General features: G+C 45.6%; 1 protein-coding gene, 2 long non-coding RNA genes and 1 other non-coding gene across 4 annotated transcripts in view; 2 read left to right on the top strand and 2 right to left on the bottom strand.

The window, feature by feature from the left end:
• The window catches only part of Gcm1 (glial cells missing transcription factor 1), a 12,955-nt gene extending 11,861 nt beyond the window's left edge, over positions 1 to 1,094 (bottom strand). Inside the window, exon 1 of the mRNA XM_034508144.2 lies at positions 983 to 1,094. The gene's annotated coding sequence lies outside the window, so the exon portion shown is untranslated. The remainder of the gene's footprint in view (positions 1 to 982) is intronic.
• Positions 1,095 to 17,095: 16,001 nt separating this feature from the next.
• On the bottom strand, positions 17,096 to 26,273 carry LOC143442939 (uncharacterized). The gene is made up of 2 exons (XR_013111562.1): positions 25,913 to 26,273; positions 17,096 to 17,396 (listed from the first exon to the last, which is right to left on the bottom strand). It is a non-coding gene; the product is annotated as an uncharacterized LOC143442939 (long non-coding RNA).
• On the top strand, positions 23,383 to 30,148 carry LOC143442940 (uncharacterized). Its single transcript, XR_013111563.1, has 3 exons — positions 23,383 to 23,709; positions 28,773 to 28,932; positions 29,732 to 30,148. It is a non-coding gene; the product is annotated as an uncharacterized LOC143442940 (long non-coding RNA).
• A 6,354-nt stretch (positions 30,149 to 36,502) lies between these two features.
• LOC117713203 (small nucleolar RNA SNORA17) lies at positions 36,503 to 36,634 on the top strand. Its single transcript, XR_004607382.1, has one exon. It is a non-coding gene; the product is annotated as a small nucleolar RNA SNORA17 (small nucleolar RNA).
• The last annotated feature ends 14,394 nt before the right edge of the window (positions 36,635 to 51,028 follow it).

The raw sequence follows: 51,028 nt of genomic DNA, 5'->3' as shown, positions 1-51,028 counted from the left end.
ATTTCTACATCAGTTGTGTACATTTACATAAAGAGACACAGCTAGCCTAGGATCTATGCCCTTTAGGTTAACTAACATGTTCACAGATAAAGCCCATGTACTGTTCGTCACCTTTCCAAGATTAGCTAGGGCTCTGTAGTAACAACCCCCTGCCCCCGAAACCATGAAGTCCCTTCCTCTCCGCAAACACTGTCATTCAAGACTAATGTTCGAGAGTGTCTCTTCTCTGTCTTAGTTTTGTTTCCGGGCTGAGGTGTTCGTGGCGCTAAGGATGGACGCTCGGGCTTGCGCTGAACCATCGGAGGCACTACCACGGCTCCTCGTCTGTAACTTCTAAGTAAATCTCTATGTTTAGGAAAAAATTATTGAGCTGCTGGGGAAAAAAAAAATGGTTGCCACCCCAATTCAGAGACAGCTTACATGACAAGCAGAGAGGTAGTGAATATTAAAGTCGCCGCCGCAACCGTAACTCTGCCAGCCCAAACTTGCGATTAGAATGGGTATGACCCACGACGCACTTTACATAAAATGGAACAGCTTTTTTTTTTTTTTTTTTTTTTTTTAAGTTGAAAAACAAGATTTATATCGCCAAATCCTAAAAATCCTGTCCTTAGCCCAGGCTAGATACTTGATTTTAAATTAAGAGCAGAGGAATAAAAATTTTACTCCCAATAAGTACAGTAATTTTTAAAACTTTAAACAGACTTTTCTCTGACGTGTACTTTCACGAAGTGAGTGAGGATTAATTTAGTATTTCCCTAAAACATGAAGAACAAGACATTGGGTGGAAAACTGCTTTATCCTGTCAGTAAGTAAACTCAATCTTTCCCCAGGATTAAAATAAAAGGTCTGATTTTGTGAAGACTTCCTTTTCTTTGAGAGTCGTGACCAAAGCTGAACACTAGCTTTCATCATTTTTACAGACCATGAATTAGAACAAATAAAGCAGTGTACAGGCTGTGGCCGTGGCCATGCAACTTACCCTTCAGTGCTCCCGAGTCCTTCCTTCTTGTGCAGCTTCTTGTGCAGGTGTCATGCAAGTGTCAGCTCTGGCTCAAGTCCTGCAAGTTCTGTTCATTTCTAAGTGGCCGCTGCTCCTTCCTCCAGGTCAGGGTACACTATGCTAATGACTCTGGCAACTGTCCAATCAAAATCAAGATGCTTTCAGCCCGGGACAGGTAAGAGCAGCCCAGCTCCTCTGGGGTGCTAGCCATGTAATGAATATTCTATGGTGTGCTTCTGAACTTTCCTCTCCTTTATGCTAAGAGGACATCTAACTTAAAAGGATGTTGGGAAAAAAAAATGAAAAGAAATACAGATTTTTTCCCCCCTGATAGTTTTATAGGTTGAATCCAAGAGCCACTGTTTTACAGTAGATGTTTTTATCCTGCCTGTGTGATCGAGAAGGCAGCCAGGGAGACACACGGCAGTGCAAGCCAAGGAAATGGCTGAGATAGTTTTTAGACAGCTAACAGTCCTAAACCAGAAACACCGAAAGTCATCCCTAATTCTAAGTGTATCAGTCCTTACAACGAACGTACTTCTTCAAGACATCCTCCAGCGTTCTCTCTAGAGATATCCTCAGGACACCAGATGAGCTCAGCTCCTCTGCTGAATTCCAGGTAGTCTGCTGAAGCCAGACATCAAGAAATTCTGTGTAGCTCAGGGCAGTAGGGCAGGGCTGTAATGTCAGGGAGTGTCTCTGCAAGTTCAAGGCCAGCCTGAACTAAACAGCAACCCCCCCACAACCCTCCCAGCACAGATCCATCTGTCCCATCCGACATACCCATCCGATACCTTCCAATAAATTCTGAAACACATGACTTCTCATTTTTATGGTATTCCAGAACCCTTAACCATATCACTTACAGTAACATTTTTTTTCTAATTACAAAATAAAATCCACATCTTTTTTTTGCCATTGTTGCTAGTTCACACTGCAGTCTTTCAGTAGATTTCCGAGACTGCATTTTGGTCACACGCCTTCCAACTTTTGCTTTTTTTTCTGCATGTACCAATGTATACACTGTTTGTAGAATTGCCTCCTCTTGTTGGTGTGCATCTGCCCCGGCTTACCACCTGCTCTGAGTTGAAGTTTTTTTTTTCTCCTTTCCTTCACAGGAAGCTCCTGCTGAGTTCCAGCTCCAGAACGGAGCTATCCCTGTCCCAAGGACAGGTTCTACCCAGTGAGCTCCATACCCTAAGGCTGAGATCTCAATTTACCACATCCTGACTTCTGCTTACTGGCTCTGTGAATTCTTTGGGTTTGTTTATTGATTGGTTTGTTAATCTTTGAGATGGGAGTGCCTCATATAGGCCCGGATGATCCCAGAAGGTCATTTGAAATTCCTGGTCCTCCTGCCTCTTTCTCCCAACTGTTAGGATTAACTGTTAGGATTACAGAGAGCAGCACACATAGTGTTTTAATGTGATCAATAACAATGATAACTATAGCAACTTCCTTTGACTGAATTCTTACAATGAATCAGAGGCCATGCTGGACATTACCCTAAATTACATGTGATGCTATTATTCCCCAGGCGTGGCCACCATGCTCAGCTAGGAACTATTCTAACACGTCTTATTCACAAAAATGGAAATCAAGCCTTGAAGAGACAAAACTGTAGTCAAGCTCCACAGACATCCGATGCTGGCCAGGGTCTATGGTCCTTGGCACCGTGCAGGCAGAAGTCTCTGTGTCCTTTTTCCATATTTTGCCTCCTCCCTGGACAAGGGACCCTGCCCTAAGCAATGTGGATTTCAGAACCACCTGTGGAGTAGCTGACCTAACTCCCATGCTTCCTCTCCCAGCCCCTGTCAGTCTGCCACCAGTCTGTTGGGATCTTTCTGGCTGATTTCATAGGTATACTAGTAATGCTTTAGGCATTGGAGGTGAGATAACATTTGTTTGTGTGGGTCTGTCTCATGCACCAACTCCTAGACATTACATTCTGGTAACATCCCCTCTCTGTGGCATTCATAACCCAGGCATCAGCCATGTTTGGAATTGTCAAAGAAAGAAAGACAGAGAGTCATATCATACTGCTTTTCTCTGGTTCAGGACCTCTCTGTACTAAGGCCATCTCGGTACTGAGGGCTCTGCCTAGCTATGGTCTCTGAGTTCTACCTAATGGGTGGACTTCTTCCCCGCTTACAACTTTCCTTTCAGACTCTATTTCAATTAGTGTTCCAGAGGCCAATTCCCCAGTTCTGCCTCAGCTCTTTATCGTGAAGTTTTTGTAACACTCATTGTGTGTTAGACATCATATCAATCATTTAATCCTTACCACTGCCTCAGGAAATAGACTTTATTAAGCAATATTAGTTGAAATTATAAAGAGGATATTAAATAAGGCCCTAAGAGGCACTTATCAAGGTCAAAGGAGGTACTTATCAAGGTCAAAGGAGGCACTTATCAAGGTCAAAGGAGGCACTTATCAAGGTCAAAGGAGGCACTTATCAAAGTCAAAGGATGAATATTCACTAGAGAACAGTGATGTTAGAAATCATATCTTAGACCATGAAACAAAGCTGCCCCTCATTCTGGTTCCTTCTGGAATCAGCTTTACCCCACCTCCCCTCCCCCATCTTTGAGAAAGCCACCTTTCCCCCCAGCCCTCAAGGCTATCAGTTAGAACTTTCTGTCCCATCTGGCATGGGACCCAGCCTGATCCAGCTTTTCCCTGGAATTTTCAAAATTAGAGGTGGAGAAAATGAGTCTTTCATCTCAGATGCGAATGGAAGGTTGACCTCAGACCTGCAGATGTGCATCTCTGATACACCACAGCATCTGAGAAGACAGAGCCAGCCAGAAGAAAGGAATGGCCTAGGAGGAGAGCAGAAAGCCTGGACACCAACCTGAGGTCAGCTCCAGTGCTCAGGCATACCACGGGTGACACAATAAATGTTTTGCATACCTTCAACCCTTAGAACTGGGTTTTTCAACATACACCTGAGAGGGTCTATGAACATACCCTCAGCTCCAAGTCCTGGAGTCTGGAGCCCACACATACTTCAAAACAAACCTCTCTCCTCAGCCATTATGAGTCTAAAGGTGAGACTGGAAGGGTTTGTATGGCATTCCTTAATATTAGGAAAGGTTTTGGGAAATCTCACCCAATACGGAGTGAAGAACACAGAAATGGACCATACTGTCAGCCTCTTAGACACCTAACTCTAGAGAACCAAGGGCTGGCCCAAAGATCCATCTTTTGACCTATGCAAAGCTGAACTTTAGGGTTTTCCTCTAGGGTTTTAGAATATTAAGCTTACAGCTTTAGGTGGTTTCTTCGTGAACTACAAACACCCTGCGGTTTCCAAGGCCAAGCTTTATTTATTTATTTATTTAATATTTTTATTTACTTAATATATATAAGCACACTGTCCTTGAAACACCAGAATCAGATCCCATTACAGATGGTGCCACCATGTGGTTGCTGGGAATTGAACTCATGACCTTTGGAAGAGCAGCCAGTGCTCTTAACCGTTGAGCCATCTCTCCAGCCCCCCAAGCTGGGGCATCTTAAACTTGCTCATTTCTGTTCTAAGGAAAGTCTGGCCTGCATTCTCCAAGTCTCTCACAGATGACAAATCTGGCTGCCTATTGAGACCCCCAAGCTTTACAAGGAAAGTCATAGCGCTCTGTGGAAAATGATGTGACACCTTAAATACTTACTACCAGGCTGGACTGTGTTGCCAGTAGAAACTAAAATTAAGACATGTATATCTTCTATGTGGTCTAAAAACAGAACCATGAACCCAACTGCTCACCCATAAAACTGTAAACTAAAAGTTGAAATAAGAACAGCAACAAAAATGCCACCTCCAGCATAGTGGTACATACCTACACTCCCTGTACTCTGGGAGACAGATGTATGAGGATCACCCTTGACTTTATGTCAAGTTTGAGGCTAGCCTGGACTATGTGAGACTCTGCCTCAAAAAAAAAAAAAAAAATGTTAAGGCTCATTCCCATACTTTAGATGAGTAAACATTTCAAAATAACTAGTTATAATTTAAGATTCTACCTACAAAGTGATCGTTTGTAGACAATAGACTATTTTTTTAGTCAGTCACTTTGAAATTTCTTTACATTGTATTTTAATATAACAAAAAAATAAGCTAGGCTGTCTTGTGTATCAGACTGCTTCTATCTGAGAAGTTATCACAAGTACTTGGGGGATTTATCTTGTCCGTGAATCCTTAGCAGTAAGAATTGATGGTAACCATCTCTCAAAAGTCAGCCTTCAAAGGCTGTTGTGTAGTTTTCCTTGGGTCAGAAATATTTAGCTGGGTTGTATTACCAGGCCAGGATTTTCTTCAGTGCCACTTTGAACACCAACTGTCTTCCCTTCATACAGTGTAACTAGCAAAAAGCCACGTAATGCTGCAGAATACGGCCTTTGCTTGTACATTTTATGTGAGGGGCTCTCCGCTATCCAATAATCCGTTCTGAGGAATTGACTTTCAGGCAGAGGAGAAACTGCCCTGAGTATTGTTTGTAAAAGTTGTTTTCATTCCAGCCATCCCTTTGGGACCAAAGGGAGGGGCAGCTGCCAGTGCCATGAGCAGCGTGCCTGGCTTCATCTGAGATGGTCTCGTTTCATTTGATGTGGCAATCTTGATATAATTTTAGGAATATCAAATACAACTGGGAGCGTAGGCCTAGACTCCCAGCATCTTCAAAGCAGGGACAGGTATGAGACCCGAGGCCATGCTCTGTCGCAAAAGCAAAACCAAAACGAAACAAAGTAAATGGAGCAAGCCGTAAGCCACAGATTTGTTGATACGGGGGTTTGAACCGCTGATAGAGGGCGCTGCCGTAAACAAAGGAGCTTTGATGCTCTCAGGAATTTCTGAGTAAAAACTGGTGAGGAATCCAAAGCATTTGCAAACTGTGGCTGTGTAAGACAGTGCGGTTCAGGGGCATGAAGCACCGTTGTAAGGCAAGGTGGCCGTTGCTGCTACCCCTCTCCAGGGCTCTACACCAGCCCCTTCCCTACAGCCTACATTCACCGTTCTATAGGAATTGACTTCTCCAGGTGTGACACTTTAGTCCTGTGGCTGACTTAGCTAGCACAATGGTTCTCAACCGTCCTGATGCTGCGACCTTTAAGTACAGTTCCTCATATTGTGGTGACTCTACCATAAAGTTTATTTTGTCGCTACTCCATAACTGTAATTTTGCTACTTTGCTGAACGGTAAATATGTGTTGTCTGATGGTCTTCGGTGACCCCTATGAAAGGGCTGATTCAATCCTCCCATGGGGTCATGACCCACAGGTTGAGAACTCTTTGTCATGCTCATTCGTGTAGCATGTCAGAATTCCTTTCTGAGGCTGGTAAAACATCATACATGCACCACACAGTCTTTATCCAAATGCTAGTTGTTCAGTTGTGGACCAAGCTCTGGTCAAAAGAGGGAAGACTGTTTTGGAGGACCTTCACAACTCAGCACACAGTGTTCACCTTCAGCGGCCCTCAGCTCTCACCACAGGACTGGGTTCCAAGGAGAAGAGAGAGGAAAGAAAAGAAGCATTTTCACTGGGCATGGTAGGTCATGCCTATAGTCTCAGTCCTCTGGAAGCCGTGAGACCAGAAGAGGATTGATCAGCATTTGTGCACATCCTGGACTGCAAAATCCCCAACCAACTACCATGCAAGGCCGTCTCAACAAAGTCCAGCAGGCAGGATAGCTAAGCAGGCCAAATGCTTGCAGTGCAAGCTGGACCATGTGAGCTGGATCCCCAGAACCCACACATGATCTGAGGAAAAAACCACCTCCATAATGATGTCCTATGACATCCACACATCCACCATATGTGTTAGAGCACAGATATATATATATATATATATATATATATATATATATATATATATATAATATTTATTTGCATAACATATTTACATATTTTAATATCTATGGTATATATGATATATTTATATGTTATAAAAGTATATATATGTATTTAAATCTATATAAAATCTATGTAGGCCAACAAGTTACATAGAAAAAGTATGGGCGGGGTGGTTAGTGGAGCAGGGCATGGTGGGAGCTTTATTATTTTTAGTATTCGGGTAAGACCTTGCCTACAGCAGGACTTTGGGGCATTCAAGACTGATTCCCCCAACTACTTCAATAATCCAACAGCCCTTACTCTTCCTCAGTGCATATTCCAGCAAGGCTCAGGGGAGACAATATGGTGGGCAACAGGCCACTGAATTGTTTGTATCTTGCTTTTATGATAGTGCCTTAGGTAGCCCTGGCTGGCCTGAAGCTAGTTGTGCTGGCTTCAGAGTTACTGGGATCCTCCTGCCTCTGCCTCTGGCTCTGCTCCTCAGTTGGAATTTCAGGTATGCAACAGCATGGAGCCAATATCAACACAGAAAGCTAGATCAGAACAAAGTGGCAGGCGCTGCTGTGAATCAGAACACTCACCAGTGAGCGCACTTAGAGCACTGGCTAAAAACAACACAGCCAAGAAGTCACTGGAGCTGAGGTCGCGGTGGGTCCAAAGGCCGAAAACGAAAACGTAGTTTCAAGACCTCATGCCTCCTCCTCCTGCAAACTCGGCTGCAGGCAGAACACGGGCGGCAGCTGTTCCCTGCATACGGGACTGCTGATATTTTCTTCTATATGTTATTCATTTATGTTTTTTAAAGAGCTGTGTGGCCGGGCAGTGGTGGCACACGCCTTTAATCCCAGCACCTGGGAGGCAGAGGCAGGCGGATTTCTGAGTTCGAGGCCAGCCTGGACTACAGAGTGAGTTCCAGGATAGCCAGGGCTACACAGAGAAACCCTGTCTTGAAAAAAAAAACAAAAAAAAAAAAAAAAAAAAAAAAAAAAAAAAAAAAAAAAAAAAACACAAAAAAACAAAACAAACAAAAAACCAAAAAAAAAAAAAAAAAAAAAAAAAAAAAAAAGCTGTGTGTCCTTTATAACCGTGTAATATTTCCCTGTCAACCTGTGGGTCATGACTCCTTTAGGGGGTCAAACGGCCCTTTCATGAACTCACATATCAGATACCCCAGATATCAGACATTTACATTATGATTCATAATAGTAGCAAAATTACAGTTATAAAGCAGCAATGACAACATTTCTTCTGGCTTGGGCTCACCACAACAGGAGGAGCTGTATTAAAGGGTCACAGCATTAGGAAAGTTGAGAGCCAGTGTTTTAAGCGACTATAACACTACCACCTAATTTTTACAACTTTATCGCCGTGGTTTTCAAACTTTTTGACCATAGAACCAGTTTATTATCTAAACTTCCTATAACTCTCCAAAAGCTTTGCCTTATGGTTATATATGATAATATTTATCATTTCAGAAGATGGAAGTGAACTCATTTATTTATTTATTTATTTTTGAGACAGAGCCTTGCTGTATAGCCCTGTTTGGCTTAGAATTCCCTGTATAGACCAGGCTAGACTCAAACTCACAGAGATAGATCTCCTCCGCCTCCCAAGTGGTAAAATTAAAGGTGTACACGGCTATACACATCTAAATTAAACATTTTTTTAAAAATTGTAATCTAAATTAACACTGCTACTCACTACATTTGACAAAAATTCTCAGGAAGTGTATGGGGGAGATACAACTGTATACTTTCACTTCACTTCCTGTAAAATTCGCTTTGCTTCCTGTTTTCCTCCCCCCTCCTCCCAGTCTCATCCTTACAAGTCCCTCCCCCATCACCCGCTACCCTTCTCCTCAAAGAAGGGGACCCCCCCCCCTTGGGTACTACCCCAACCCTGGGACATCCAGTCAGAGCAGGCCTAAGCGCATCCTCTCCCACTGAGTCCCACCCAGGCCGTTCAGTTAGGGGTAGGAGATCCAGAGGGAGGCAACTGAGTCAGAGACAGCCCTGCTCCAATCGTTAGGGGACCCACATGAAGACCAAGCTGCGTATCAGCTACAATGTGTAGGGCGGCCTAGGTCCATCCCCAAGAGTAGTATTTTTGAACGTTTTCACAAATATCTTCAGTAACTGACCCATCAGCGATCTGATGTCTCACACAGACCTTTGCTTTCAGCATGCTACAAATATCATGCCTTATAGTCTCCAGAGGTTCCCTTGCCCTCACAAGACTTGCAGTGAAAAAAGGGCAAGCAACACAACATCTTACTCTATCATGAAAACAGTTCCGATCTTAAAAATCTCCACCTACAATGGCAAAAAAGCCATTCACAGATGAAAGACCTGGGCAGCGTTGCCCCTTTGTGCTATAGAAAGGTCCGTACCACTCACAGGCAAATCCCACTGAACCCTCACAAAAACCCTTGGAGGTCGGCACCTTCCTGACAGAAGGACCAGAGTCCCTGAGGGGCCAGCCTGAAAGATCACACACTAAGATGCCTGTTTAGACGTCGCAGACCTTGATTACAGATAACCGTACAGCCGTTGCAGAAGCTTTCATCATGCGCCTTTATCTAGATAATCAGCTGCCTAGAACACTCAAAAGAGTTTCTAGCCAGTGATTAGAATAGCTAACATTCTGTCTCTAGAACGTGGTAGAAAAAATGGAGACCCAAAGAAATCCACGGAACGAAGCATGATGCAAAGCGCAGGCCTTGGAGGCAAGGCAGGTCCCATTTACTGACAAAAGCTTTTTTTATTCTAGGGCTTGGGGCACCAGGATGGCCCCATCTGCAGCAAACGATGCTATTTGAAGTACCCGAGGCACACGAAGGAGCCCAATGATTGCCCAAGACGTTGGCTAGTGGGATGCTTTCATCTAACAAAAACCCCAGTCGTCCAAAAGGCCAGGAGCACGACTGAGCCCAGGAGGCTCTATTCGTGCCTTTGTTTTGTTTTTATGTTGGAGGCTCGGGCCTGGGGCCTGGAGTCGGTTAGGCCAAGGCTCTCCCCAGCTGCTGCATTCTCACCTGGACTCTCCTTTTAAGAATACTGAGCTCACAATGCTGCCGTCTCTCATCTACAAATCTTTGGAGCCTAGTTTTTATTAAGAGCTATTGTAGCCATCTGTCTTCTAACCGCTTTGGTTTTGTCAAAACACGTGGATCCACAGAAATTCACAAGAGTATTGACCACTTACTGACATTAAACCTAAGTGGAAAACTTTGTGAAAGGAAAGCAAGAACCCCAAGCTTGTTTCTGAGCACACTGCTTGTTTACTTATTACTTCATGTGTGTGTGTGTGTGTGTGTGTGTGTGTGTGTGAGAGAGAGAGAGAGAGAGAGAGAGAGAGAGAGAGAGAGAGAGAGAGAGATTGAGCTGGCCTCAAACTCTTCTGATCTTCTGCTACTATTTCTGAAGTGCTGGGATCACAGGTCTGCACCACAGCTGGATTAGTTACCTCTCTCTCTCTCTCTCTCTCTCTCTCTCTCTCTCTCTCTCTCTCTCTCTCTCTCACACACACACACACACACACACACCATGGAAAAATACATATAATACCAAGTATAGTGGAATACCCATAATCCTAGTAGTTGGGAGACTGAAGCAGAAGGGTTGTCATGAGTTTCAGGCCAGCCTAGGTTACAGAGTGAGTCCTTGTCTCAAAATAAAATAAAATAAAATAAAATAAAATAAAATAAAATAAAATAAAATAAAATAAAAGTTTAAAAAAATGTAGGGGCTTCTAACATGGTTCACAGTCAAGAGTACTTGCTGCTAAGGCATGAGGACCAGAGTTCTGATCCCGGCCCCCACATAACAAGCTAGGCATCTTGCATATGTCTGTAACTCCAGCTTCGAGGAATCTGATGTCCTCTTTCTGGCCTCCATGTGTGATGAGGCACATAACTGCTCTCTGTCTGTTTCTCACACACAAACACAGAGGATTTTGAAAATCTTTTAGAAATATATACCTATCTCACAAAATATCTCCTTTGAGTCGTCTTGAATGTACTGCTCAGTGCCATATAGCATAGTCACACTGACGTGCGACTGCCACCACGGCTACCCCACCCCAGACCCTTGTAACACCACCACGTCCCCCAGCTCCATCAACACCTTTTTGGTTTCCATTCACGGATTTGACTCTTCCGGGTGTTCAGTGTAATCGAATTGAATAACGCACGCCCCTCTGTGGCTTGTTTATATCCCCCATGATAATGCTGTCCAGTCTCTTTCATAGTGTAGAACTTTCTGTCTCTGAGGATGAATAATAATCCACTGTACATACAGGCCACATCTGGCTGATCCACCCATCCGTTGATGGAGATAGGAGTTGTTTCCATTGTATCCTTCATTTGCAAGCTTGCTCTTCAAGGGGAGATGGTGCCAAGAGTGGACCCAGGAGTCTTCATGTTAAGCATTCATTTGTTTGACCACCAAGCTACATTCCCAGATACATGATCAATCCCTGAATACTGCTGGCATTGCAAGCTACTGTATGACCTACAAAACAGAGGGGGTAAAGTACACAGGGATCAAAACATGATGAACTGAGTTCTGTCAAAAGTGAGAAAATTCCTGCTTCAGAAAAGGGTCACATTTTTGTCTCTGTGCTTTTTTCTTTACAGAGGTATTACTAAACTGTTAGTTTCATAATATCAGGGACGTTACTCCTTTTAACTTCACATTCCATTTAATACCGGCCCAGCCCACCCTACATTACAAGGCAAGCTCCTCTTCTTGGGGCAGGGTGGGCTACATGAGATTCTGCATCAGAGAGAGAGAGAGAGAGAGACAGAGACAGAGAGAGACAGAGACAGAGAGACAGAGACAGAGAGACAGAGAAGGGGAAACTTGCCGGTGACATTTAGTATAGTGTACAATTCAGAAATGTTTGTTTATCTGATTGACAACAGTCTTAAAAGAAAGAAAATACAAATATTTTTTACTTATATAGAAAATACAGATATTTATTTACTCATAGACATTGGGGGACTGAAATCAGGGCCCTTTAGCTTCCACTAAGCTAAGTCCTCAGCCCCTCAGTACAACTGTGCAGACAAAGCAGTGGAGGATCTCAGCTGCTCGCCGTCAGACAGTGTGGGAGCAGGGACATCAGGTGTTTTGATGGCCTCCTCATCTCCGTCCCCATCATCTCGGGAGCTGTGATTAAGCAGCAAAATCACCTCACTACAATGATGCAATGAAGCTAGAGACCATGAGTTCCTTTTGACCATATGATGTTATGTGACAGTCCCCATGGCAATTCACAAGCATTTGCTTGTGAAGATGTAAATGGGTTTGTGTGAGATCTAACATTGTATGTTTAGAAAATAATAAAGGGACCCATTGCTCTGGTTTGTGTCAGTAGGCAGAATGAGGATAAGGTGAGAGACTCAAGAGTATGAAGCCAGCTTGGGCTATTGTTTAGTTGGGCATGGTGGCTTGTGACTGTCATCGGAGTTCAAAGCAAGGCTAGCTTTGGCTACGTAGTGGCTCAGTGGCAATATGGGCTACATGAGATTCAGTATTGAAAGATGGGGGGCAGGGAGAAATAGAAAAGAGAGAGAAAAAAAGAAGCTGTCTATTTAAAACATCTGGCGGGAACTGGAAAGATGGCACAGCAGTTACAAGCACTGGCTGTTCTTCTAGAGGACCTGGGTTCTGTTCCCAGCCCCCACATAGCAGCTCACATCTATCTGGTTTTTTTTTTTTGTTGTTGTTGTTGTTGTTTTCGAGACAGGGTTTCTCTGTGTAGTCCTGGCTGTCCTGGACTCACTCTGTAGACCAGGCTGGCCTCGAACTCAGAAATCCACCTGCCTCTGCCTAAATTAAAATCCACCTGCTTCTGATTAAAGTCGTGCGCCACCACTGCCCGACTCTCACATCTATCTGTAATTCCAGTCCTAGGGGATCTAATATTCTCTTCTGGTCTCCTCTGGCACCAGACACACACACACACACACACACACACACACACACACACACACACACACACAGTACACACGTCGACAAAACACTCATACACACAAAATAAATAGCAGACATATTTAAGAACCCATGGATGATTCTGTCTGTGTAGACTCACTTCCCCACCCAAAACACTGCTAGGCAACCTCAGAGGCATTAAAAACAGTGCCAGGTCTGGCAGGAGGGTGTGAAGGAGACCTGGGCAGAAGAAATTCCAGTGCAGGAAGACAAAGCAGACATCCAAGAAGCAACTTGGCAAAGGGAACTGTTACAACCTGGACCAAAGTGAATATGGAAGGAAGGGAAGCCCAGATGGCTCCCAGATTTGGTGGTGGGCCTGAGTGTCAGGATGGTCAGCTTTGAATGAGACAAAGGCACAAGGGAAGGCTGAAGAACTGAGCGACTGTAAGGACCCTGCCCCAGCCCACATTTTCTCTTTGGGAAGTGAACAAGCTTTAGATTTGAAGATGTTTGGAATCTGAGGCCATAAGAAAGACTAGGATGGAAACCCAACTGAAATCAATGAATTAACTGTGTGTCTAGTTAACGAGACTTGGGGACCTCAGCCATTTCCATCATCCTGTGTCTTGATACTTTTCTGAATACACTGTGGCCCTAGAAAGAAGCGCTCCCAAGAAGAGGACATCACTTTGACAAATGTTTGCAGTCTAGGAGCTTTTATTTCCTTGGTTCTTGAGGGTTTTTGATACAGAGCTGACTGCTAAAGTGATAACTTCTCATGAGAGGTCAACCTCCAGCAGGGAAGGAGAGTGGAAGGTGATACTGGAGGGAAGCGGGGGTGGGGGGTGGGAGAGAGCAGGCGTGAGACAGGGACAGGGACAGGGACAGAGAAAGGAATCAGCCTTGGTCTGATCCTGGTTTCTACTGGTCGGCAACCAGGATCTTAAAAACCCAGTGGTGGATATGAGATGTCAGTTTGCTGCTGCAGCCACTAACCACACGATGGCGCCCGTGTTTTGTGTGGTGCCTAAGATGCAATTCCTCCTGTGGCCATCGGGGCGTGCATGAGCAAGCTGGGTTTAGTTCCTTAGCAACTCTGCCTACAAATAGTTCTGGGATGAGAAAAAGCAGGAAGCAAGTGTTTGAATCAACCGTTAAGACCACTCAGTATGTGTGCATAGGAGGTGGGGACTTGGGGTGGAGCACGATGAAGACAGGATAGCTTGTCCGGGTTAGTTCTCTCCTACTAACTGGAGTTAAGGTTTGACTGCAAGTGTTGTGCTGAGCCATCTCAGTGACTCAAGACAGCCTCTCTCACTGAACCTAGGGCTAACCAGCTAGTTAGGCTGGGGCCCAGCGAACTCTAGGACTCCCTGTGTCTACTCACCAATACGGGAGCTGGGTCTTCAAAGATATGAATCCAGGTCCTCATGCTTGCACGGTGGACAGGTTACCAATTGAGCCATCTTCTCAGCCTACATCACTCCTTTGAATACAGTCTCAACAGGTGTGCCACAGCCTTGTGCCATCACCTGTCCATCACCATGTCCACAAACACCATCCCATCCTTCTCCCTAGCCCAGTCATCCTGATAATACTAGTTAAATAATACGAATTTCCAATACATCGCTCTGAAGATCTCCAAACCCTGTGGATAGACTTAACTTTCTACCTCACTGAATAAAAGGAGCCTCCTCAAATACACTATTACATCACACCGGTATGGCCAGCCTTCTTCTTGTCCCTTGTAGTAAATAAACAGTTATGGACCCAGAGGGCACTCCTTTGTAAGCCTTGGATTAAAGAAAAAAAAAATCCCTTATCACCATGGAAACAGCATCCCCTAATTTCTATCTTTTCCCCATGTGGATGGCATCGTCTCTGTTGGGTTATCCCCACTAATACAGAAACCCACATTTTTTTTATTCTGGTCCTTCATTAGCCCCAACATTCTACCAGCTGTTGGTTCCATCTCTTTCTTCCTCCTCTGGCATTTCCTGGGGATTTTCATATTCTCTGCTGATGTCAAAGTGTTTGTTGCTCTCTTGGTTTCATTCCTACAGTTGAGCTTTTGCTCAGACCATTCCAAAGAGCCTGCTTGGGACTTCCACATCCATGAAGCCTGCTGTCAGCATGGTCCAGCATTGTCCTTGTCCTGGCCTGATCTACAGAGTGCTCATACTTCACTTGTGGACTCCCAGGGACCATCCGCTGGCTCCTCCTCCTCTTCTTGACTCTACGGATTCTCTCTTTCTCCCCAGTTTACAAATGCCAGGAGCTCTAAAGGCTCAGTTCTCCAACTTCGTTCCTAGTGTGACACTCGTCCTTTGATGAGTTCCTTTGTCTCTTGAATACCAGTTGGTGCCACGACTCCCAGATTTATTTCTTGGGCTCAAACTTCTTTCTTCCCTGAGCTTCGTGGTTTAACTTACAACCATTCACCATCTCCACGTGCTTGTTTAACTGATGCTAGAACCGACTTCCTATCCCACCGCTCTGCCCTTCATGCTGGAGTCAGGGGCAGCCTTGTCACATCTAATCCCATGGGAAATCTTGTTAGCTCCACCTTCAGAACAGCCCCTTCACCTGTGCACCTGGTGCACATTTCACCCGAGTCTTACAATCCAGCATCCAGCACAGTCTTACAAAAGCTAGAGCGGTTGTACGCTCTGGACTCATCTGTCTCATACTCCCATCAGAAAAGAAGCCTAATTTATCAGAAAACCATTCAAGACCTCTTCAGGGTCATCCAATAAAACGATAACGTGATGCTCCTCCCTTGTTACCATGTCTTTCATTTCTTAGGAGCTGTAATAACAAGTCAGATGAAGTAGGTGAAATCTGGCTTTAATGATGGAGAGATTTCCAGAAGCAGGTGCACATAGGAAATGAGATCTCTCCAGGAGCGACAGGAACACAGCCTTGCCAATAACCTGAGGTCACCCCAGTGTCATCCAGCTTGGAATCCTGATCTCCAAGATGCCATCCCTAAGGACTTCTTCCATTCGTGTGAGACAAGATATTAATCATCATTACCATTACACGAGATTATTATAAATCTTGTGTATTTTCAGATTTATTCATTTTATTTTATGTGAGAATGTTTTGCCTGAATGTACATGCGTGCACCACATACATGTCTGGTGTCCTGAGAGGTCAGAAGACGGCACTGGCCTTCCTTGAACTGGAGTTATAGATGGTTGTGAAGTGTTATGTGGGCTCTGGGGCTTGAATTCTGCAAAAGCAACAAGTGTTTTTTGAGGAGAGGGGATCCAGACAGGGTTTTGCTGTGCAGCCCTGCCTGTCCTGTAACTTGCTCTGTAAACCCGGTTGAACTGGAATTCAGAGATCTTCCTGCCTCTCCCTTCTGATGCTGGGATTAAGGGCATGCACAAGTGGTGCCCAGCAAGTGCTTTTAACCTCTCAGCCATTTTTCTAGCCTTAGTCATATTATAGTTACTGGGCTGAAGAACTTGGAGTTGAAGTGCACGTGCCTTCTCTTTGGATCAAAGCATGAAGCTTATGTGCATACCCAACACTCACATTAAGGTGACCTGATATCAGTCAGATACCACACTTAACTTTGCAAAAGGATGGCACACATAATCAATACTTTCATGGCATATTGCTGACCTAAGATTAGATTGTATTACAAAAATAAAAAAGGGGAACAGAAATACACACAGGAAGTGGCACTGTACTGCGCCAAGGTGTGTGTGTGTGTGGGGGGGGTTGGTTTCAATTTCTACTCTTAAATAAGAAAAAGCAAAAAAACAAAACCAAAACAAACAAAAAAACCCAACCAAAAACAAAAAAAAACAAAAAAAAAAAAAAAAAAAAAAAAACAGAAAAACTTATCCTGACAAACTGGCTTAAAAATAAAAATTCCCCGTGGGTACTGGAGTGACCCAAGATCATCACAGCATCAGAGCAGAGGCATGGCAGACACCTGCAAACCAGAGACTGGGAGCTGCTCTGGGAACACAGACAAGTAAATTTGGAAATCATGTAAAATTCTCCCCTGAAGACAAAGGCTTGGTGAGACGGTTTTGCTCAGTCAGCCGTGCAGTGGGATATAGGAAGCAGGAAGGAAGAAGCCCCAGAGAAGACTGACTTAGACATCCTTTCCCCAAACACTGTACTAAGAAGTAACCATCAGATTATCCTGTAAAGAGAAACCAGAGACCACTGTGGATCATTTACACATATGCACTTATGCACGGCGATCTAATAAGTGGTTTTCAAAAGAAAAGAGAAATATGTGAAATGTGTTTTAATAATATGATTTTAAGGTCTTAATGTATTTATTTATTTATTTATTTATTTATTTATTTATTTATTGTACACAGACTAGCATGGCTTCTCTTTACTGGTGGATGGTCTGGAATACTTCATTCAAGAATGCACTTAGTCCAACGTAGTGACACCTGAGTCCTTTGCACACTGATAGGAACATGGGCCTCACATATTCAATTTGTATTGCTGGATCAGGTAGTGTGGCAGTTTGAGCAGATGCAGCAAGGCTGAGAATCCTGGCATGACTTTCCTGGGTGACTCTGGTACAGCTGCTGGTGACTCATCCTTACCTTCATTCAGATGGCTGAGGAAAAAGTCAACAATATGCTTTATTTAACCCCATACCTCAAAAACACTCGTTGCCACATGAAATCCACGTAAAAAGCAATGCATTTTAGGCTTACACTCATTCAGCCCTTCAAAGGCCATTTTTTGGACCCCACTTCTGGGTAGTTGGAGCCATATCTGGCTAGAGGTCTGCATGTTGGGTGGCATGTCTGGAACCCGTAGTCCTCTGTTCACCTCTCAGGTTTCCCTAACCTTGTTCTAACCTCAGGCATGCTTCAACTTCAGAGGGATAGCCTGTTCCCTTGGTCTGCATGGCCCTCTCATGGATGGCCACACAGTTAGTAGTTACCTTTCCTTCTTCCCTGCCTGTTCACATGACCAACTACCATTTAAATGGTAGCCATGACATTTCCCACCTGACCCTGAAGGTTCTCTTTGTCACTCCCCCTCCTCCCCTCCACACTTATCACTTCTGAAAGACCTTATCTCCTGTCCTGCATCCTCTGCTCTGGCAGAGGTCCTAAAACCTACATCACTGCCTGCTATACAGTAGACTCCTCATGAACACTTCTAGAGCAATGGACTCATGAGGAAGTCAATCCATCTTCCCAGATGGTTTTCAGGTCAGGGCTTGGAGCCAAGGTCTCACATAGCAGGGCAGTGGCGGTGACCTTGAAGTGGTGAAATAGGAGCTACTTAGTCTGAGGTCAATCACTGTGAGGAAGGGGAAAGCTAGAGTCAAGGCAGAAGGCATCTGCCAAATGTCCAGTGTATACAGAGGGGTTCGTAGACGAAGTTGTTACTAGGACTTAGCTGCTTAAAGGTTGGGGGTTTGTCAAGAAGGACACTGAGATGGATTACAGGGGAGAAAGGGACAACAGAATGACAGGAGTCCAGCACGAGGGGCAGGTGTTCTCTGAAGGGAGTAAATAGGGACCATGACAGACGTGGGTCTCTTCTTATTCTCATGAACATGGGGCTCCTTTCACAGCTGTGGTAAAAGAAAAAGATTACATTTTGTGACGTGAAACTGGCATTCAAATTTTTATTTATTTATGTGTGTGTGTGTGTGTGTGTGTGTGTGTGTGTGTGTGTGTGAGTGTGTACACATGTGCACATACACATATGTGTGAGTACAGGTACAAGTGGAGGCCAGAGGACAGCTCTTGAGACTTGACTCTCTCTTGCCACTTTGTGGAATCCAGAGATTTTAAAAGTGACAGACTGTGTCACATACCGCCTGATCAAGGATCCAGTAAGGCCAAGAGTGACCACTGGGCTTAGGAATGATGGTGGCCACTGTTAACTTGGACCTGAGCAGAATAGGTAGAGAAGTGGGGGTGGCTTCAGAGATTTAAAGGAGACAGAAACCGTGGTTGCTTTCTGAGAAGGTCTCCCTTCGTAACCCAGGTTGGCTTAGAACCCACGCCTACCACCTCAGCCTCACCAAATCTGGGATGCGCCGCTATGCCCAACAAGTTGGTGGGCTTCACTGTAGAGGACAGTACTGTCTGCTGGTGGTGACAGTCAAGGAGGAAGCTTTCGGGGTTTTCTGTTCTTTTTTTCCCTTCCTGCTCCCAGCCCCAGCTGTGGCCGCTGCTTTCTCTACCCTCACCCCTATCCTTTCCCTAAAAAAATCAGATAAATAAAAGTATTCTGATGCACGTGTGGAAGCGACTTTATAGGACAAAGGGTAGTGACGCAGGATAAGGTAAAGATAAGATGATATCCTTGAATAGGGGTGCTGTCGGCTTGTAGTATGGAGAAACTGTGGTGGAGGGCAGCAGGACTTCCCTAAGGGGTCACAGAGTGGAGAGATTTGGAATATGTGGGTCATATGGCTTCTGTACTACCATGTGACATAAGTCTAAAGCAGCCATAGACTGTGTGTGCATGAACAGGCAAGTCTGAGTGGTAATAAAGAACTCTGAGGGGCCAGTAAGGTAGCATAGTGGTTAGAGAGGCTCACACGCAGACCTGATGACCTGCCTTAAATTATCTTGCTCATACTCCACACCTCAACTTTTCTTAGATCCCACTCTCCCTGGGTTTTTCTCCTATCTGCTAAATGCTTCCTCTTAGTCTCCTTTCCTTGCTCCCTTTCCTCTCTCCGAGAACTGGAGAACACTAAGGGCCTTTTCCCTTGGCTGACTCTTGTCCTCTCCCCCACTGGGTCTTTCTTCCAAACAGCTTTCAAGCCCAACTCTCTCAATGGTGATTCCCAGCCTATGCCTCTGTCTTAGTCAGCGTCACTATTGCTGTGATGAGGCACCATGAGCAAAAGCAACCTGAGGAGAGAAAGGGTTGTTTGGCTTCCCTATCCTGAATCATAGTCGGTCAAGGGAAGCCAAGGCAGAGATTCCATCTGAGCAGGAACCTGGAGCTGATGCTACTAACTGGTTTGCTCCTCATGGCTTGCTCAGCCTGCTTTCTTATATAACCCAGGACTATGAGCCCATGTTGTTCCCACTAAAAATGGGACAGGCCCTTCGATATTGATTATTGATTAAGAAACTGCCTATAGGCTGCTTTACAGCCCATCTGATGGAGGCGTTTTCTCAGCTGAAGATCCTCTTCCCAGACAACTCTAGCTGTGTCAAGTTGATATAGAACTATCCAGCACAACCTCCATCCCTGTTCCTCTACAGAGGTTCTTAATTCATTATCCAACCGCTTAATAATCAACACAAAACCAAGGTTCCAGGAGGAGCCAAGCCCAGCATTTGGTAACTACACTGCCTTCCCTCTTGGAAAACGTCTTCTCTGTCTCCTACAAGAATCATGTCCCTCCCTGGAAGAGTAGATTTCATCAGGAGACACTTCGCTAGATCCCCTAGGGTGTGGAGAATCCGAGGGTCTGTGGGGAAGGGTGAGAGGTTATGGATTAGAAGACAGGCAGGAAAAGTGGCTCTGGAGTGAAGAGCCCTTGCCACTCTTATGGAGGACCTGAGTTTAGTTTCTAGCACCCAAGTTGTTTTAATGTTGGAGAGAGATCTTAGAATTAGAAAATGACTGCACAGGACCCGGTCATGGGTTCACACTAGAGGATGGTGCGAAGGAGAAAGAACCAGGTAGGCAGGTTGTGTACAGCAAAGACAGAAGCCCAAAGGGCAGATGAGGGAAACCCAGGGAACTGCTCCCTAAGTTTCCCTCACACGGTCTCTGACTGACCCCAGCAGGAACTATCTGAAGAAAAAAATCTGTTCCCAAAGTGTACAAAGTCTGGATATGCTAACTCTATCTATCTATCTATCTATCTATCTATCTATCTATCTATCTATCATCTATCTACCCATCCATCCATCTATCATCTGTCTATCTATCTATCTATCTATCTATCTATCTATCTATCATCTGTCTGTCTATCTATCCATCTATCTATCCGTCCATCTATCTATCATCTGTCTATCTATCTATCTATCTATCTATCTATCTATCTATCTATCTGGTGCTGAGTACTGGGCTGGAGCCTCACCCCCACTCAGCATGTCTTCTACAGGATGCATCTCTGGCTCCCATTGAAACTTTTTATCTATTTTGGGGACAAGAAAAAACATATGCTGCTCATAACTAAAGAGTGCGACTTGATTCAACAAAAGCTTCTTTGTGAGCACCAAAACTCTAATGTCATATTTTCTGTGTGTCCCGAAATAGTCTTACTTTGAATTTGGCAACAGTATGGAAAATGTAAATATTATCCTAACTCAAGAGTTTGCAAGAGCTGGCAGTGGCCTTTCTTTGTCACTGTGGAAACTTTCTACAGATAGTTCTAGCTCAGTGAGATCACCTGCCCCTTCCTGGGCTTTGCCCCACGCAATCACGACAGCTTATGCTGTAGACTGCTTTCCTTTCTGTCCGTATGCACAAGCTGCTAGATCCTTGGTTCTATGTGATAAATGAAGCCTCATTGTGGATGCCACAGGATGAAGACTACTGGTCAGCTGTGGGCCTGGGGACAGGCTGACCAATAGGCATCACCATCTGGTCCAGGGTCAGGCAGAAACAGAAGTGGGATCTCTCCTGGCTGACCTGTGCATCCTTGCTGGTGGTGGCTAGCTCACTTGACCCAGGAGAGGTCAATATGGAAGTTACACTGAGTTCAAGTGGGGGACCTGTGAGCACCCAGCCTCAGTCAACAGCGCAAATCAATTTGACCCAAAGCAATCGGATGTCCAGACCCTGGTTGGTGGCACCGGTGATTACACCGAGGACGTCGTCTCTCCTGGGGAGGCCACACACCTAAAATGGAGATTGTGACATAGGGATGGAGGAATCAGATCTGACCTCACTTCCTGGTGATGGGATGTGAAATTCTCATTGATGAAACTTTTAAATGCTCTCCGAGGGATATTTCTGTACTAAAACTGTCTTGTGGCATGTGGTGGAGCATGGTGGAGCGTGCCTGTAACCTGGGACTCAGGAGATAGATGGTTATTGCAAGTTCCAAGCCAGATTAGTCTACATTATGAGTTCCAGGACAGGAAGGGCTGCAGAGGGAGGCTGTGTCTCAAATGAGATGAAATGAAATAAAAGACAATAAAATAAAAATCCTCAATATACCTTTATAATATAGTAAAAGTAATGATCCAAGCACCTCTGGTCCCCATAGGTACCCTAGTAGGAAAACACTCACTCCGTATTGGAAATCCTAGTTCCCCTCTTCCACCTCAGCTACCAGAAACCAGAACCTCTTTCCAGGCTCCCTTCAGGCCGGCCCCGTTCTTCCCAGCCCACCTGTCAGGTCTCTGAATTTCTCCAGCAAGAAATTCATCCATTTCTTACCCGATCTCACCTCGCTCCATCAAGCTGCAGACATTACTGCATAAACGCTCTCCTAGCTGGCTGGCAGTCTCTCAAATAGCGGCTGTAAAAACCCCTTTAAATGGAAACCAGGTTAAAGACCTCTGTCTCCTTTGCTCTGAGCAACGCTCCACTAATGCTGTGGGGTCTCAACCTTCCTAGGCGCCACCCATCAGTACAGCTCCTCATGTCGTGGTGACGCCCCCCTAGCCAAAAAATTATTTTTCATTGCTACTTTGTAACTATGATTTGCAGCTGTTCATAATGTAAATATCCGATAATCGAACTCTGGGAGGTCATGACCCACAGGTTGACAATCTTTTCCTCTAATGGCTTCCAAAGCTCTACCTGACCCTGCCTACGCCCTAACACTTGTCGTCTTTGACCCTATCTCTGGCCATGCTTTATCTCAGTAGAGCACACTGGCTTCTACTCTTGCCTCTAGAATCAAACAGGCCTGCCATACCCCAGGCCTTTGGGCTGGTTGTTCCCTCCGCCTGGGATGCTTTCCCATGTGCTGATAGCTATGTGGTTTACCTGTCACCTTCAGACTGCTAGCCTGTCCCCCTTTCAATGACCTTAGATTCCTCGACCTTGTCTGGTTGGCACTGTTCTGTCAGTGTCTGACAAACTGAATACAGTTTGCTGATCAATCAGTGTAATAAGAAGGTGACTTTGACAATCTGTTTGTTCATTTTTCTTTCTTTCCAAATGCTTAGCACTGAAATATCCTTTCCCAAAAATTCGTGGAAAGAGCAAGGCGAGTGTGTGTTGGTTGGAGAACTCCAGCCTTGCATTCCCTCCTCATTCCCAGTAGCTGACTGTCTGTTCACGCCATGTTACCTATCGGTCATCAACCTTTAGAAAACCGGACTCACACAAATCACGTTATTAATAAGTTGAAAGCTGAAATCAGGGCCCTAGGTGTACATGGGAAGATAAGACAGTTTATTATTTGCTAATCAATCAGCTTTAGCAGATGCACTTTGATCTGCAAAGGACAACTCAACAAGGGACACGGGACTGTGCTTCAGGGTGAACTAAACTGGCCACGGTTAGGTAAGTGCCCTAAATTTGATGGGTGACCTGAAGAGTGCAGGGTCCTGGCCTCTTGAGGCAGATGACACAGTGTGCTAAAATGGAAATCTGAAGCGAATTCTCACAGGCCAGGGCGCTAGCCGGGAAGGGCTTGGTTTCCCATTAACCCACCCGGAGTGTTTTCCTGTCAAGTCTTACCAGACTCACTGTTCCTCTCCTTTCATTAGTAAAGTCAGATGCGATATCAAAACTCAAAGGGCTCCAACCTGCTTTGTCCTAGAACAGTCTGTCCTGGTTAAATCTGTGCTAAGAGTCCAGAACAGAGGCTGTCTTCCCAAGGGCGGATGATACCAAAGGGCAGGGAGGACCCAGCTCAGGAATGCTACTGCAGCTGAGGTGCACGACAGAGCCAAGGGAAGAAGACAGTTGAGCTTCATGGTCACAGGCTGCCACGCCTGCGCTGAAGGTTCTTCCCGATCTCCTCCCAAACGGTAATCCTTCCTTAGCTCTGGGCTTCCTTCTAGGTGTGAAAATGCCAAGCAGTTTTCTTTTGGGTTTTTGATGTTGTTTCTCCTTTTTTGTTTGTTTGTTTGTTTTTGAGACAAGATTGCACCTTGTCATCCAGGCTGGCCTTTGAACTCATGGCAATTCTCCTGCCTTAGCCACCTCTGTACTGAGATGAGAGACAGGTGGGAGTCACCACCATCAGTCGCAAAGTCAAACTTATTAAGATATATTTTATCGGGCTGGGGAGATGGCTTAGTGAGTAATAAGGCTTGCAAGCTTAAGGACCTGAGGGCCCAATAACCATGCATAAAGCAGGGCCTTTTGGCCACCCGGGTGCTTTGAGGGTCAGAGACAAGAGGATCGCTGGGGTTAGCTGGTCCTCAGCCTAGATCCAGGTTCAGTGAGATACCCTCTCTCTAAAGAATATGGCTGAAAAAGATAGACCAGGACAGCCAATATCCTCTTTGGTTTCTGTGGGCATGCATGCATGCACACATGTTTATAAGCTACACATAGAAAAATATGATTTATATAGTGTAAATTAAGCCATCTCTCTAGCTAGCCCTCTTGTTTTTTTGAGACAAGGTCTTACAATGTATCCCAAGTTGACCTCAGATTCACTATGTAACCCATGTTGGTTTCGAACTCATGGTATTCTTCCTGCTTCACTCCCTGGGTGCTAAGATTATAGGTCTGTGCCACTAGGATTGGCAATACTCTACATTTTTGAAAATGTGTGTGTGTGTGTGTGTGTGTGTGTGTGTGTGTAGGCTGCACCTTCACCAATGGCCTTCCATGGCCTCTCACAGTGCCAAGCCTCAGCTGCTCTTCATAACCCCTTCATGCCTTCAAAACCATTATCACCTGGGTGACCAAGTCCAGCTGCAGCACGAGGTACAACCTTGGCTGTCTCTAGAACACAGCTTCTTTGTGCTCTCAGAAAACACCTCCCAGATTTCACCACAGTGATGCTGGTCTCTTCTTAATCACCACTAATTTCTTGGCTCCAGCTAACCAGCATCAATTGTCTCAGTAGTCCCTTCTATTTTTCACTCTAAAGCCAGAGCCACGTGGCGAAGCTACCGTGTTCTGCTGCTTTTGGGGGCTGGAACATAGCCCCCCTTATTCTATTACCAGCTTTCTGTTTTCTGACTCCTTCTCTGCCTAAGCTTGGCTGTCCTGTAACTTGCTCTGTAGATTGACCTTGAACTCAAGAGATCTGCACGGCTCTGTCTCCTGTAATGCTGGGATTAAAGGCATGTACCACCAAGCCTGGATTTAAGCTTTTTTTTTTTTTTCATCTAGAACCTGCTTTGTTCCAGGCTGGCCTTGAATTTAGAGATCTCTTTTAAACATAGCTGGGTAGGATCTTGCCCCAAAATGCCTTAATCTGTTATGTCCTAGAACATAGGCTTCAGTTCCATTTCACTTCCTGGTGCTCCTTTAATACTAGAGCCATATATTTTATATTTTTCCCTTTCTAAGCTTGCTACACTTGTTCAAAATGCTCTTTATGAGACTTAACCAGAGAACGAAGTCTCGGCTGGGCTTCTTTGAGACTTCCCTTGTCAATGCAATTAATATAAATCTCTCTACCTTAGCCTCAGGCAGACTCTTCAGACGAGGGCAAAAAGCAGCCACATTCTTCACCAAAATACCACAAAAACAGTCTCTAGGCCACATTCTGAAATTCTTTCCCACTGAAACCTCTTGGGTTAGGTCTGCATAGTTCAAATAACTCTCAGTAACAAAGTCTTCCATAGCCAGGCAGTGGTGGTGCACACCTTTAATCCCAGCACTTGGGAGGCAGAGGCAGGCGGATTTCTGAGTTCAAGGCTAGCCTGGTCTACAGAGTGAGATCCAGGACAGCCAGGGCTACACAGAGAAACCCTGTCTCAAAAAACAAAACAAAAACAAACCAACCAAACAAGCAAACAAAACAAAAAAACCAAAGTCTTCCATATTCCTACTAGGACAGCCCATTAAGCCCCATTTAAAGCATTCTACCATTTTCCAAATCCAAAGTCTCAAAATCTACATTCTTCCAAACAAAAGCATGGTCAGGCCTATCACAGCAATACCCATTCCAGTACCAACTTCTGTCTTGGTTAGGGTTTTACTGCTATGAGCAGACACCATGACCAAGGCTACTCTTGTAAGGACAACATTTAATTGGGGCTGGCTTACAGGTTCAGAGGTTCAGTCTGTTATCATCAAGGAACATGGCAGCATCAGGCAGACATGGTGCAGGCAGAGCTGAGAGTTCTGCAGCTTCATCTGAAGGCTGCTAGCAGAAGACTGACTTCCAGGCAGCTAGGGTGAGGGCCTTTTTGGCTTGTTTGCTTTTGTTATTTCTTTGAGAGGTTCTACATTTTATTACAGAACAGACACCCTAATTTAGACACGAGCAAGCCTCCAGGTTAAAAATGTTGAAATCCATCTGGCAGGACTGATCGATGACCACAGTTCAGTATAAACCCTCAGTCTTGCCACTGTGTGGATCCTTACAGACCCTGCTTTGTTCCCCCTCCAGTGTCTTCTCTTAGAGTTGTACCTGACTTTGTTAGCAGTTTCCATCCGGATCCACTGAGGTACAGGACGATTTCACTTTTGTTTCTTGGCCAGGAATCGCTTGATTCTGAAAGTCTTGTGAGACGACACGGCGAGAAGCCGAATCAGGAGTAGTGTGCACGCTGGCGGAGGAAAGGAGAAGGGGAAGATGAGAGTTTTATAGCCCACAGTGACACACCTACTCCAACAGGGCCACACTTGCTAATAGTGCCACTCCCTAGGCCAAGCATAGACAAACCATCACAGTCGTCGCCATCATCACCACCACCATCATCACCATCATCACCACCACCATCATCACCATCACCATCATCACCATCACCATCACCATCATCACCATCACCATCATCACCATCACCATCATCACCATCATCACCATCACCATCATCACCATCATCATCATCATGATGGTCTTGAGCTCATAGGCAACAGTAGAGAAAATCAGACACAGTAGACAGAATCACTGGTAAAGAAAAGCTTTATTAGGGGTGAGCAAACACATACACAAATGTGAGAGAGACAGACAGGCAGACAGACAGACACACACACTCTCTCTCTCACACACACACACACACACAGAGAGAGAGAGAGAGAGAGAGAGAGAGAGAGAGAGAGAGAGAGAGATCCCCTGTAAAGCAGAAGAAGAAACTCAGGAAACCCAAGTACAGTTCTATCTTTAGGGTCTTCGGGGAATCTTCTTCCCCTAATTTAGTGTTAGTTACTTGGAACAAAGCATATCCTGGCCTAGCCTTGAACATGTTCTACCGGTTCTCATGGAGGGACAGGGAAGAAGGCCAGTATCTGCAGAAGAAGTGACCACACTTTCTCCTAAGTTGCCAAGGCCCTGCCTCAGGTCAGGAGGGTAAAGAAGAAGCTGGAAGTGGACCACCATGTAGTTTTTCATCTTTATTGTCCACCTGGCCTCTCCTACCTGCCCAGGCATCCTGGTCCCTCATTATGGAAGTCAGACACGTGGTGGACAAGCAGCCTTAAGGGAAAGAAGGGAACTTTAGAGGAGTGAGGCCCAGAGTGTTAGGGAAAGCATGCTTAGAACAGAGACAGACCCAAAAAATAAAAACAAAGGAATAAAAAACAAAACTAGCAAAAAACTAAAACAAAACAACCTACCACCACCACCACCAAAACCCAGCTCAGACTTGCGGGTCTTCCTTTGTCTAGGCCACTGTAACTGCCATCCGTCCTGCCTCCGTACTACCAGTAACTTACACACACACACCTTCCATCTTCTCTTCTAAATTCTCTTCATTAAGGAGCAAGTGGGTAAGAGCTGAGACTTCTTGCATTAAAGTAACAGTGGCTCAGAAAGCGTCTCCAGCCACGCTGATGCAGTCCAGACTAACAGTTGCCTGTTGTACACCAGACCGTCCAGCAGATGGCAGTATTAAACCAGACTTGAAAGATGATTATAAGGGCTAGGATGTACCTGAGGGGCATGGCACTAACCTGCCATGTACCAGGCCAGAACTCTCCTCTGTAGCCACATTAAAAAAAAAAAAAAAAAAAAATCGATGAAACAAAATGCTGTTTTATTTCTCTGATATTTCTGATATTGTGGCAAATAGTTTTCCATTCTTTGATGTCCTGTAAGTTCCTTTTCCAGTGGAGAAGAGAATGGTAAGTTTCACATGCTTTCTCTCATATGCTGAATCTAGATCTACACACACACACACATACACACACACACACACACACACGACATGTACACTCTCACACATACACACACACACATAACACATACATGATACACGCATGCATGCACACACACTCACCCTCATACATACACTTACACACATAGGACACAACAATTTTGGAGAAAGAAGGAAGCAAAAGGAGTGCAGATAACGAGCTGACTAAGAGCAAAGTATAGGACATATGTGCATAATGACATTATGGTGTGCATAATGATGTCATGATGAAACCCATACATAATGTCATGGCGTGCACTATGATGTCATGGTGTGCCTATGACGTTATGGTGTGCATAATGACATCATGATGTGCATAATGATGTCATGATGAAACCCATACATTTTTGTTTTGCCTTTTTTTTTAATGTCACTAACGTCAGGCACAGTGTCAAGTGACTGTAATCTCAGCACTGGGGAGGCAGAAGAATTGTGAGTTCGATGCCAGCCTGGCTTACATAGCAAAACCTTATCTTAAAAATGAAACAAAACAGAACCCTCACCAATCCAAGAGAAATGAGATGGATTTTTTGTTGTTGTTGTTTTTGTTTTTCGAGACATGGTTTCTCTGTGTAGCCTTGGCTGTCCTGGAACTCACTCTGTAGACCAGGCTGGCCTCAAACTCAGAAATCCACCTGCCTCTGCCTCCCAAGTGCTGAGATTAAAGGCATGTGCCACCACTGCCTGGAATGAGATGGATTTCTAATATCATAAGCTCAAATCAAGCTTTCTGAGTATTGTAATCTCTAACATAATGCTTTTGCCTGCAGACCTTGTCACTGTGTTTGAATCTCCTGCCTCCTGAGGATGCAAAGGAGGAAGTGAGTGAGCAGGCTGGAGGACAAGGAAGAAAAAGGAGGCAGGGGTCTTGTGGCACAGTGTGTGTACCCATGGAGGCTGTGGGAGGGGAAGCCGAGGCACAGGTTACCCGTAAGTCACTGTTAACAAGTTGTTTCACTGGATCTGAACTTGACCACCGTCTTATCATAGAAACTACCTCAAGAGGCCACCTTGCTCACAACCAAAACAGTCCCCCATAGCTTCTACCCCAGACCTATGGCGTCCTGTGCTGCTTCTGATCCCTGGTAGTCAAGTGTAACACATTTGCCGTCTTTTTCTGAAGAATTTTCAAAAGGAAAAAAAAAAAAAAACACTTAACAATGCATTCATCAGTTGTCTGAACCATATTTCAAATATCTCTGAATCATATGCAGATAATGTCTATGGCCTTGGAAATGGAGATATCGGGGCACACAGTCCCTGTAAACGTGAGTGTGAAACAGCGCGTCACGGTGGGAAAGCTCATGATTTTGGTCTTCACACACAGACCCACACACGTGAATAATTTTTTAATGTAATAAAATATTAAGGGGATTTTCTAAAATGTTTTGATAACAGTGAGTGGTACTCTAGGTGGTCTAAACACCCATGATGGTCCTTAAGGGGTAAGAGGGACACAGGCCCCTAACATGCACGTATGTTTCATGTTGTGCAACCACAACCAAGAATGAGAGGAGGAAGTTGAAAAGAACAGAATGCCCCTGAGCAGGTAATCTGGTCGTGATTTAATGAGGGAGAGAATAACACTGGTGAGTGACGGCTTGAGCAATTATGAGGAGTTATAATAGCAAGATTGGCTAAGGTCTGGGTTAATAAGTAAACTATCCTTTGAATGTCACAGCCCTGGCTGGCTAACGTGACATCCTGAAAGGGGCACTTTCATTTCCAGATGCCCTGACCTGGACCATCTTTGATCTGGCAGCCTGGGGACCCATCAGGATATGCAGTGATGTGGTAAGCATGGACCGGGCAACTAACGGTCAGAAGTTTTCAGAACAGCCCTTGGGCAGAAAAGCTGATCACACCAGATCAAATGTAAAGCTCTACAAAGAAATAAAAGCATAAAACTTCGTCTCCCACCCCAACCCATTAGGCAAATGTAAATCTTATTATGTCAGAGTGGTCCCCATCCTTATCTGTGGCTTCCGTTCCCTGATTAAATGCGCTCTGAAATTGCTCAGTGGAAAGTTCTGAGCACAACCGATTCCTGTGCTGGAAACTGCATTTTATTCTGAGCAGTGTGATGAAATCTGTGTCCTGCCCTGACCTGCACGGGATATGAATCACTCCTGCTTCCTGTACACCCCGCTGTGTACGCTCTGTGCCCATTAGTCAGCTGGCAGTACCACCACAGCATCACGGTGCTTCTGTCTGGGTCTGGTGTCAACCTCAACTCAAGCATCCAGCGAGGGCTTAGAGCCTACCCCTGAGAGAAAGTGGTCAGCAAAAAGGAGCCCCAGACCTTTAGACAGCAAAGTAACTTACGTCAGCGTCAGCCTGGGGGTACCTTCTGTGAGCTGTCATATGTCCTCGGGACACTCTAACAGATGCTATCTCTGGATCTTAATAGGCCAGTGAGGGGGGTCCTTGCAGAAGCACAATGGTTCCAAAGCCAAAGAGTCTGAGAGACAGAAAGAGGCCGCTGCAGTTGGAGCATGGGTGACTGGCCCTTAATGTTTTCTTCATGCTTGAGCCTCAGCGAAATGTCAGCTGGAGAAGACTCTCCTCCCACAGAGGCAAAGCACCCACTTTCCCTCACAACTATCTTCATAACTCACGATACCTAAGATGGGTCCTGGTGTGTTTGTTTACTGGAAAGTGCATCCATCTTGCCACTGATGGTCTAGGCCAGGAAGATAAGAATCCGGATCTTGCTAAAGGTTTGGGTTCTACTTAACAACCATGGAAACTGCTGACAGGGAAGTGACTGGTTGTAACTTTCTCTTGTTAGGATAGAATACAAGAGACTCTGGAATTTATGGGCAAATAAATTATTATTTATTTAACACATAGTTATTTAACACATAGTTCTGGGAGGTGGAAATCCCAGGCTAGTCAGCCATGTGTGACAAAAGCCTCAAGTTCCATTTTAATATGTGGAAAAACAAAAGACCAGGGACATAGTGACATAGAGGACAAAGAACGAGGGTCAGCTTGACCTTACAACCACCTTCTGTCATGGTAATTGACTCAGCCCCAACAGTGACATTCATTCCCTTAGGAGGAAGAGGTGCCAGAGGAGACGTCTTCCTTCAGACTGTTTGCCTGAGCTGCAGGGTGGCTGGGTTGGGGTGTGGAGAGCGGGAGAGGAGGAGACCCTACCGATGGGAACAATTTCGCTAAAGCGGAATGAAATTCTTTGCATAAGGAAGAAATCACAAGCTTATCTTTGAGGCAAGAAATGCTTGAGAGATTTCTGTCACACTCAAGGATCAGATTGCTCCTTTCTGTGAGGTCAGTGGCTTAGATCTGGAGACCAAAGAAGCCTCCAGACAGGCTGTGGATTTCAGTGGCTGAGCAGGTATGGGTAGAAATGTAGACCTGAAGGACTTGTAGAAAGGGTGACCCATCCTGCTCAGAAGGGTCTATGCAGACCTACGCTGCCGGCAAATGGCCTCATCTGGCCGGAATAGAAGAGTTTATTTATTTTAATTTTATTCGTATGAGTGTTTTGCCTGCACATATGTCTGTGTACCACTTATATGCCCGAGGAGGGAACTGGATCCCCTGAAACTGAAGTTTTAGACAGCTGTGAGCTACCACGTAGCTTCTGGGAATCAAATCTGAGTCCTCTTGCAAGAGCAGTCAGTGCTTTTAAATGCTGAACCATCTCTCCAGCCTGGTATAGAACACTTTAAATAAGATTTACTTCCTGTGGTTGGAACAAGCAGAAGAGTCATGAGCTCTTGGAGAAGGAAACATTAAGACACAGAAATAGTTTAAGCTTGTTTTTCAGTCCCGCACAAGAGCTGTAGTTGGGGAGGAGACTGAGACACCATTACTATTGAGGGAATTTGGCTGTTGAAGCTGAAATGTCCTTCCTCTGGGAAGCACACATGCACACAGGTGCACCCACACACAAACATGCACATGTATGCCCCATACAATGTCCTAAGACCAAAACTCTAATTTGTGAGCTAAAATATGAGTAAATAATTTGAAAGAAAAGATGGTCGCTATTAAGACCACACCCCAAGATATGTCTTTTTAATTTCTTTTTTATATTATATTTTTTTCTTTTAAAAAATTTTATTTTTTATTTATAAGTACACTGTAGGTGATTTCGGACACACCAGAAGAGGGCATCAGATCCCATTACAGATGGTTATGAGCCACCATGTGGTTGCAGGGAATTAAACTCAGAACCTTTGGAAGAGCAGCCAGTGCTTTTAACCACTGAGCCATCTCTCCACCCTGCGTCTTTTTAATTTCATTATCATTTTTGTCTTTTGAGAAAGGGTCAATGCAGACCAGGATGACTCCTGATCCCCACCCTCACTCATCCTCCACATGATGGGATTACAAGTGTGCCCCATATTATTCCTGTCTCTCATTTAAAATAAGGTCTTTTGTTTTCACCTGGTTGGTTTTAGTATTTTTGAGATACGGTGTCCTCAGGCCAAGTTCACCCTTGTGTTTAACAGATGAGGCCTTGAACTCAGCGATCCTTGGTCTCTGCCTCCCATCACACCTAGGTTCAAGGTGTGTCTTGACACAGGTATTCCTTACAGTCTGGAGGAACAAAAGTGGGAAATGCCTCATAACCCAGAGGAAATATAGAGATTGAACTAATGAATAAATGTGACAAATGACTCTGATGATGGATCTAAGGGACTACCCATGTGGATAGCAGATTGCTTGGATAATCAAATTCGTATAAGACTTAAGTCAACATTATAAGCCAACTGTGAAGACATGTACGGAACCCAAGCATTTGAGTTTCAACCCCAAATCCTGGTCAAGCTGGCGACAGGTATTTCCAGACAGTAGAGTCATAGGCTGTTACTCACAGGTGGTTTGGAGATCTCCCATCTAGCCACAAAGAAACAGGAACAAAAGTTTAAAATAAAAGTTTATTTCACAATGGCATGTGGTCAGAAGAGTAAAGACCCAGTCCTCAGGAAACCATAATTTAAACATGAAAAAGGCGTTTTCAATTAGAAAAGAGGGAGGCAGACCTTGGAGGAAAGTCCACAACGGCCAGGAGTGGAAGGGGGCAATCAGGTTTTAATTCCTAGTGTGGAGTCATGTTGGATGGTCAAGGTGGGCAGAATTTGCTTTCACAGAGCCGGAGACAGTGAAACAAAACAGAACAAAAAGGGATTCTGAATATATCATTTTTATGAGAGAAATAAACGTTTATCTAAGAAAAACTGCTGCTATTTTATATTCATAGAGTACTAAAGAAATATAAAAATGTAGAGAAAGTAGAAAGTAACCAATAGTGTAATAAAATTTACAGGAAATGATCAAACTCCTGGGGGGGTCTGTGCCCAGCTATCAGTGGGACTTACCGCCTCCCACGGAGCGCCTTCCTGTGTGGAGCTGATCGGAGAGACCTTAGGGTCAAGGTCGAGCCTTCCGCCTGCGGTGCTCCAAACCTTACTCAAGAACTTCAGAGCCCAGTTTCTGTCTCTTTCAGAACAGAGTTTAGTATCCCATTCGGGGAAACAGGCAAGGAGAAGAAAGGATCTGTCACGTGACCCGGATGTTGGGGTAGCAATGCAGATAGCAAGCTTTTGAAGGAGATGGATCTGAGCCAGGGGCTCTTCTGAATAAAGGGCACAGAAAACTGAAGGGAAAAGCGTACAAGCTATCGGACTCGTGGGCTTTTTCCGATCTCAAAGCCCGTGACATTACAAATGACAATGGCTCAGGAGAGAGGGGGCTGTCAACGAAGACTGACTTGGCCGATTTTCTACATCTTTGCCAACGGCAGGGCCAGAGCTGCCCACGAAGCCCTGTGGAGCTGCCACTTCCTTTTGTATCTCCAAACTTGTCTGCCGCGTCGGCTCCTTTGGCATCCTCAAATCTTTTTACCTTTGCAGAGCTAGCCCCGGTTTAGGATGGTTCCGGGCTTCGGATGAGAGTGTCAGCTGCGGAGGGCAAAGGAGTCGAGCTAATGAGCGTCCCGGTCCTGCTTCTTGCGGACTGCTTCAGTTTTGGAAAGGCATTATTTTTAGAATTCCTACTGGCTTTCACCCCGTGCCCTGAATGATTAACTCTTAGCTATCTCCTTGAAGCTTAATCCACTGCTCCTCCAGTTGCTCCTGAGGAAGCAAGCCCCCTTTCCACCCAAAGACTGAAATAAAAAATAAATTCCGACCCCCTACCTCCCACTAACCCCCCAATTAATCATCTCCTTGAGCCTTCAGCTTATTAGAGGCAGTAGGACCCTGATAAATAGTTTGGTACTAGAAATTGAACTCAGAATGCCACAGCACTCTGTGCTGTGCAATTTACTCTTTACTGTCAGACCCAACCCTTAAATATGGTTTGAAGTCCACTCTAACTCTTTTGGTGTTCAAAATGGGTGACTTGGTTGACTCTTCAGATGATGGAAGGTGCTTGCTTGTATCATTAGCTACAGAGGCTGTGGTGGTGGGCAGCTCTGTTTTCACCTCAGGAGGTGAAGGGTGTTAGGATCAATAGGTACAGGCAAGCACCAAGGTTCAGTGTTCAGGGATCAATGTTCATGCTAAATTGTCCTGGACAAATTTCATTTCGGGGGCATATGTATGAGCAAGTTATACCTGCATAGAGGCCAGATGAGGGTCTTTGGTGTCTAGCTCTGTCACTCTCCTTGAGACAGGGTCCCAGAATGAACTTGATGGGGTTTCTTATTTTGTTGCTTCACACACTGAGCTGGTTGTCCAGTAGGCTTCCAGAGTTTCTTGTTGCCATCTTCCATCTCTCCTCTGTAACACCAGGGTAACAGAAGTACCACCATGTCGAACTTTACACGGGTTCTGGGGATTCACTCGGATCCTCACACTTGCATGGCATGTGGAAGCTAGCTGTCTCCTCCTACCGACCTCCATCATAGTTTTTGAGACAAATCTCTCACTAAACTTTAGGAGCTCACTAATTGGCTGCACAACCTGTCCAGTAAGCTAGGGGGCTGCCTTGAACTTGTAATCCTCATGCCCTGGCTTCTTGAGCACCGGATCACAGGCTGTGCCACACCTAACTGGGCTTCAGAAGCACCGTTCAGTTCACTCTCCACTTAGTTCTTTACTGTTCTGCGGTCCACCAAAGCCACCTTACCAGATTTTGTTACATTTCCAAAGTTCTAGTAGATATTTGAAGAGAAAACTGGAGGACAGAGAGACCCACCAAATCAGCATCTTTTTATTTTTGTTTATTTATTTTTGGTTTTGCACGGCAGTCCAGCTTGGTCTTCAGCTTTAGACAATCCTCCTGCCTCAGCCTCCTCAGTGCTGGGATTTATAGGCATGGGCTACCATACCCAGCTTCAGTTGATATCTGAGACTGACTTTTGATACCTTCAAATGAACGAACAAACAAACAAATAAACAGTCAGACAAAAACCAATAAAAAATATTTAAGCTGAGGACAGTGGTGCATACCTTTAATTCCAGCACTCAAGAGGCAGAGCCAGGAGGACCTCTGTGAGTTCAAGGCCAGCCTGGTCAGCCAGAGCTATATCTTATTTAAAAGGGGGGTTGGGAAAGGAAATATCCTGCTGAGGTGGCTCAAACAGCCACCTCCTACCACCCTTCATCTCACCCTTGCACAGCTAGCTTGTCATGCAGACTTGAGTCTGGCACAGTTAGGTCTGCAAGTCAGCTGGGAGAGAGAGAGAGAGCTATTTTAGAAAGATCCTCTCAGGAAACTTAGCAGGCTTCCTTTGAAGTAATGAGTCCACTGAACTCTTGAACTGGAGAGCAGACGTCCTGATTTCTGCTGTCATTTGAAAAGGAGTTGGGCTTGACAGTCTTTGTATCGCTCACTTGGGAGTGACAATCGAGGTGAAGATATTGTTAGCTGCAATCTCGGTCTGTCTTGGTAAAAAGCAGATGAATGTCTGCTTTGATTCTTGTGTAGTTACCATGTAATAGGTGTACACACTCACTGGTATAGTGTGAGCTTTCAGCAGACAAAAGCAGAGTACAGAGGTCAGACAGGATAGCTGGTGTGTCCCCCACCTCAATTTTAAAAATCATTTTGTGCAAAACTGTTTCTTCACTGAGTATGGTGGCCCAGATTTATAACCCCAGATTTTAGGAGGCAGAGGCAGAGGGGCAGAGGGGCAGAGGGGCAGAGGGGCAGAGGGGCAGAGGGGCAGAGGGGCAGAGGGGCAGAGGGGCAGAGGGGCAGAGGGGCAGAGGGGCAGAGGGGCAGAGGGGCAGAGGGGCAGAGGGGCAGAGGGGCAGAGGGGCAGAGGGGCAGAGGGGCAGAGGGGCAGAGGGGCAGAGGGGCAGAGAGGCAGAGAGGCAGAGAGGCAGAGAGGCAGAGAGGCAGAAAGAGGCAGAGGATCATACGTTTGAGGCCAGCATAGTTAGACCCTGCCTCAAAACAGAACAAACCCCTCCTTTTCTACTTGTTTTGGATTATATGTTATTGTTAACTATATGTAGACAAAAGTGTTGAATCACTCCAGAATATCTAGTTTGATGCCGTTAAAAACAAATGTCTCCCTGCTCCTAGAGACGCTGCAGGTGTGGCTGCTGTGTCACATGTGTGTCAGTAGGTGACAGAGAGGAGAGAGGCCATGTCTTCACTCTGTGTCCTGACCTGTGAACATCTGAATGGTTAGTAGCCTCACATTCCCTGAAAACAGTGAGCCTGAGACCATCTTCAGTCCAGGGCCACAGCTCCGGCCTGGGGGTGGGGCAGGCCATGGCCCAGATGATCCCTGCCCAGTGGATAAGGCACAAGTCAGGTACAGATCTCCTGAGATGACCCCAGACACTCAAAGACCCCAGACAACACTAAGAGGAGCAAGTCAGTGGTGGAGAGATGGAAGAGAAGGAGAAACAGAAGGATGCGAGCATAAGGAAGAGAGGCAGAGCTGGAGAGGAGGGTAGTGGGGAACAGCTTGACGTGAGTGGTCACATCTGTGATGTGATGCCACCTAGGATCATGGTGGGGTCCTGGCCTGTGCTCCATTGAGGGCCATGTCTGGGTCTGTGGCCCTGCAGTAGCAGGGGTCTGTTACCACCAAAGGCTAGGCAGATGTCCCTGGTCTGGGCTGCTGCCTGGGGGACATGTTGATGTCTGAGGGTTGTGCAGAACTGGCCCCACCCCTCACCTAGGCATCATGGGAAAACTGGCCCTGGAGGCATGTGAGCAGAAGAGCTGACCCCAATGCTAGCCAGCTGCAGTACTAAGAAGAGTGGCCTGCACGTTGTAGGAGTTGCAACTGGAAGGAGGATACAAGCATGAGTGAGCTGGTCCTACCATTTGTCTCCTTGTAGTGGCATGGATGAGGGAGAGATACCCTCTTCCCTGTTCACCTCCACTTTCTGTGGCAGACAGGAGACCTGGCACTGGGGTCATGAGAGCAGGAGAGCTAGTCCTGTCCTCCCCAGCTACAGCACTTGGGAGAGTAGACACTGCTCTTGCCTGGGCAACATAGTAGAGCTGACCCCGGTGAGGGATCGAAGGCAAGCCAGCACCGAGGGTGTGAAGGCGGGATAGCCTGCCCTACCATTGTCTTTTGTGTACTGGCATGGACCAGGGAGAGCTCCTATCTTCTTCCTTTTGCTTTTGCCATCTGAAGCAGGCTGAAGAGTCGGCCCCAAAGCAGTCATGAGAGCAGGAGAGATGTCTTTGCCCCTCCCTTGCTGCAGCATTTGGGAGATTGGGCACTGTACCTCTCCTGGGCAGCAGGATAGAGCTGGCCCTGGTTTGGGGGTTGCTAGTGAGCCAGCCCTGAGGGTGTGATAGCAGGAGAGCTGGTAGGGTGACCAGTTTAGACCCCTCTCAGGCAGAGATCCAGGGCTTTGTATTGGTCACTCCAACATCTACCCCACCAATGAACTACTGGAGTGCATGAAGGGGCTGGCCCTACAGAGCCAAAACTGCAGGATCTCAATGACACAGGGCAAAGTTAGGAAACCTGTGAGGAGTCCTGGTGAGGTTACAGTACTGACAGAGTAGCGGAAGCCAGAAGCCTCCTACCAGTCCCATGAGTCATTGCAATGAACATTTGTAAGCAAAGACATGTGGACAAAAGGGTACACTGTGGGGCACATTGTGACATGATACAACTTCTGCAATGAGATTTTTTTTTTTCTGTTGAGGGAAGGTTGCAAGGGTGGAGGGTAAGTATGAGCGGGAGATGAAAGGGACAGATGATGTGAAATTCACAAAGAATCAATAAAAAGTTAAAAAAACAGATAAAAACGTCTCTGTATCCAGCACAATTAGTATTTACAAGTGAACACGAAGAATTTGGACATTTTACCTAAAGGCATCAGTTCCGTGTTTCAGACAACCAAGGCTGCAGACCTTGTGTAGTATTTGCTATAGATTTTTTTCTGAAGCTGTGTAATGGGGCATGCATTGTGCACCAGTGGTAGTTCAGTTGGCCCTTGTCACCCTGGCCAAGTTACTTCACCATGAACTTAGTTTTCCATGTCTACAAAGATCCATCCATTGCTCTGAATTAATCCATATCCAGATAAAGGAGACATGGTTTTTTTGGTGACACTAAATGCCATTTAAATAGCTTCCCATTGGGCTGGTGAGATGACTCAGTGTGAGGGTGCTGGCTGCCAAGTCTAAAGGCCTGACAAGGATCCCACAGGACCCACAAGGTGAGAGGAGAGAACAGAATGATGGAAGTTGTCCTCTAATCTCCACATATCACACATACACACACACACACACACACACACACACACACACACACACACACACACAAAACCTATATAAAATATATTTAAATTAAAACAAAATGGGCCTTTAGCATTTCACTTTAGAAAATGCAGAATTTCAATTAGCAGCCACCAGCTGGAAGACCTGTCTGCAGCCTGAGTACCCCCAGTACGTGGAGGCCCATGGAAGCACCAGGGCTGGACCACTTTGACTATACGGAAGCAGAACAGCAAGTGGTCAGATGTGCCAGCCTTCACCTAGTTCATTGCAGGATGAGCTGTGAGCAACTATCCTAAGGAAAGACTCCTGCTGGTTCTTAGCTCTTCACACAGAGCCCAACCCCTGCCCTGGCTCTCCCGTTCTTTTACCTGCTTACTTATTTCCCTCCTTGCTAATACAGCCGGCTTCTTGGTGGCTCCTGTAGAAGAAGATATACCTAAGTCATTCACCATCACCTCAAGCCTTCTGCACACGTCCTTTGTCTTTAGAACCCAGATTTTGTGCAAGGGAACCCAAAGCCCATGTGACTAAGTGAAGGATTCTCAGGCATCTGTTTCATGGACACACCTCACTGGTCCATGCCACTGGAATCCTTCTATCCTATGTACTTATAACTGGTATAGGTATGGCTAGGGGCTGCACTTCCACTCAACTGAGAAGCATCTAGAAAAACCACACTGTGGTATCTGTGTCATGTGCCTGAATGCCACTGTCCTCTTTTGAAGATTAGAATGATAAGCCGACAGGCTGAATGAGGTCAGCTAAACTGCCTGGATCCTGGGTGCTTTCAGTGTGCTGCTTGATGCATAGTCAGGGAGGCATGCTGTCTCCCGAGCTACCATGATCCAGGTTATTGTTGATGGGAAGTCTAAAGCACCTTCCCATGGCCAGTGAGGATCTCCCACCTAGACTGTGCTGGCCTCTGTTTTCCCACTTAGCTTAGTGACTTGAAATACAACGCCCCAACCAGGGGAGCACATCCCAAGATGCCTAGTGGGTGCTGGAAACAAAGGCTAGTGCCAAACCTTGTACTAGTTTTTGCTATATATACATACCTATAACGAATGTTTTTGCTATATACACATACCTGTAACGAAGCTAGATTCGTGAAGTGCACACAGTAAGGGACTCACCACCACAATTACTAAGAAAGAATAATTATGCTGTTTTTACAAAAAAAAAAAAAAGTCATTTAAAATTTAGAATTCTTTTACTTTCTGGAAAATTTCATGTAACACTCTGGGCCCTTGGCTACCTGGGAGAGAATGTACCCAGGACGGTGAGAGCACAGGTGAGCAGGGACTCCTGTAGTAATAAAGCATGCATTTCCTCACTCTCAGGAGCGTTGGGGGTGGCACACTTGGGAATGACTGAAGTCGGAAGCACCAGTTTCAGTGTTGACCTGTTCCAAGGTGTCCCCTGGTGCTGCAGTGAGCTGCAGGCTTAGGCACGGCTTCCTGGGCTGCTGCCTGGGTGTCTTGTTCTCAGAGCTCATAAATGGGCATTGGTTGTGGTTGGAGGCCTCTGCTCTGCAACACACGTGTGTCTCCCCTGGTCTATGTCATTGTCTTCTACCTTACAGTCTAGGGTTAGTACTGTAGGCATGACAAGACCAACATACCAAAAGGAGACTGCTCATGAACACCTGGGCTTTACCTGGCAAGCCCGAGGCTTGGGGCTCCATTCCTAGTGCTGCAAAAGAAAAGAGACAAAGTTGTTATTACTCCTCAGACATCCCAGGAGGAGGAACATTCCAGGCCATGGGGGTCATGTTAAAACCTAGAGCAGGGGGAGGCAGTGGGGACAGGGTACCACAGTTGAGCAGTTCTGCTGAGGTCTCTGGAGGGAAATGATCAGGGCAGGAGAGTGAGGGTTAGGACTGGGTCTAATAATTTCACTGGGCTCTGGGGCAGAGGGCTGTACAGGTTGTCTTGTAGGTCCTGGGATAATTACAGCAGAGGGACAGAGGCCTAGATATAAGGTCCTAATAAAGGAGGGGCCTGGATGTGGGTGCCAGGGTGATTGGTTTAGACTTGAAAAATGCACTTGTTCACTAACTCTAGGAATTAGCTCAGAGGTGCAGTGTGTGAGGATGTGTCTCTCTAGGTCACTAAGGCTCCAGATACCTAAGTATTAAATAAACAACAACAACAACAAACAACAACAACAACAACAACAACAACAACCAGGCGGTGGTGGCGCACACCTTTAATCCCAGCACTTTGGAGGCAGAGGCAGGCGGATTTCTGAGTTCGAGGCCAGCCTGGTCTACAGAGTGAGTTCCAGGACAGCCAGGGCTACACAGAGAAACCCTGTCTCGAAAAACCAAACCAAACCAAACCAAAACAAAAAAACATCAACAACAACTCGATATAGGCAATTCAACCTTATAGCACGATGCTGACTCTGTCCAGAGAAAACAAGGCAGAGAGCTATGGCCTCTGGGATCTGAGTTCAGCAGCCACATGCTGTACCCTACCAGACCAATCCTAATTCAGTGTTCAGTGTGTCGGGGGAGTTGGGGAACAACACTTGACATGAAGTCCCAACGCATTCAGATCAGACCACCCTGGACGTTGGGTGGATACATTTGGTAAGTTCCTTACTTCCAAGACTGGATTTATTTATGTTAGAAAGATAAAATATTTCTTGGTTACAAACAAATAGGTCATTTGGGGATCAAACCCAAATGATTTGGACTGGTATGAGCAAAGTTTAAACAGCTCATACATCAGAGGAGAGATCATGTTTCAGATTTATACACCAGAAGAGAAGCCATGTCCAAGATCTGAACACCAGAAGGAGGCCATACCCAAGATCCATACACTAGAAAGAGATTGTGTCCAAATTCCACACACCAGAGAGAGGTCATGTCTAAGATTCATACATCAGAGGGAAGAAGCTACATCCAAGATTCATACGTCAAAGGGGAAGCCATATCCAAGATCCGTACACCAGAAGGCAGGCAATGGCCAAGATCCGTACACTAGAGGGGAAGCCAGCATATCCAAAATCCATATACCAGAGAGAAGCCATGTCTAAGAATAGAAGGTGTGCAAGAATAAATGAGCAAAAGAAGTGTAAGCTAACAGCTTGGGACTGAGCTTGCTATGGAAGCAGTGTTGACCAGAGCTCAGCTTAGCCTGGCCACTGCTGCCGCCACTGAATGATTCAACCACCTCTGTACCTGGAAGATTCCATAACATCAAGGAAGAAGATCGGCTTCCTTTGCTTCTCAAGAACGCAGTCAATATTGATGCGTGTTGACCCCATGGCACTCTCATAGGCTGGGATGAAGAGAGTATATGGGATGCTGAAACTGCACAGTAATCGTTAGGTAATTGATAGAAGGCAGAGTCATCCTGGGGGAGAAAGTAGTGAGTTAGGAGGTCTCAGGCCAGATGGTGCTGAGGATCAAACCCCAAACATGCTGGGTAAGTACTTTCCTGCTAAGCCACACACTTACCATCTTACTCACATTGGTTGGTTCTAACCACACCCTTACCCTACCCCTCTGACATCCAAATTCTTAAATTGCTGACATTTACACAAATCCTATTTTGACCTATTTGTCTTGTGGACTATTGGGGAATGATCTTGCACACTGTGTATTCAGATGCAGGATTCTGAATTCTGAGATCTAGTTTCTATGGCTAGACATCTGTCTACAGTTCACGTTGGCATGGCCAAGCATCTCTGGTCTCAATTTATGTAAGAATTGTTTTCTATTATCTCTGATTGGTCAATAAAGAGTTGATTCAGCCTATAACTGGGCAGAGGAGATAGGAAGGATGGACTTCTGGTCCCAGTAGGGGTCCTAGGGGGAGAGAGGAAGTAGAGAAGGACCATGAGGGAGGAAGAGGTGGGAGCAAAGCAGAAGGCCCAGGAGGAGTTGTGACAAGCCGGTCACCAAGGGATTCACCATGAGGACACACCTGATCAGAGCAAGCCAGGGTAAGACTGAAACTGCAAGTCACATGGGGCGTCTAGCTGGGAAGTAGATATCTTAGAGAGTTAGCATAGATATCTTCCCAGTAATAGTGCCTAAAGCTTGTTAATAAACTTAATAGGTCTTTGTGTTAATTATTTGGGAGCTAGAATGGGAGCAGACAAGGCTCTTATCCTTATATTACAGCCTACAGTGGAGCAGGGGCAGGAGGTGACTGCTGAAGACTAAAAGCTTCCTGCAAAATTGTAGGTCTGGCTCCTTGGTACCCAACATGAGCCACAAAGAACCTCTCTCTCCAAGTTGACTGAGGCTCTCTGTGTGTTGTTATTGTCTTCACTTTTATCTCAGTTCAAACAGCCAAGATGTGGCAGCTCCTTTCTTACCAGAAGGCGGAGGCCTTGGTTGGTTGTGAGCAGGGTGCATGGTTCACACTGACCTGTTTTGCTCCGTTGCACCTCTGTGGGTTCTCTGTGCCTGACACTGACTTGGGCTCACAGTTCGGCAACCGTAGTGTGCATGAGCTTCTGAACGATGGTATTTGGATTTGCCATCTTTTGACCTTTTGCTGATGGGAACATAGTACCAGTTCTGGAAAAGCACACTTGGGATTTTTTTTTTTTTTTTTTTTTTTTTGAATTTTGAATTTTGAATTTTTTTCCAGTTACTGTCCCATCTTGCAACACAGGCTCCTACTTGGACTAGTAATCCCAAAACAGGGAAATGTGCTTACTGTCTTGCTAACATCGGATATTTTGTGGGTTAAGGGGATTTGCAACTCACCTTCTTTCTAGATATTTATAGCAAAATGTAGTAGTGCGTGTGTATAATCCTAGCATTTCAGAGGCAGAGGCAAGACGACCAAGAATTAAGTTTGGCACCAGCCTGGGCTACAGGAGACCTGTAAAAAACAAAAAGGAAACTATCAATCAGTGTGTGGTGTGCGGGTTTATTGCAGGAAGCCCTGCTGTAAATCAAGCACCATCTATCTGTATGTAAGGATCGCCAAGTGGCCTTGCCAAAACACAGCCTGGGCACCTTTAGAATCTGGATGCAGAGGGTGTGGGGCAGGGCCTGGCCGTTGTTCATCATTCTAATTGGTCCCTCTGTCCTACTTAAAGTTGTTGGTCTCTCCTCACTTAGAGAGCCACTAACTCAGGTAACTTCCTGTATCCTGCTTCTGGTCTGCCCTGCAAACTTCTCCTGACTCCTGACTGACTTTCCATAAAGAAAGCCGGTCATGTGTTGATGTGTGCGCCTGCCATTCCAACATGTTGGAGGCTAAAGCAGGATAGCCTAGGCTACATAGGAAGACTCTATCTCAATGGCCGCCCCCAAAAGGTCATGATTACAGAGTAAAATTTTGTGATAATCATGTAAGCATTGAAACTGTTTTATTGCTGTTGTTAAAAGAATATTTGGCTACACAAAACAAATTTTGATATGATAGCTTAACCAGACAATAGTTTTTCTCACAATCTCAAGACGACCAAAAGCTGTCCAAGTTCGTGAGACGACATCACCTAGCTCAGAGTTTCCCTATGCTTAGACACATCACCCTTGAAAAACAACGAATGCCTTCAAGCTACAAGATGGCTGCTGCCCCTCCACATGAAGCCTCTGCACTGAGGTACAAAGACGCAAGATGCAGAAGAAACGCATGCGCGGCCTTTCCAAGAAGCTGCACGCAAGATGCAGAAGAACGCATGCGCGGCCTTTCCAGGAAGCTGCTCTGCAGACCTGCATTCTCACACTGGACAGAGCTGGCACATGCCAGCTTCAAGAGAGCTTGAGATGTCAGGGGAATTTCAGTTTCACAACTCAAATGAAATGAGATTCCATAACCAGGCATGGTGGCCCCTGCTTAAAATTCCAGCACTTGGAGGAGGAAAAGGAAGGTCAGGAATTTAAGGTCAGTCTTAGCTACGTCTATAGCTATAGTCTGGTCTCGAAGGAAGGCATGGGCAGGCTTCATTCTCTTCCGGCGGCTGCAGAGGACTGCAGAGGACTAGCCCTTGCTCTTTGCAGCTCTTCAAGGCTGCTACATTCTTTTAGCTCCTTGGGTGGGATGGAGTTTCTCCTCTGGGTTGAGTGTTGGAGCCTTGGTCTCCAGGGCAGTGTACTGGGAAGTGATGGTTCTTGCATCTTTGGAGGGATGTCCTCAAAAGGACACTAAGGTGTTCTCATGTGGCCCCTTGTTCTCAGAGTTTATTTAAGCCAGCCTGGCCCAATGGTCTCTCTCAGCCTCTCATTTCTTCCAGCCTGGGCTACATGAAATCTTGCCTTTTAAAAAAGCTGCCTAATGCAGCTCCTTCCTCCAACTCAAAGCCAGCAACACAATAATAATCCTTCCACCTTCAAGCCTTCCTCTGCTGCAGCGGGATATGCTCTCCCCTTTAAGCCATGTAAGGGGCCAGAGAGATGGCTCAGTGACTAAGAGCACTTGTTGCTCTCCAGAGGGACCTGGGTCCAATTCCTAGCACCCACATGACGGTTTACAACGACCCATAACTCCAGTTCCAAGAGATCCATTGTCGTCTTTGATCTCCGTGGCAACCAGGTACTCACATGGTACACATTCATACATGCAGGCAAAATTCGTACTTGCATGAGGAAAACTCCCACAAACCCACGCTCCTGTGCTAGGTTCGCCGGAAGCTTCTCAGTCGCCTTTGTCATGGACGATAACATAATGTATTTACATGTTCTGGGCATAGGATAGAGGTGAGGACCATTACTCAGCCCACTGCATGAACAAGCTCGAATTTTCAAAGGACTATACGGGTGTTGAGCATGGATGTCACAAATATTGAAATTAGGATTATGTAAGGCACACAGTAAAAAGAGGGTTGATAGAAAAAATTAAAAATCAAAGAAATAAAACAACAAAACAAACAAACAAAAAAACCCAGTCAAACAGGAGGGCTGGAGGGATGGCTCTGAAGTTAAGAGCACCAGCTTCTCTGGCAGTGGAGCCAGGCTCAGTTCTCAGCACCCATAAGGCAGCTTACAGAGTCTGTTCCTTCAATTCCAAGAGACGAAGCATGCATGCTCTTCAGGCCTCTGCAGGCAGTGCACACACACAGTGCCCAGCCATATATGCAGGCAAAACACCCTTAGACATAAAGGGAAACAAAAAATCCTAAGCAAAGAGCTAAATTACAGCAGGCACACACACTAGTTACCAGAGGCAGCACCGGTTAGCCTGGTGAAGGAGCCAGAGCAAGCAGTAAAGGCTTAGTATGGAATAGTCTTTTTCTCTCAGAACTGAAATGCTAAAACCAAAGTGTGAAAAGCAATGCATTAGCAGTCACTAAACTGATCCTGTAGGACTTTTTAACAAGAAAGATTTGTTATTTATTATTATTATTTATTATTATTATTACGTGTATGCATGTGTGAACCCAGAACTTCTTCAAGAGCAGTTATGTGACCTTGACCATCGAGACTTTCCAGCACTGTCTGCTTGATTTTCAAGGAGGTGGGGAGTGGGGGTGGGTATGTGAGGGTGGGGGCTGGGGAGGGCAGAGGATGCAAGAAGCTCCACACGGAGATGTGGCCACACGGAGAATTTGGAGTTTAAGATGAGGAAAAGGGGACATGACGTCTACATCCAAGGAAGAATAGATTTGGGACCGTGATTTTATTGACCATTTGAGGATCAATAAAAGAAACAAGAACCAGATGCAAGGGAAAGGGTCCAACTGAGCATGCGCCCAGGACTTCACAGCCTTGGCTGACCAGCATGCTGGGACAGAGAGTACACATCCTTGGGTGGATCCGCTGTTTACCCAAAGGGTTCCCAGCGTCTCTGGACACCACCCACCCAACCCTGGGAAACATCTCTGCCATCCTAAACTGTGTCCTTGGCTAGCAGAGGAATCCAGCAAGATTGCTCAGTTGAAAGCCACCGGTATAGTCAACGAACAGGCCAGGCAAGGAGAGCATTGGCCACAAGGGGGAGCCCACGAGCCTGGTGAAGTGCTGTGGTGGCAGTAGCTAAGGCTCAGTTCCACGGCCATTGCAGGAGCTGATGGATTGGCAGGGCGCCATTAGGAGTGTAGCGCCGGTTTGCTCTCTGGGGTGTCCAGGGCAGCTTAAGGTCAGGAGAACTCCAGGCCAGTGTGTTGAGGGTTGCGCTGTGGGTGACTGCTGTTACTCCAGCACAGATTTCCAAAGGCAGGTTCACTTGGCAGATGATACACTTGTTTGCAGTTTAAACAGTTTGGGATCTATTCGCTTACATGGTTGTTGTGCTTCATTTAAGATAACTGCCTGTCCTCTTGACCCTTGAGTGGCAGAGAATGGAAAGAGGACGAGAGCAGAGAGACAGGAAAGCAAGCGGGCCATCTCCAGCCTGTACGCCCGACTCAGTAGACGGTGCTGGCTTGTCCTGAGAGCGCAGAGGGAATGTTAGTCTCACACAGCCTGGCACCTTGTGGCCCTGACACCTTCAGGGCTTGTGGGGACAAGCCACCTGCCAGGCATAAGGCTTATTACAAGTCAGATGATATAGATACAGGTTTACATATGAATATGAACGTAGGTGGCTTGAACAAGCACCGCGAGGCCGATGAACTTCCTGATTGGCAAAATTAGAACTGTGATGCAAGGCATGGCGAGGCTATGAAGGTCTTGGGTTCTGAAGGGAGGAAAGTCACACTGGGCAGGTCGGAGAGGTGAAACTCGGTGGCCTCCTTGGCTGACACACTTAGGGTGCAGGCGTGGAGGAAATTCGAAGAGCCATGCTCATACTGGGTTTGTGGTGACAATAAACAAAACCCAGCAAGCTAAAGAAATAGCTGAACTATGATTTTTTTTTTTTAGACTACCTCAAATCTGGAAATGAACTGTTCCTATATACAGTATTATAATTAGGTTGCATATAATATGGTGCCATTAAGACAAACTACAAACTATTACCAAATAATATCTTGGGCTACAAAGATGGCTCAGTGGTTAAGAGCACTGGCTGCTCTTCCAGAGACCCAGATTGGAGTTCCCCAGTATCTACTTGGCAGCTTGCAACCCTCCATAACTGTAGTTTCAAAGGATCTAATGCCCTCTTCTGGCCACCGCAGGTACTGCACACATGTCCCTCTAGAAAGGTCCAACTTTTCTTCTGGAGCTTTTATTACTTATTTGTGTGTGTGTGTGCTGTGTGTGCATGCCACCGCACACATGTAAATTCAGAGAACAACCCATAGAAGTGAGTTCTCTTCCTCTACCATGGGGGCCTAGAGTTCAAACTCAGGTTGTCTGGGCTGGTGGCAAGCACCCTGATCCACTGAGTCACCTAGCCAGCCCAAGGTCTAGTTTACTAAGTAACTCTTCTCTGGCCTTCAGTCATGCAACATATGAAGCACAAATGATAATCAGCTGTTTATGCTGCAGACCACAGGAAAATGGTTTTCTTGCTATAAAGTGGTTTTGCGTTTTGATTTGAGATGGAGTTTCACACAGCCCAGGCTGGCCTCCAACTCAGTGTGTCCCTGAGGCTGACCTTGAGCCTCCTGCCTCCTTCCCTGTCTTAGGGTTTCACTGCTGTGCAGGGACCACAGCAACTCTTATAAAGGGAAACATTTAATTGGGGCTAGCTTGCATTTTCAGAGGTGTGGTGCCTCTGAAAATGAGGTTTGGTACCTCATCATAGTGGGAAGTGCCAGAGAGGTAGCTGAGAGTTCTAAATCTTAATCGGTAGGTAACAGAAAGAGACTGTGTATACCATACTGGGAATAGCCTGAACATATATGATATCAAAGCTTGCCTCCACAGTGACACATTTCCTTCAACAGGGCCCACACCTTCTGATAGTGCCATCCGCTATGGCCAGGCATTCAAACACATGAGTACGGGGGTTGTTCCTATTCATACAACCACATTCTCCTGACTGTAGAAACGTATTTTCTGCAGTCACACAAAATTCTTTGCTTCTCCTTGGCCTCTGGGTCGTTTGTGCTTATCTGCAGATGCAGCCAAGGTGAATCAGAAATCTGGGGAAACAAGCTGTCTTTGTGAAGGACAATGGGAAGGCGGCTTCGGCTGGTAACTGTTTTTGCTGATTTTGAGTTTGTGTGAAGATGTCTCACTGGCACAGGGGAAATAGGAAAAAAAAAAAAAAAAAAAACTCAGCTTTTTCTTAAGATGTGAAATGGAGCTTAGGAACCTCCCAGAATGTTAGCCCTGGGCTCTGCTGACAGCATGATTTACGGAGTGATCATTTCTTTCCTTTCTAGTGTCACCCTGTCCTTTTGGGCAGAAGAGATTGTTCTCTTCATTGACAAGCTCAAATTCTTCCTCCTTCTCCTTCTCCCTCTCCCTCTGTGTCCTAGATAAGATGGTTAGTTTTGTTAATTTTTCTTTCATACAAAATCCACAGCATCATTTTATAGGTGGAAACAGAATCTAAAGGATTTTCTCTAAGATGAACCAATCAGATACACTAAATAGAAATGCGTTGTGCATGCCTTTAGAAAAACCCAACCATTCTATTTAGTGAAAACCAAAACTATTATACAATGAGTTTTGAGGCTAATTTTAAAGCAAGTCATGTGTCCTTCCCATCTACCTGACCCAAATACAAGGCAGGGATTCCACCTTGTATGCAAAAGCCCAGGTTAATCAGAAAGTTCTGCAGGAACAGTTTGGTTGATTGCAGGAACACAAGCCTCAGTTTCCAGCCACTACAGTGCTTCCTCCACTGGGTTCCCCGAGTGAGACCCACAGGCAGGAAGCACAGTCCGCAACCAGGATGACTTTCTGTCACCTGATCAGGCTTCCAGGCCGGTGAGATGCCCGAGCTGCACTAACCAAAGGCTGTGAAGAAGGACGATATGGTTCCGTGTTCTTTGGAGGATGGATAGGGAAGGGAGCCGACAGCACCGGGGCTACCAATCATCCAAGAGGCAGCCTCGGGCTGAGGGACACGCACGCTGATCGAAGGCAACAACTAAGTAAAATGTTAGTTCTCCCCCAGTTCCATTCTGGGGTGAACACTTTTTTTTCTGTCCAAAGTTGTTTTATATCAGTAGTTCTCAACCTGTGAGTTGTGACCCCTTTGGAGTTGAATGACAGTGGTTGCCTAAGACCATGGGAAAACCACAAATATTTACATTATGATTCAGAACAGTAGCAAACTTACAGCTATGCACAAAATTAATTTTTAATTAATTATTAACAAACATAATTTTATGGTTGGGGTCACTGCAACATGAGGATCTGTATTAAAGGGCTGCAGCATTAGAAAGGCTGAGAACCACTGCTTTTTACAAATGAAAGGGTGTTCTTCCTCTTTCTTTTTTTTCTAAATTAAAACTTACTCTGGAGAGATGGTCTGAGTTCAGCTGTACTGTGGAGATCAGCTGCTTTCTGGCCAACAACTCCAACGACAATCTGCACCTGAAGCCAGAAACCTCAGTCACAGCCGCCTGCAACTAAGGGGGCCAGAGAAGTTGAGCAAGAGATAGGACTTGCTCTGGGGACAGGAGTTCTGGCCAGTGAAAAAGCCAGTGGCTCAGCAGGACAAGAAAGAGAAGGGGAGGAAGTGGGCAAGGGGCAAGGGGCAAGGGGCAAGGGGCAAGGGGCAAGGGGCAAGGGGCAAGGGGGTAGTGGACATGGAGGCCAAGAGCAACTGCAAGAGCTCATACTAGAAGCGGCCTGAATCTTCCTTAACAAGAGACTGAGAAAATATGCAGGCAAATTGCATTTATTTACAATTACATTAATCCATCTGCCCTTGCCTCCTTCCCTCCATCTACTCATCCATTCATCCATCTACTTATCCATCCACCCACCTATCCATCTACTTATCCATCCATCCATGATCTATCCACCTACTCACTTACCTGCCCATCTACCTATCCATCCATCCATCCATCCATCCATCCGTCTGTCCTTTTATCTATCCATCCATCCAACCATTTGTCCATCCTTTTATCCATCCTTTTATCCATCCATCCATCCATCCACCAACCCAACCATCTATCTACTTATCCATCCACCCACCCATAATCTACTTATCCATCTATCCATCCATATATACATATACAGACATCTGTCCATCCATCCACCCACCTACCCACCCACTCACACATACATACACCTACTTATCCATCCATCCATCCATCCATCCATCCATCCATCCATCCATCCATGCACCTATCCACCCACCTACCTACCCACCTATCCATTCATCCATCCACCCACCCACCCACCCACCCATCTATCTACTTATCCATCCATCTACCCACCCATCTACCCATCTGTCTGTCCATCTGTCCATCCATCCATCCATCCATCCACCAACCCAACCATCTATCTACTTATCCATCTACCCACCCATAATCTACTTATCTATCTATCCATCCATATATACATATACATACATATATCCAT

Source organism: Arvicanthis niloticus, chromosome 7 (assembly GCF_011762505.2).
Source record: "Arvicanthis niloticus isolate mArvNil1 chromosome 7, mArvNil1.pat.X, whole genome shotgun sequence".
Taxonomy (NCBI): domain Eukaryota; kingdom Metazoa; phylum Chordata; class Mammalia; order Rodentia; family Muridae; genus Arvicanthis; species Arvicanthis niloticus.
The sequence above is the reverse complement of the archived record's forward strand: the minus strand, read 5'-3'. Positions and strand labels throughout refer to the sequence as shown.